Source organism: Heterodontus francisci, chromosome 33 (genome assembly GCF_036365525.1).
Source record: "Heterodontus francisci isolate sHetFra1 chromosome 33, sHetFra1.hap1, whole genome shotgun sequence".
NCBI classification, from domain to species: Eukaryota; Metazoa; Chordata; class Chondrichthyes; order Heterodontiformes; family Heterodontidae; genus Heterodontus; species Heterodontus francisci.
Window position 1 is genome coordinate 22,748,776 of NC_090403.1, and position 72,089 is coordinate 22,820,864.

Consider the following 72,089-nt stretch of genomic DNA (forward strand, 5'->3'; position numbering starts at 1 on the left):
TGAGCAGAGAAGCACTAAGGCAAAAAAGGTTTTGGGGGGGGGTGCGGGCGGTGGGTGCATGCTTAAGAGGGCACAGCTCTGCCCCTGAATAAGAAGCATAGGGAGGAAGATAATCTGCAGAATTACCTATGTACCTTCTTTAAGAGTAAATGGGTGAACGTTAATCTTCTGCAGTCATGGGAGTTTCTATTGAATTCAATGAAAAATAAATTTTGGAAGGGTGTAAAATGGACCACTGACTTGCTACCACCCATTTTGGACCTCCACCAAAGGCCACTTTCACCCCAAAATCTTGAACAGGTCACGCAGGGAGCAGTTTAGACAGATTTGTTGCAGACCAGCATGAATGGAAGTTTATCACAGCTGTAGGAACTTACAAGTCAATGGGCAAATTATAGACCCAAGTCACGCAACTGTTGTCAGAATGCTGCTCTCATTTGCCAAATCTACAGCAGCGATGTTAATTGTCCAATTCTTCAGCACTCCAATCTTTACATCTCTGTTAAACAGCAGTGTGCTTTGGGGAGAGCAGCTAGATGCTACGTACATGACATTTATATATCATTGGATCTTACAGCAATCCTTGAACATTAATTTACCTGGAAGAATCAGACATTTTTCTGAAGCAAACCTACTGCACTTACTTTGTGCTGTTCAGGAAAAAGTACAATAAACTGAAAAACTATAGAATTATTAACCTCAGTCTTCACAAACAGGTTTATGAGCTTGTTATAAATAGAATGTTGAAGTAATCATCTGGCTGGGTCCCTCTGGGGAGAGAGATGTGGAGAAGTCTGTCTTATTTCTATTCTGAACTGAAGGTTTATTGAGGTTGAAAGCCAGATTATGGAAGATGGAATATTGGAATATTTATTGACAATGGACTCAATCCAGCCCCTTTGCAGCATCTTACAAGATGGCTAGGTAAGGTGTTGTGTGTTCACTGAGTTACTGTTAGACACAATCCACAACCCAACTGAACCAAAACAATCCCAAAAGTGAAAACCCAAACAGTAAGTCAGAATCTCAACAGTTTTTCACTTGTGGTATTGGGCATAAACTCAACATTTATCCACTTGCTATAGCTATCGACAAAAACAAAATAAGTAGATAAATCACTAGGGCTGGATAGATTGCATCCCAGGTTGTTAAAGGAAGGCAGGGAGGAAATAGCAGATGCGCTGAGGATCATCTTCAAATCTTCACTAGACACAGGAGAGGTACCAGACGATTGGACATTTGCGAACTTTGTACCATTGTTTAAAAAGGGTGCGAGAGATAGGCCAAATTGTTATAGGCCGGTCAGTCTGAACTCAGTGGTGGGTAAATTGTTAGAATCTATTCTGAGGGATAGGATAAACTGCCACTTAGAAAGGCACAGATTAATCAGGGATAGTCAACATGGATTTGTTAAGGGAAGGTCATGTCTTACTAACTTAATTGAGTTTTTTGAGGAAGCAACAAGTAGGATGGATGAAGGTAGTGCAGTGGATATGGTCTACATGGACTTTAGTAAGGCATTTGACAAGGTCCCGCATGGCAGACTGGTCAGTAAAATGAAAGTTGATGGGATACAGGGGATGTGGCAAGTTGGATCCAGAATTGGCTCAGGGACAGGATCAAAGGGTAGTAGTCGATGGATGTTTTTGTGAATGGAAAGCTATTTCCAGTGTCATTCCACAGGGCTCAGTGTTGGGTCCCTTGCTGTTTGTGGTATATATTAATGATTTGGAGGCATGATTGGGAAATTTACTGATGACACAAAAATTGGCCGTGTAGTTGACAGTGAAGAGGATAGCTGTAGACTCCAGAAAGATATCAATGGTTTAGTTGAGTGGGTGGAAAAGTGGCAAATGGAATTCAATCCAGAGAAGTGTGAGGTAATGCATTTGGGGAGGGTAAATAAAGTGAGGGACTACACAATAAATGGGAAGATATTGAGAGGGGTAGAAGAAGTGAGAGACCTTAGAGTGCATGTCCACAGGTCCCTGAAGGTGGCAGGACAGGTAGATAGAGTGGTGAAGAAGGCATATGGAATGCTTTCTTTTATTGGCCGAGGTATAGAATTCAAAGGTAGGGATGTAATGCTGGAACTGTATAAAATGCTGATTAGGCCACAGCTGGAGTATTGCGTACAGTTGTGCTCACCACATCACAGAAAGTACATAATTGCTCTGGAGAGAGTACAGAGGAGATTTACAAGAATGTTGCCAGGGCTCAAAAGTTGCAACTATGAGGAAAGACTGGATCAGCTAGGGTTGCTTTCCTTGGAACAGAGGAGGCTGAGGGGTGACTTAATTGAGGTGTACAAAATTATGAGGGGCCTAGATAGAGTAGACAGGAAGGACCTGTTTCCCCTAGTGGAGAGGTCAATTACCAGGGGGCACAGATTTAAGGTGATTGGGTAGAAGGATTAGAGGGGATAAGAGGAAAAACTTTTACATCCAGAGGGTGGTGGGTGTCTGGAATTCACTGCCAGGAACGATGGTGGAGGCAGAAACCCTCAATTCTTTTAAAAGGTACCTGGACATGCACCTGAAGTGCTGTAACTGGCAAGGCTATGGACCAGGTGCTGGAAGGTGGGATTAGATTGGGCAGCTAGTTTTTCGGCCAGCACAGACATGATGGACAGAATGGCCTCCTTCTGTTCCGTAATTTTTCTATGGTTCTATGGTTCTTTCCTTTCCACTTCAAAGAAATCGACGTACACTCGTTTCCAGGGAATGACAGGAACCTTGGTTAGATCATTTCTCATTTCGAGACACACTTTACAACTTTTCACCAACTCTTCAATATTTCTGTTTACATTTAGATACAAAATAGCTTCCTACTACTGCTTTCATTCAGACTATCCCTGTGTGCTCTTGATGAAGTTCCTGTAACAATCTCTCCCTAAACCTTGGTGGAATAATGACTCTGAAACCCCACAACAGACAACCTTGATCTACTCTCAGTTCATTTCTACGTGTGAAACACTCCTGCAATTTCACCACACTCTCTTGGCCAGCCATTCATGACATAATTGAGTACTTTACTGAGCACCACATCCTTGCGAGTTTCTTCAGGAATTTCTCTGGCAGACACTGGCCTGTCAATTGTGTATGTAAAGTAGTTCACAGGTAACTCATTTACTAAAAATGAATCAGTCTTCAAGAGAATTCTCAAATACCTGCAGACTTCCAATACTTACTGTTGTACTGATGGGCCATCAAAATCAATGCCCATCTCGGAAGCCTTGCCATCACTAAAGGTGGTACTCCCTTCCTTAAATCAAATATGATGGTAAGGGCTTGGTGGCCAGTTAACAAAATGAACTTCCTACCGTACAGGTATTTATGGAATTTTGTAACACCATGTATGATAGCTAATGCCTCTTTCTCATCTTGAGTACTTTTGCTCTGACTTTGTTAAAGTACGTGAAGCATATGCTCCAGGCTTCTCTACACCATCTTCCATTATGTGTGATAACACCACACCTAACCTCGGTGGTGAGGCATCGCATGCCAAAACCAATGGTTTCTTGGGATCATAGTGGGTCAAAACAGCATCACTAGTCAGTACTTTCTTCACTTCTTCAAATGCTTTCTGACACTCCACAGAGCACTCCCAATCTATTCCATCTTTGAGCAGTTGATGCAATGAAGCGAATGTATTAGCCAAATCAGGGATGAAATTATAATAACATACAAAAATTCCTATGAATGTTCTAAGATCTTCTTTGTTCTCTGATCTCTTTGCTTTCAAAATCCCCTCAACCTTCTCCAGCATTGGGTGGATATCTTCACCGTTTATTTGGTGACCCAGGTATGTTACACTCGACACCATGAAGCAACACTTGTGATTTTTAGCTTTGATGCCATACTCTTGAAGTTGATCTAGGACTTCATATAACCTTACAATGTGCTCTTGCTCTCTGTCTTACTGCTAATTAAAATGTCAACCAAGAAGCAACACACTCCTTTCATCCCACCTAGCACCTGATCCATGATGCTCTGGAACCCTGCGGGAGCAGGAAACACTCCGAACAGTAACCTTTCCTACTGGTACAACCCTTTGTGTGTATGAATGGCAAGCAATTCCTAGCTTGTCAGTTAACTCCAATTACAAATATGAATTTGACAGATCTATCTTCCTGAACACCTCCCCATTTTCTAAATTAGAAAACAAATCATCACTAGTAGACAGTGGGCAAATATCATTTTTAATCACCTTATTTACCATTTGTTTATAATCTCCACAAATCCAAACAGATCAGTTTGCTTTTTGAACGACCACAATGGGTATGGCCCATACACTGCTCTTCACCTTTTTAATTGCCCCTATTCTTTCTAACCTATCCAACTCTTTACTTACGACTTCTAACTGTGCATAAGACACTGGCCGAGCTTTGCAAAATGTTGGCTGTACCATTGCCCTTTATCTTGACTTTGGCCGTGTGGTGCCTAACTTTATCATTTGGTCCTCCTTGCTCAAAGACTACTTTGTGCTCTCTTCGCACTTTCTCAATGTCAGATTTCCACTGTAAATAACTCAGCCCAGTTTAAGCGTATATTCTTAAGCCAATTTCTTCTCATCAGGAAGACTTTGTTCTTTCCCACAACTACCAATGGCAAGTAATAGGATGCATCATCGTATTCCATCCTCACACTAACTTCACCTAACACTGGAATACTATTATTGGAATAACTAGTCAATTCCACACCAGTTTTTTGTAAGGGAATGTGATTTAGGGATTTCTTGTACTCACCTTCTGAGATCCTGCTGCAGCTGCAACAGCAATAAACCAAGTTGTGAATCTCTGACTTTCCTTTTTACTGTGGGTGCTGGAATTATATCTTCAGCCCTTTAACTCTCATCTTCCATGTGCTGTTTTTCTTGCTCTCTGACTGAGTACAACTCTTGACATTCCTGCTCGATAACATCAATTTCTGTTTACATATTTATCATGTGCACACTCAAGGACTTCCAGGCTCCTGAACTAGCTTTAGATCTACCACGACCGCAACCTGGTGTATTGCTGCAACCTAAAGCTTTACTGCGTTTTAGAGCATTACTGTTTCCTCTACTCCTGCATGATGTCAGTGTTCATCCCTGGAGGGGTTCACCCTTTCAAATATTAATGTTCCAGGATGACTTTGAATGTCATGTTAATTAAAGCAATCTCAAGTAGTTCAATCAATAGGGCAAGCTATTGTTTTGGGTACAGGCTAATCTCCACTTTTCATGCCTTGGAATGTGCAAGGATTTTAAATGCAAATGGTGGTGGCCATTTTAGCTGTGTCAAAGTCCTTGTCACAGTTGTCTGTAATATTCCAGCTGTTTAATGTATGTTTCCAACCGATCAATTGAAAATTATCATTTGGCATAGCATGTTTTCTTGACAATATGTTCATAGTTAATGAATGTAAATTTACCCCTCATAATTAGATTGAATGGGTATAGCTAGCCCTGCTGCAGATCAGCCTTGATCTAATTGACTGGCAATAACAGCCTTGAGGGACTGAATAGCCTACTTTTGTTCCGCTGTTTTTGGCTGACAGTGATAGCCAGGGAGTTAAAATACCAGAGGACAAAAATGAAAAACCAAGACATCAAATAAAACCTTTTTTTAACCAAAGAGTAATTGAGTTACAGATTAAATTACAAGGAAAGATCCTTTAAGTGGCTGATCTGTTTCAGGAGAAAATATAGAGCAACCTGTTGAAAAGGCAAGTAGGAAGGGTTCAAAGAGCTACACCTATGGATATGGGCTTACCGTCACCAGTAGAGATCACATTTGGCAGACAAGTACAGACAACTCTGCCAAGTCATCATCTATCCAAATTCTCTGAGGTGCAGGAAACACTGCTCGAAAAACAGGGGAGAATTATGATATATGACTGACATGCAGGGGCAGAGCTACCTCAGCTACATGTAGGACAAAAAGTCAGGGTCATACACTCCACATTGAAAACATGGTTGCTTGCAGAGGTGTCCAGAGTGTGCAGTGAGCCTAGGTGCTATGAGATTACAACATCTAGCTGAGCGGTGTTGAGAAGGAATGAAAGCCAACTGTGAGAGGTGTGCAATACTCCAATTGTACACGGCGGAGTTGAGGGAGCACGCTCCGATGGTGAGGGTGTGACAGATGAACAAGACGGAAACCAACGCATTGACAACATGCCTGCAAACCCAAGACAGCCAAGGGTGAAATCCATATACCCCGAAGGTTATACCATAACCAGATCTGGAAGAGTTGTCAAACCACCGAAACCATATATGGACTCCTAAGCCTCAACATTTGTAAATTTCACAATCTCTATTCATGTGTAACTAATTTTGATGTTATCTAATTTTGTGTATTTTTACTTTTAGCTTGCGAGACTTATTTTTGGAAACAAGGGGGATGTTGTGTGACTGCCTTTAACAGTGATGTCCCTTTAAGATCCTAATATGCTAATGAGATGAGTACCAGGATGCAGTCATATACTACATGCTGGTCTCACTCTGCTACTGTAACACCTAGAGGCAAGTCATATAAATAGGTTAGCTCTGCACTGTATATACTTGTTAACTGTTTATAAACCTGTTTGAGATCTTCAACAACCTGGACTCCACGCATCTCATTTATATTGTATCAGACAACATAAAAAGCTTCTCATTACACAAGGCAACCAAAATGAGCACGAATGGTCTTTAAAAAAAATTGTGGGAAAAGTTTAGGTTAAATAAAAGATTTTTTTTTAATGTAGATGGTTTAAAATAATCAAACACCTTTGTAATAATGTTGTTGTAAAGTTTTTTGAAACCTGAGTTGGGCTAGTTTGGATCTGATGCCACCTCTGTTCACTCCTGATAAGTGCAGTAACTGGTGTTGTGACAGATAAAGCTGCCCATCAATCTGATTGAGTTCATTGGATTTCTTGACCTACTAATCTGTGTTTTTCAAGGAAATCAGTGTTTGCCTTTGTCTCTCTTAGCTGCGATCCAACCCAGACTCACTCAACAACAGCTTGCATTTATATAGCATCTTTATTATAGTAAAATGTCCCAAGGTGTTTCACAGAAGCCTAAATCAGAAAAAAATCTGGCACCAAGGAAAAGAAGGAGAAATTAGAACAGGTGATTGCAGCTTGGTCAAAGAGATTGGATCAAAGCAGGGTCTTAAAGGAGATGAGAGGGGTGGAGAGATGGAGAAATTTGAGAAGGGACTTCCAGAACATAGGGCCCAGGAAGCTGAAGTTACGTCACCAATGATGGGGCCAAACAAGCTGGCAGTCTTTAAACTAACAGGTTGACACCCTTCTAGTCACAATGATCTGGAGTTTTGAGAAAAGCAGAAACATTTGTTTGCATGTAAATAGGGCTTCAGCCACGCACCCAGTTGAGTTATGGCAGCAAAGCAGGAGCAGCACCAAGGAAATTTCCACCCCATTTCAATACTTAAGAATAGGTTAGATAGATGGTTGAAAGAGCAAATAAATGGATATGGAAACATGGCAGGCACATGGAATTAGGACAACTGCCAACAAAGACTGGTCAGGCTGAGTAGTTTGTTTCTAGGTTATAGTTCCTAAACTATTCTAAGATTCCATTAGTGGCATTACCCCTTGTCATGCTAGGCCCCACCTGCCAAGAATGAGGTACATTAATTTTGTCATGATACGATATAGTTGCGATTACGCAGACATGGCTGCAGGGTGACCAAGGATGGGAACTGAACATCCAGGGGTATTCAATATTTAGGAAGGACAGGCAAAAAAGGAAAGGAGGTGGAGTTGTGTTGTTAGTAAAAGAGGAAATCAATACAATAGTGAGGAAGGATATTAACTCAGAGAATCCTGATGTGGAATCTGTATGGGTGGAGCTAAGAAACACCAAGAGGCAGAAAACATTGGTGGGGGTTGTATATAGACCCCCAAACAGCAGTGGTGATGTAGAGGATGGCATTAAACAGGAAATTAGAGATGCATGCAATAAGGGTGCAACTGTAATTATGGGTGACATTGATCTAAGTATAGATTGGGCAAAACAAATTAGCAATAATACTGTAGAGGAGGAATTCCTGGAGTACGTACGTGATGGTTTTTTGGACCAATACATTGAGGAACCAACTAGAGAACAGGCCGTCCTAGACTGGGTATTGTCTAATGAGAAAGGATTATTTAACAATCATGTTGTGCAGGGTCACTTGGGGAGGAGCGACCATAACATGATAGAATTCTTCATTAAGATGGAGAGTGAGAGAGTTGATTCTGAGACTAGGGTCCTGAATCTAAATAAAGGAAACTATGAAGGTATGAGGCAAGTTGGCTAGGATAGATTGGGGAATGTTACTTAAAGGGTTGACAGTGGATAGGCAATGGCTAACATTTAAAGAGCGCATGGATGAATTACAACAATTGTTCATTCCTGTCTGGCGCAAAAATAAAACAGGAAGAGTGGCTCAGCCGTGGCTTACTCAAGAAATTAGGGATAGTATTAGATCCAAGGATGAGAAATATAAAATGGCCAGAACAAGCAGCAAACCTGAGGATTGGGAGCAGTTTAGAATTCAGCAAAGGAGGACAAAGGGATTGATTCAGAAGGGGGAAATAGAGTATGAATGTAAGCTTGCAGAGAACATAAAAACTGACTGTAAAAGCTTCTATAGATATGTGAAGAGAAAAAGATTAGTGAAGACAAATGTGGGTCCCTTCCAGTCAGAAACGGGGGAATTTATAATGGCGAGCAAAGAAATGGCAGAACAATTAAATACATACTTTGGTTCTGTCTTCACAAAGGAGGACACAAATTACCTCACAGAAATGTTGGGGAACATAGGGTCTAGTGAGAAGGACGAACAGTATGAAATAAGTATAAGTAGGGAAATGGTGTTAGGGAAATTGATGGGATTGAAGGCCGATAAATCCCCAGAGCCCGATAATCTACATCCCTGAGTACTTAAGGAAGTGGCCCTTGAAAAAATAGATGCATTGCTGGTCATTTTTCAAACTTCTATAGACTCTGGAACAGTTCCAACGGATTGGAGGTTAGCTAATGTAACCCCACTATTTAAAAAAGGAGGTAGAGAGAAAACAAGGAATTATAGACCAGTTAGCCTGACATCAGTAGTGGGGAAAATGCTGGAGTCCATTATAAAAGATGTAATAGCAGAGCACTTGGAAAACAATGACAGGATCGGACAAAGTCAACATGGATTTATGAAAGGGAAATCATGCTTGACAAATCTCCTGGAATTTTTTAGAGGATGTAACTAGTAGAATCGATAAGGGAGAACCAGTGGATGTGGTGTATTTGGACTTTCAGAAGGCTTTCGATAAGGTCCCACATAAGAGAATAGCGTTCAAAATTAAAGCACATGAGATTGGGGCTAAGGTACTGACATGGATAGAGAACTGGTTGACAGGCAGGAAACAAAGAGTAGGAATAAAAGGGTCTTTTTCCGAGTGGTAGGCAGTGACTAGTGGGGTGCCGCAGGGATCAGTGCTAGGACCCCAGCTATTCACAATATATATTAATGATATAGATGAGGGAATTAAATGTAATATATCCAAGTTTGCAGATGACACAAAGCTGGGTGGGAGTGTGAGCTGTGAGGAGGATGCAGAGAAGCTCCAGTGTGATTTGGACAGGTTGAATGAGTGGGCAAATACATGACAGATGCAGTATAATGTGGATAAATGTGAGGTTATCCACTTTGATGGCAAAAACAGAGAGGCAGATTATTATCTGAATGGCAATAGATTGGGAAAGAGGGAGGTGCAGAGAGACCTGGGTGTCTTTGTGCACTAGTCACTGAAAGTAAACATGCAGGTGCAGCAGGCAGTTAAGAAGGCAAATGGTATGTTGGCCTTCATAGAGAGAGGATTCGAGTACTGGAGCAAGGATGTCTTGCAGCAATTATACAGGGCCTTGGTGAGACCACATCTGGACTATTGTGTGCAGTTTTGGTCTCCTTATCTGAGGAAGGATGTTCTTGCTATGGAGGGAGTGCAGCGAAGGTTCACCAGACTGATTCCTGGGATGGCAGAACTCATGTATGAAGAGAGATTGGGTCGATTAGGCTTGTATTTGCTCGAGTTTAGAAGTATGAGACGGAATCTCAGAAACCTACAAAATTCTAACAGGACTGGACAGACTAGATGCAAGAAGGATGTTCCCGATGTTGGAGGCATCCAGGACTGGGGGTCACAGTCTAAGGATAAGGGGTAAGCCATGTAGGACTGAGATGAGGAGGGATTTCTTCACCCAGAGAGTGGTGAACCTGTGGAATTCTCTGCAACAGAAAGCAGTTGAGGCCAAATCATTAAATATATTCAAGAGAGAGTTAGATATAGTTCTCAGGGCTAAAGTGATCAAGGGATACGGGGAGAAAGCAGGAACAGGTTACTCAGTTTGCTTGATCAGCCATGATCGTATTGAATGGTGGTGCAGGCTCGATGGGCCGAATGGCATACAGCTGCTCCTAGTTTCTATGTTTTATGTAACATTGATTTTAAACTGTTACTAGAGTGAAGAAAACACTTGCTTTAAAAAAAACGTTGCCAGATCTTGGCTGAAAAGGCATTTGTATATTAACAGACAAAGGAAAGGACAAAGGACCATTCCTTGACACATTCAACCAACAATGGGCTTTTGATCACAAGACATTTTAGTTTAGTTTAGTTTAATTTAATTTAGAGATACAGCACTGAAACATTGAACGTGGGGAAGCTCGCATTCCAGGTTGACTGCTAAGATGGCGGAATACACAAATGGACATTGTCAAACCAGCTAGTCACATGACTAACCTGCTAGGCAACCTGAGTTTTTTTGAATTTGTACAAACAATTTGGGCAGAAAGCTGTTTGCTCCTGGACTGAGAAGATCTCTCTCCTATCTGCTCCCATCTCTTTCTCACAAACCTCTGAATCCACTGAAGACACATGAACCCAAGAGAGAAAAGTCTCCTACAGCGAACAAAGGTTAAGAAGAATACTGGGGCCCAATGAAAAGCAAGATCTACCTACAATCAAGGACTGTACAGTGAGCTCGAAGAACCATAACAACAACTCCTCAGATATTGCCTCAAACTTATCCACCTTGTTTTTCTTCTGCTCTTTTCTGTCTCTATTTGCATGTGTGTATCGTGTAGGCATGCTAGCGTGAGCATGTCATGTATCCGTAGGCATTATCCGAATTAGAGTTTAAATTTAATAAATTTCAACTTTTCTTCTTTAAACCTGAGAAAGCCTGTTTGTGCTGGTTTCTTTGCCCTTTAATTGGAAAGCGGTGAACAAGGATTCACCAAGGGGGAGCTGAAAAAAACACGGTGTATTACAGTAAGACAGGTGAGGGCTGAAAGGGACTCCTAGACCTCTTTCTCACCTGGTCGTAAAAGAAATTTGGTAGCTCGTTCTGGATTTTACCCACATACAAACGAGAGAAATTGGATGTGGGAAGCCAAATTGTTCCCAATCAAAAAAAAGAGAAAAGATTTCCATACAGGTTTTCTTGTGGCTGTGTGTGCTTGAATACTAACATGTCTGCGACTGAAGCTCGTAGCTCTCCAAGCCAGGGTGAAGTAACTTGGGATAAGTTAAAAGCATTGTCTATGGAGGAGTTGATGAAAATGGCTGAGCTGTGTGGGATCACTGTACCTGGCAAGGCTAGGAAGTCTGAACTCCTAAGGCTAGTGGCCAACCATTTTTCCCTTGAATCTGAAGAAGCAGAAACAGGGTTAAAAGCAGACTCCGACAAGGTATGGTTAGCAAAGATACAATTGGAACAGAGGAAACTTGAATCTGAGGAGAGAGAGAGAGAGAAAGACAGGAGAGGGAGAGAGAAAGAATATTCCAGAAGGAATGAGAAGAGAGAGAGTTGAAGTGACTTCAGTTAACTGGGGGTGTGGGGGGTGGTTGCGACAGAGTAACTGCAGTGAAAGCATGGCCAATATGGAGGAGCGTAATTCAGGGCTGGGTAGAAAATTGTTAAAACTAGTTAAACTAATTCCAAAATTCAATGAGGAGGATGTAGAAGCATTTTTTGTGTCCTTTGAGAAACTGGCAAGGCAGCTAAAATTGCCAGCTGAGATCTGGCGTCTTTTACTACAAAGCAAGCTAACTGGAAAAGCCCATGAGGTTTATTCCTTGTTGCCAGGTGAGAGTTCATCAAATTATGAACTAACCAAAAAATGCTATCCTCGGGGTATATGAATTACTACCCAAAGCCTAACGGCAAATGTTTAGAACCCTCAAGAAGCAAGAAAATCAAACTTCTCTGGAGTTTGAAAGAAGTAAGCAGCTGGCTTTTGACCAGTGGCTGAGGGCTCTTAAAGTACAGCCCAGCTATAAGAATCTCAGAGAAGTGATTCTGTTAGAGGAATTTAAACACTCTCTCCCACTCTCCATAAAGACCCATGTAGAGGTGCAGCGGGTTCAGGGAGCCCAGCAAGCAGCCATCCTGGCCGTTGAGTTTGCTTTAATTTATAAGTCGGTTTCCCAGGGGAGAACCTTTCCAAGTCACCCCCACAAATCCGAAAGAGACAAAGGGTGGGAAGCTGAAAGGAGCCCAAGTAGTCCTGGGAGAGAAAGGAAAGCAGGAGACACAGGGGGACCTCCTCTAGCTAAAAAGGAAGGTGCTGTGAGCAAGAGTGAAACCCAGAGACCTATGTGCTTCCATTGTAATAAAGCAGGGCAGTTAAAAGCTGACTGCTGGAAACTAAAGGGAAAACCTGCAGGGTTAATCAGGGAACATCCACTCAGGGAAGAAGTGAACCTAATGGAAAGCCCAGCAGAACAAGCTGTGGCTTTAACTGCAGTAAGAGTGAGACCCAGGAAACTTACGGCTGCAACTGCAGGAAAAATTTAATAGGATTCCTGAAGGCTATCAGGGTTTTGTGTCTGAAGGGAAAGTAACCCCATACCCCTCGAGTGGCGCCAGCAAGCCCATAGTGATTCTCAGGGACACAGGGGCCATTAGATCCCTTTTACCGGGAAAAGGCCTGACCTTCCCCCTGGAGAATGCAGTGAATACCAGAATCATGGTGAATGTTATTGGAGGGCAGTGTATGCCTGTACTTGTACACTGGGTGCACCTAGAGTGCGACCTAGATTCGGGACCGGTGACCGTAGGGATTGTCTCTAGATTGTCTGAGGACGGGGTTGACCTGCTCCTAGATAATGATCTGGTGGGGGTGAAGATGGTATCCCCCCCCAATCACCCCCAGCAGTGAAAGAAAGACCGCAGGAGGTCAGAGAGACAGGGCTGTGGCAGGAGACGGTCTCCTGCAGTTTCCCTGAATATGTAGTGGATCAGGCCATGATCAAACCAGCTCCCCCAAAGGAGACTGCATTGGCATTGCAGGCAAATGACCATGAGGTCTGCCTGTCTGAGACTTTCTTTGGAAAGTTAGGAGTCTCAGGGAATGAATTCAATGGATTTTCCCTAGGTGTGGCTCAGTGAGCCGACCCAGTATTGTGAGAGTTAGCATAGGCTGCCCAGTCTGAAAGTGAAGCACAGGGAGTCCCTGACTGTTACTATTTAAAGAATAAGGTATTGATGAGGAAATGGAGTTCACCTCACAGACCTCAGGCAAGGTGTGGACAGTAGTTCCCAGGTTAATGGTGCCGCAGAAGTACCGGAAAGAAATATTAAGAAGGGCCCATGAGAGTACAGTGGCTGTACATGTCGGTATACAATAAACCCAAAGCCCACGTAAGACAGCAGTTTGACTGGCCAAAACTCCATAAAGATGTGGTGGAGTACTACAGGAGTTGCCACATGTGCCAGGTTGAGGGGAAACCCCAAACTACAGTGAAACCTGCACCCCTAAGTCCTGTTAGAAGGACCCTCTAGCAGAGTGCTGGTGAACTGTAAGGGACCTCCGCCGAGAACAAAAGAGGACAGGTAGGCACACAGCTGGCAAGGTTCAACAGAGAAGGGAAAAAGTGACCAAGAGGGCAGGTTAAAGGAAGTCTGGGAGGAGCTCCGGATGAAAGCCCTTGCTGTATGGTCAGCCAACCCCGAAAATTGTGAAAAGGTAGACCCCACATCCTCCTATGTAAATGCAGACACTAGAAGCACCCCACCAGATTTGTTAACAGCATTTACAGGAACCTGCAGAGATAAAGAAAGACCTCTAGGGGACAGAGAAACCGTGAGGGTGATACCTCATCTAGTCAAAATGCCACAGGGAATGCAGTAGAGTCTGGACAAATACCTGCAGACAGGAGTGCCCCAGAGGACAAAGGAGAGATTAGCAAAGAATCTTCCCCTGCAGTCAGAAAAAGGAAAGCCACCCATCCCCCTAAAGTCGAAAGCCTTTGCATGACTCAGCAAAGCACTGAAGGAGAATTCAGGATAGACCCACCCACTACTGTCACTCCTGAAAAAAAAATTATCTCAGCAGGAACAAAGACCCTAGGCAGCCATGGAAATGGGCAAATGGAAGAGAAACTTACCCCGAAAAAGAATCACATGTTTATTGGGATGTCAAAAAAGGGGCAATTTTAATAAGTTTTAGGAGTTATGAATGAATGAGAGAAATGCATATATTTTTTCTGCATGTTATATTTTTCTTTCGACACTTTTACTGAAATGCGCCTTTTCTCGAATCACATTTCATTCCGCTGGGTGTGGAGGTGTCATGCTAGGCCCCCATCTGCCAAGAATGAGGCACATTCATTTTGTCATGAACATTGATTTTAAACTGTTACCGGAGTGAAGAAAGGACTTGCTCTGTAAAAAAAAGTTGCCAGATTTTGGCTGGAATGACATTTGCATATTAACAGATAGTGTTTGAAAGGACAATGCAGCCATTCCCTGACACATTCAACCCAAAACGGCTTTTAATCACCAGAGATTGAAGGGGCGGGGGGGAGCTCGCATTTCAGGTTGACTGCTAAGATGGCAGAATACACAAATGGACATGGTCAAACCAGCTAATCACATGACTAACCTGTTGGGAAACCTGAGTTTTTTGAATTTTTACAAACAATTTGGGCAGAAAGCTGCTTGCTTCTGAAGTGAGAAGATCTCTCTCCTGTCTGCTCCCATCTCTTTCTCACAAACCTCTGAATCCACTGAAGACACATGAACCCAATAAAGAAAAGTCTCCTACAGCGAACAAGGTTTAAGAAGCATACTGGGCCCCAATGAAAAGCAAGATCTACCTCCAATCAAGGACTGTACCGTGAGCTCGAAGAACCATAACAACAACTCTTCAGATATTGCTTCAAACTTATCCACTTTGTTTTTCTTCTGCTCTTTTCTGTCTCTATTTGCATGTGTGTTTCGTGTATGCATGCTAGCGTGAGCACATCGTATATCCGTAGGCGTTAACCGAATTAGAGTTTAAGTTTGTTTAATAAATTTCAACTTTTCTTCTTTAAATCTGAGAAAGCCTGTTTGTACTGGTTTCTTTGCCTTATAATTGGAAAGCGGTGAACAAGGATGCACATGAACATACAAACATACAAATTAGGAGCAGGAATCGGCCACTCGGCCCTTCAAGCCTGCTCTGCCATTCAATAACTTCATGGTTGAAATGATTTCTCCACATTACCACCTACCCCCGAAAACCTTTCACCCCCTTGCTTATCAGGAATCCATCTACCTCTGCCGTAAAAATATTCAAAGACTCTGCTTCCACTTCCTTTTGAGGAAGAGAGTTCCAAAGACTCACGACCCTCTGAGAGAAAAAAATCTCTCCTCATCTCTGTCTTAAATGGGTGACCCCTTATTTTTAAACAGTGACCCCTGGTTCTAGATTCTCCCACAAGGGTAAACATCCTTTCCACATCCACCCTGTCAAGACCCCTCAGGATCTTATATGTTTCAATCAAGTCGCCTCTTACTCTTCTAAATTCCAGTGGATACAAGCCTAGCCTGTCCAATCTGTCCTCATAAAATAGCCCGCCCATTCCAGGTATCAGTCCAGTACACCTTCTTTGAACTGCTTCCATCACATTTATATCCTTCCTTAAATAAGGAGACCAATACTGTACATAGTACTCCAGATGTGGTCTTACCAATGCCCTGTATACCGGGAGGCGATGGCATAGTGGTAATTGTCTCTCGAGACAAGGAGGCCAAAGAAGAAGAAGAAGAAGTAACCTAGAGATCCAGGCTTATGCTCTGGGGACATGGCTTCGAATCCCACCATGGCAGATGATGGAATTTGAATTCAATTAATAAATATGGAATTAAAAAACAAGTCTAGTGGTGACCATGAAACCATTGTTGATTGTTGTAAAAACCCATTTGGTTCACTAATGTCCTTTAGGGAAGGAAATCTGCTGTCCTTACCTGGTCTGGCCTATATGTCACTCCAGACCCACAGCAATGTGGTTGACTCTTAAGTGCCCTCTGAATTGGCCTAGCAAGCCATTCAGTTCAAGGGCAATTAGGGATGGGCAATAAATGCTGGCATAATCAGCAACATCCACATCCCATGAACAAATGAAAAAAAACGCTGAAGCATAACCTCCCTGCTTTTGTATTCAATTCCCCTCACGATAAATGGTAACATTCTATTAGCTTTCCTAATTAGGTGCTGTACCTGCATACTAACCTTTTGTAATTCATGCACTAGAACATCCAGATCCCTCTGCATCTCAGAGTTCCGCAATCTGTCACCATTTAGATAATATGCTTCTTTGTTATTCTTCCTGCCATAATGGATAAGTTTGCATTTTCCCACATTATACTCCATCTGCCAGATTTTTGCCCACTCACTTAACCTGTCTATATCCATTTGTAGCCTCCTTATGTCCTCATCACGGGTTACTTTCCTACCTATCTTTGTGTCATCAGCAAATTTAGCAACCATACCTTCGGTCCCTTCATCAGTCACCAAAGGGGAGCTAAAGAAAATGGTGTGTTTAAAATTAAACCCTGTTACAGTAAGACCAGGTGAAGGCTTAAAGGGAACCCTAGACCTCTTTCTCACCTGGTCGTAACACCCCTTGAAATAAGGAACCGTGCGAATATATTGTTGATATCTTAGATTTTCTGGTGATTTATGTTGTCATGCCTTCATAGATTGCTTGGTAAAAGATATTGATAAATGATCTCCGAGGAAACTAACTGGATTCCAGCCCTGTTAATTAGCTTTCTGTACCCTCCAGGCAAATAGTCCTTGTGCCCTGCACATGAGAGAGACTTTGCAACAGCTCCATCTGACTCCCTTTATAATTCACTTTAACAATCATTCGAAAATATATTAAATGTAACACACGGCATATATCAGGAGGTGTCCAATAGCAGGAGGGAAATTATGTTCTTCACTTTCGCAAGTTCAGTTTTCTGATCTCAATTTCATTAAGTCGCAAAACGTTAAGTAGAAAAAAAGGCTATTTAGGTTTTCAGGTATTATATTTCTATCAAGCCTGGAGGGACTGGGATGGATTTTGTAGAACAGAGAAAAGCAGGAAGGGAAAGAGAGGGATATCACAAAGCAAACATTTACAGTATTGCGTTCAAAATGGTAGCACTTCTTATCCTTGCTCCTCAATATATTGTGTGATGAAAGAAAGGGCTGACAAGTCCCTGGATCCTGATGGACTTCATCCTAGCGTGTTAAAAGAAGTGGCTAGTGAGATAGTTGATGCGTTGGTTTTAATTTTCCAAAATTCCCTAGATTTGGGGAAGGTTCCATGAGATTGGAAAATAGTGAATGTAACTCCTTTATTCAAAAAGGGAAGGAGACAGAAAGCAGGAAACTACTGGCCATTTAGCTTAACATCTGTCTTAGGGAAAATTTTAGAAGCTATTATTAAAGATGTTATAGCAGGGCATTTAGAAAAATTCAAGGTAATCAGGCAGAGTCAACATGGTTTTTTGAAAGGGAAATCATGTTTAACCAATTTATTGGAGTTCTTTGAGGGTGTTACATGTGCTGTGGATAAAGGTGGATGTACCTAGAATTAGAACATTACAGCGCAGTACAGGCCCTTCGGCCCTCGATGTTGCGCCGACCTGTGAAACCATCTGACCAACACTACTCCATTTTCATCCATATGTCTATCCAATGACCACTTAAATGCCCTTAAAGTTGGCGAATCTACTACTGCTGCAGGCAGGGCGTTCCACACCCTTACTCCTCTCTGAGTAAAGAAACTACCTCTGACATCTGTCCTATATCTATCACCCCTCAACTTGAAGCTATGTCCCCTCGTGTTTGCCATCACCATCCGAGGAAAAAGACGCTCACTAACCACCCTATCTAACCCTCTGATTATCTTATATGTCCCGATTAAGTCACCTCTCCTCCTCCTTCTCTCCAACGAAAACAACCTCAAGTCCCTCAGCCTTTCCTCGTAAGACCTTCCCTCCATACCAGGCAACATCCTAGTAAATCTCCTCTGCACCCTTTCCATAGCTTCCACATCCTTCCTATAATGCGGTGACCAGAACTGCATGCAATACTCCAGGTGCAGTGTCACCAGAGTTTTGTACAGCTGCAGCATGACCTCGTGGCTCCGAAACTCGATCCCCCTACTAATAAAAGCTAACACACCATATGCCTTCTTAACAACCCTTTTAACCTGGGTAGCAACCTTCAGGGATTTATGCACCTGGACACCAAGATCTCTCTGTTCATCTACACTACCAAGAATCTTCCCATTAGCCCAGTACTCTGCATTCCTGTTACTCCTTCCAAAGTGAATCACCTCACACTTTTCCGCATTAAACTCCATTTGCCATCTCTCAGCCCAGCTCTGCAGCCTATCTATGTCCCTCTGTACCCTACAACATCCTTCGGCACTATCCCTAACCCTAACCCTAACTCCACCGACCTTAGTGTCATCTGCAAATTTACTAACCCACCCTTCTACACCCTCTTCCAGGTCATTTATAAAAATAACAAACAGCAGTGGCCCCAAAACAGATCCTTGCGGTACACCACTAGTAACTAAACTCCAGGATGAACATTTGCCATCAACCATCACCCTCTGTCTTCTTTCAGCTAGCCAGTTTCTGATCCAAAGCTCTAAATCACCTTCAACCCCATACTTCCGTATTTTCTTCAATAGCCTACCGTGGGGAACCTTATCAAATGCCTTACTGAAATCCATATACACCACATCCACTGCTTTACCCTCATCCACCTGTTTGGTCACCTTCTCGAAAAACTCAATAAGGTTTGTGAGGCACGACCTACCCGTCACAAAACCGTGTCAATTCCTATGGAGCAGACAGCCTTTGTCTGTTAAGCCACTGCCATCCATCCTTAGCTCACTGCTAGCCCTGCGTGCAGAGCGTGGATGCCATTTGCCTTCCCATGTGTCTTTCATATTGTCAGTCTTCAACATCCTCATAGTCCGAGGAGGAATCCTGTTGACGTCTCTCCTCATCATGCCAGGCCTATTAGGTGCGTAGTTGTGCAGAGCAGCAAAGAAAGGAGCTGGCCTGTTCTGCCCGTAGTACAGGGATCACCCTATCCATCCAAGCATTGGAGGCGCTCTTTCAGCATGCCGATCTCCTGCTCAATGGTGGCTCATGTAGCTCAGTGGCTGGTGTTGTATCTCTCCTCTGCAGCAGTGGTGGAGTCTCTCACTGGTGTCGGGAGCCATGTCTGCAAAGGATAGCCCTTATCTCCAAAAAGCCACAGCAGTGCCAGCCGGGACTGGCGCAAGACCCAGGTGTCATGGCAGCTGCCTGAGAAGCGGTCACACATTCACTGCAAGCATCTGCAGTGTTCACAGACTAGCTTCATCTAGATTGAGAGGGCTCCTTTCATAGTGATGTCTGCAGGTGGTAGCCTGGCAGTAGGCCTGATGGCCACATGAGTGCAGTCTATGAACATTATAACCTATGGTTCTCCGGCAATGGTGCCTGAACCACTGGCCCTCTGGGCCTGGCTGTGAGAGTCCGTCCTGAAGTGGACATCCTCACTGGCCCTGCGGTGCAGGGCATTGGTGACTTCCCTGATGCAGTGGTGCACTGCTGACTGTGTGACCCACAAAGGTCTCTGGTGGGCCCCTAAAAGGCAACAGAGGCATCAGGCTTGTGAACCGCTGTCACTATGAGGAACAAAGGCATGGGATATCCATTGGAGCCCATGTGCTGCAGGTCATCCTTGAGCAGGGCACAGAGACGTGTCACCACCCTCTCAATATGCGCAATCTCCTCTGACACTGGTGCTCGGACATCCGATGGCATGTCATGTGGGGCATGTAGATGCACGGCAATCGTAATGGTGGACTCCCCTTGGGGGCTGCTGCTCACGACCGGGGGCCTCTACGTGGATCACACCTGCCTGTTGATTTTGCCTCTGGCGCATACGGATCCTCACAAGCAGAGGATCACACAATGTAGAATGAGCCATACCTATTTCCATGTGATAAATAAAGTTTGAAGGTTCCTAACAGGGCAGGGATTGAAGTTGATGGGTACATCAGCTGCTTTCCTGGATCAACTATGTGGTGTGCCATGGCATTGCCCATCTTGGCCAACACTCAGAGTGGCACAGCATGACACATCAAGATCCTACCAGCTGAATTGATTTCCCCCACCATCCATAAAACCTTAATGTTCCTTCCCTTTCTGGCACCCTCCCCACACACAGGGTGCCCAGTGTGCCATTGCCCCCTCACAAACACAGAGCTGTTAACAGAGGGATGGTACATGCCAGCACAGCTTTCCCTCCAGTAATCCCAGACCCCCTCCCTTTCAGAATGCAGAGTTAGACTCCTGTGTATCCCCCCTCCCTCCTCCCTTCCGTAATGCAGAGTGAGGACCCAGCAGCTTTTCAGATCGTGAATTGGATAGCACTTGACAGCCGCCCGTTCAACAAAAAATCCGGCAGTGTTGGTGGAGAGGCAGCAGGCTGCATAATCAGCATAGGTAAGTAAGCATTACCATATATTAATTGTGGTGCCGCCAGTGTGCAGCGGGTGAGGGGCACACCGAGGCCCGCTGCCGCCAGTAAAATGCGGTGGGCCTGAATTGGCATCGCGGGTTGAGGTGGGCCTCGCCCCGCAGCATTTTACCGGTCCCGCACCGCGACCCGCGGCGTCAAGGGGCCGGTAAAGTTCAGCCCATAAGATCCTGAGGGGTCTTGACAGGGTGGATGTGGAAAGGATGTTTCCCCTTGTGGGAGAATCTAGAACTAGGGGTCACTGTTTAAAAAAAGGGGTCATCCATTTAAGATGGAGTTGAGGAGAAGTTTTTTCTCTCAGAGGGTTGTGAGTCTTTGGAATTCTCTTCCTCAAAAGGCAGTGGAAGCAGAGTCTTTGAATATTTTTAAGACAAAGAACAAAGAGCAAAGAACAGTACAGCACAGGAACAGGCCATTCGGCTCTCGAAGCCTGCGCCGATCATGATGCCTGCCTAAACTAAAACCTTCTGCACTTCCGGGGTCCGTATCCCTCTATTCCTATCCTATTCATGTATTTGTCAAGATGCCTCTTAAACGTCGCTATCGTACCTGCTTCCACCATCTCCCATGGCAGCAAGTTCCAGGCACTCACCACCCTCTGTGTAAAGAACTTGACTCGCACATCCCCTCTAAACTTTGCCCCTCTCACCTTAAACCTATGTCCCCTAGTAACTGATTCTTCCACCCTGGGAAAAAGCTTCTGACTATCCACTCTGTCCATGCCGCTCATAACTTTGTAAACCTCTATCATGTCGCCCCTCCAACTCCGTCGTTCCAGTGAAAACAATCCGAGTTTATCCAACCTCTCCTCATAGCTAATGCCCTCCAGACCAGGCAACATCCTGGTAAACCTCTTCTGTACCGTCTCCAAAGCCTCCACGTCCTTCTGGTAGTGTGGCGACCAAAATTGCACGCAATATTCTAAGTGTGGCCTAACTAAAGTTCTGTACAGCTGCAGCATGACTTGCCAATTTTTATACACTATGCCCCGACCGATGAAGGCAAGCATGCCGTATGCCTTCTTGACTACCTTATCCACCTGCGTTGCCACTTTCAGTGACCTGTGGACCTGTATGCCCAGATCTCTTTGCCTGTCAATACTCCTAAGGGTTCTGCTATTTACTGTATACTTCCCACCTGCATTAGACCTTCCAAAATGCATTACCTCACATTTGTCCGGATTAAACTCCATCTGCCACTTCTCCGCCCAAGTCTCCAACTGATCTATTTCCTGCTGTATTCTCTGACAATCCTCATCACTATCCGCAACTCCACAAACCTTTGTGTCGTCCGCAAACTTACTAATCAGACCAGCTACATTTTCCTCCAAATCATTTATATATACTACAAAGAGCAAAGGTCCCAGCACTGATCCCTGCAGAACACCACTAGTCACATCCCTCCATTCAGAAAAGCACCCTTCCACTGCTACCCTCTGTCTTCTATGACTGAGCCAGTTCTGTATCCATCTTGCCAACTCACCTCTGAACCCGTGTGACTTCACCTTTTGTACCAGTCTGCCATGAGGGACCTTGTCAAAGGCTTTACTGAAGTCCATATAGACAACATCCACCGCCTTTCCCTCATCAATCATCTTTGTCACTTCCTCAAAAAACTCAATCAAATTAGTGAGACACGACCTCCCCTTCACAAAACCATGCTGCCTCTCGCTAATAAGTTTGTTTGTTTCCAAATGGGAGTAAATCCTGTCCCGAAGAATCCTCTCTAATAATTTCCCTACCACTGACGTAAGGCTCACGCAGAGGTAGATAGATTCTTGATAAGCAAAGGGGTGGAAGGTTATCGGGGGTAGGTGAAAATATGGAGAAATTAGTTCAGACATGAAAGGCAGAACAGGCTTGAAGGGCTGAGTGGCCTACTCCTGCTCCTAATCCGTGTGTTCGTATGTTCATATGTTTGTATGATGAAAGGCATAAAGAGGAAACATGAGCAAAACGCAGCAGGAAACATTAAAGCCTGGCTACCCGACCCGAACCTGACTAAACCCGAGTACATGTGTCGGGTTCGGGTCGGGTCGGGTCGGGTCAATATTGTGTCCAGCATTCGGGCTCAGATCGGGTTGAGCTTGGGTTGGCTGTGGTCGGATTTTGTTTTGTACTGTTTTCTTTTTAATCTACATTTTGAGGCGATATTTTTTCTGCACTAATAACATGTTTGATATTTTCGGGTTGGGTCGGGCATGAAAAAAAAATTGAAGGACTCGGGCCCGAGTTGGGCTCAGGTTGGCTGTGGTTGGGTCAGGCCCAAGTCGGGTTTTTTAATTTTATACCCCAACCAGGCTTTAGGAAACATAAAGGACCATTACAAAACATTCCTTTAGTATGTCAGTAACAAGGAAAGGGTGCAGAGGAATGGTGGGTTGGTTACCAGTGGTGCCTGAGGACCACTGTAAGGTGTGGAGGTGGGAGAGGTAGAGATGCTTGAATTGGGGCACAGTATAATGGAGCGAGCAGACTGGAAACCCTTAGTATCATAAATTGAGACATATTAGATAGGTTCTGATCATTTCCACCCAAGGGTGCTAGTGGAATTAGCAAAGAAGATTGCAAATTCCTTAAAGCCCATTTTACACTCCAATGTGTTTCACAGTAGACAATGTAATACCCCTGTTTAAAAAGAAGCAAGGGATGAAATCTCAAACTACAGACCTGTGAACATTACCTCAATTGTGGGAAAGGGTTCAAGACTTGATTAGGGACAATATAAGGATCATGCAGAAGAAAGAGGCCTAATTACAGAGAGTTCAGAAGGGGCAGCTCATTTTTGGCCTAGTTATTGAAGGTTACAAATTTAGCAGTTAGCAGTGAGGCAGTGGATGGTATTCCTACATTTTAGGAATGCATTTGACACTGTGCCATATAACAAAGGCTATGGGCCCTGACAATATTCTGGCAATAGTACTGAAGACCTGTGCTCCAGAACTTGCCGCACCCCTAGCCAAGCTGTTCCCGTATAGCTACAACACTGGCAGCTACCCGGCAATGCGGAAAATTGCCCAGGTATGTCCTGTACACAAAAAGCAGGACAAGTCCGACCCAGCCAATTATCTCCCCATCAGTAAAGTGATGGAAGATGTCATCGACAGTGCTATCAAACGGCACTTGCTTAGCAATAACCTGCTCAGTGACGCTCAGTTTGGGTTCTGCCAGGGCCACTCAGCTCCTGACCTCATTACAGCCTTGGTTCAAACATGGACAAAAGAGCTGAACTCAAGAGGTGAGGTGAGAATGACTGCCCTTGAGATCAAGGCAGCATTTGACCGAGTATGGCATCAAGGAGCCCAAGCAAAACTGAGGTCAATGGGAATCAGGGGGACAACTCTCCACTGTTTGGAGTTATACCTAGCACAAAGGAAGATGGTTGTGGTTGTTGGAGGTCAATCATCTCAGCTCCAGGACATCACTGTCAGAGTTCCTCAGGGTAGTGTCCTAGGCCCAACCATCTTCAGCTGCTTCATCAATGACCTTCCTTCAATCATAAGGTCAGAAGTGGGGATGTTCGCTGATGATTGCACAATGTTCAGCACCATTCATGACTCCTCAGATACTGAAGCAGTTTGTGTATAAATGCAGCAAGACCTGGACAATATCCAGGCTTGGTCTGATAAGTGGCAAGTAACATTCGGGCCACATAAGTGCCAGGCAATGACCATCTCCAACAAGAGAGAATCTAACCATCTCCCCTTGACATTCAATGGCATTACCATCGCTGAATCCCCCACTGTAAACATCCTAGGGATTCTCATTAACTGAACTGCAGCAGCCATATAAATACCGTGGCTACAAGAGCAGGTCAAAGGCTAGGAATCCTGTGGCGTGTAACTCACCTCCTGACTCCCCAAAGCCTGTCCACCATCTACAAGGCACAAGTCAGGTGTGTGATGGAATACTCTCCACTTGCCTGGATGGGTGCAGCTCCAACAACACTCAAGAAGCTCGACACCATCCAGGACAAAGCAGCCCGCTTGATTGGCACACCATCCACAAACATTCACTCCCTCCACCACTGACACACAGTGGCAGCAGTCTGTACCATCTACAAGATGCACTGCAGCAACGCACCAAGGCTCCTTAGACAGCATATTCCAAACCCGCAACCTCTACCAACTAGAAGGATAAGGGCAACAAATGCATGGGAACACCACCACCTGCAAGTTCCCCTCGAAGCCACACACCATCCTGACTTGGAACTATATCGCCGTTCCTTCAATGTCGCTGGGTCAAAATCCTGGAACTCCCTTCCTAACAGCACTGTGGGTGTACCGACCCCACATGAACTGCAGCGGTTCAAGAAGGCAGCTCACCACCACCTTCTCAAGGGCAATTAGGGATGGGCAATAAATGCTGGACTAGCCAGCAACACCCACATCCCATGAATGAATAAAAAAGACAAATTAAGAAGGTGCATCACCATATGCATCTCTCCTTGCTGTTTACTTTCCAGCCATACATCAGTCCAGTGATGTATAAAGCTGGATTGGTGTACAGTGAAATGGAGACAGCAAAGTGTAGTGGTGCTTGGAGAGGTATCAGTGGAGAACTGTTGCCAGTGGCCTCCTACATAACTGATGTTGGGGTCCCTATTGTTCAGTTTTTATAAATGACTTAAATGATGGAATGTTGTCTTAAGATGTCTATATTTGCTGATGATGTCAATTTGAATGGCTTGGCCAATGATGCTAACCAGTAGTCAAAGGGATCTGTACAGGCTAAACCAATGGGCAGAGAGGTGAGCAGATGGAGTTTGACAAGTATTACGTAATGAACGCAGCTAAAAGAAGGGAGAATGTGGATCACATATGAAATGGTAATGTGTTTGAAGTCATAGAGCAGCAAAGAGATTGGGATGGATAAGTCATTAGAGCCATTGCTTCAGTATTCACCAGGGAACAAGAAAGCAAATGGAATGATGGAAATAAAAAGACAAAATGCTGGAAATATACAAAAGGTTCTAAAAGGAAAAGCAGATTAAGACTTTTTGGGTGTGTCCCTTGCATCAGTTGTGTTGTTTAACTAATGGTATGGCTTATAAATCAAACAAGGTCACGATGCTGTAATAAAAGCAAAATACTGCAGATGCTGGAAATCTGAAATAAAAACAAGAAATGCTGGAAATACTCAGCAGGTCTGGCAGCACTGGTGGAGAGAGAAGCAGAGTTAACATTTCAGGTCAGTGACCCTTCTTCAGAACGATGAAGTAATTGGTCCTGGTGAGACCATGTCCAGAGGACTGTTAAGTTTTGGTCCCTGCATAATAAAGTTGGAAGAACACAGAATTATTAGAGGGAGCCCAAAGGGGTGACTATGATGTTGATAACTGAACTTTGAGAGGTGAAATATGAGGAAAGACTTTAGTCTCTGGAGAGAAAGATAATGAAGGTGGAATTTTGATAGAGGTCATTAGTATTTTCAGGACTCTGGAGAAATTAGATCCAGGGACGTTCTTCTTTAGGGCAAATGATTGAGGACTAGAGGACAAAATTTAAATTCGATCATGTCAGTAAAATAATGACAGATGTGCAAAAGGGATTACCAACTGGGGTGTGAGAAGAGAAAATCACCAGCTACTAAAAAAGGGCTGGATGAATTCCTTTTTTTTACTTGAATTCAAGGCTATTAGTTTTAAAATGAAGTAAGGAACCTGATGGGTGGGACAGACAAAACCAATGTTCTTCTCTGACCGACTCTTCAGTACAGCACTGAGGGAGTGCTGCATTATTGGAGGTACTGGTTTTCGGATGAGATTTCAAATTGAAATTGTCTGATGTGGTGGATGTGAAAGCCCAATAACATGTTCATGATTATTAGCAATAAAAATAGAATGCACACCAAACCTGATCAGTCACCCAATGTGTCCCCAACCTTTGCCTGATTAGCTGAGGTTAATTCTTTTCATACTTTTTCTTCACGGCATCTCCAATTTTTGAATCAATTAGCTAGCTGTAAACATTTGAAGCTTTATTCATTATAAGTTGATCAGTGTGTGCCCTGTAATGTCCACTAATTTTGGGGGAGTCTGCCTTGTAAAGGGATAAATGCTATTGAACAATAGTATTAACTCATTCTCAGATCACTGTGATTGTGCAGAAGCTCCAAGTACAGTGCCCAGTTCTAGATACAGTGAGGTGGGATCTCTTAGGTTGTCTGCTTTAAGGCAGAACTTTCAACTTCAGTGGGGCATAAACCGTGCAATATTGATTGCCCACCAGTTATACATGCTGCCTGATTAAAATTGGATACATAATGATCAGCTAATCTAATGTTGCCCATTTTATGCCCCCACCAAAGTTCAAAGTTCTGCCACATGATTCCAAACTCTCCGGGGCTTCCCAATTCAACTACCTGCCATTTTCACTCCAACCTTTCTGCCTTTCTGCACACTGCTCAAACCAAGTTCAATACAAACTTCTGGAATTGTGTGTTACCTCCCTCTGAGCAGTCTTCTCCCCTCTGATGCTAATAGCAACTTCCCAATTTTCCCATAGATTTTCCCATTCATATTTGACTGCTTTCTCTTTGAGCATTGGAGTCATGACAGCTCACCTTTCATTTTTCCAATGCTTAAAAAAACATCAGAATTATTGAACTATCTGGAAATGTTAGGAGATATCCCACCTCCTGTGCATTCAATAGCAAGTCATGCTTCTGATGACCATGGCCTACCCACGGCACACGTTTAACCTTTCTTTACTCAGTTGTATATCATCCCAGGCTCACTGGTAGAGGACAGCCATAGTCAGAATCTTACCAGCCCCCACGGAGGCGGATTTGGAGGTGAGGGAGCACGGAAATTTGGAAAATTGCACTTTGGGCCAGCTCCGTGAGATATTCCTGCCTTCAGGAGATTTTCCCAGAGCCGGGCTCCCTGCAGCAGCTGCTGCCTATCTGGTCGCAGCCGATTTCCAATGAAGGCACTTAAAAGGGACACAGTTGGAATCTTGTGAGCAGTGTGCAGGCCCCCCTCCCCCCCCCCCCACTGTACCTACCTCCTGGCAGGAGAGAGGAGGCTGCCTCAGTGGGAGATTAGAACTTCGTTACTTTTCCCACTTCAGGAAACTGCCCATCTTAGTTAGATGGCAAACACAGAACCAGCCTCTTAATTGGCTGCTTCTTGGAAAAATCCTCCTGTCGACGCACCTCTGACCCATGTGGGGTAGGGACTCGGAAATAGTCCTGATGCCTAAAATATTTCCAAGAGGAGAAAATTCCGGCCATGCATTTATCTGCCTAGTATCCCTGCTAACATAGAGGCACTGGGCTGAATTTTATGCTGCCACAGCAGGTTGGATGGTGATGGTGGGAGCGGCGTAAAATTGAGCGGGAGGCTCCGGGAGGCCTACCCACCCCGCTTCCGCTTTGGCCAGGTTTACGGCGTCAGGCGGGGGGTGGGAAACAGCCCGCCCGCCCAAGGCCAATCAAGGCCCTTAAGTGGCCACTTAATGGCCATTTAAGGGCCCTTGCCTGCCTCCACAGGTATTTTACCCGCGGCAAGCAGACGTGCTGGGGACGTGAAAGACCGATTGAGGGCCGCCCCCGCCACCCAACCCACTCCCGGGACCCAAGACGCATCCTCCCTCCCCCTAAACAACCACTCCAGCCTCACCAAGGAAGGACTGATCCCCCTGGTGAGGCAATCCCTACTTATCCTCCCTCCTGGATCCATGGAGTCAGTTGGGCTGCAGTCCCAGCAGTGGCCACCACTCCCAGTGGCGCTGCTGGGACTAAGAGTTTTCCGCCCACTGATTAGCCGGCAGCTCACTGAGGCGGGACCTCCTCTCTCAAGTGGGTGGAAGACCCGCCCCGGGACAATTAATGCCCGTGGACCCGTAAAATGTGGGACGGATTCCCGGGCTAGGTGGAAGCGGGTTCGCCACTTTCACGTTGGTGACGAATTCCTGTCCGTCTAAGGTAAAATCCAGCCCAGTATGTTTGCCCAATATTCCTGATCGTGCAGAGGTTATGTGGCTGCCCAGGTTTACTGGTAGTGTAGAAACCTTGAGTTGAATATTTAGGCCCTGATGGGACTAAAGGGCATAGAGGCGGACAGGTGCAAGGTGCTGAATTTAGCGCAGCCAGCCACTGTGCCAGTTCCTTGGCTCCATCCCACCCTCGGGCCATTTTCCCAGAGGCAGGCTAGGGAGACTGCAGGGATACCCACTGCTTCAACTAATTAAAGGACTATTAAGGCCTATTGTTGGAGGGTGACTGGGATTTTCCAGTGGGCCTCCAATCCCTGGAGCCGCAGGGAACAAGATGGCTGCCTGGAGGTGACCTGGTTCACCATGGTGGCCTGGCTGCTAAGGGCTTTTTTAATTTTTAATTTAAAAAGTTGAAGAGAGGGCACCTCTATCTTGGAGCGGCCTCTCCCTCTGTTATCTTGAAAGACCAGCTTCTGCTTCTTCCAAGCTGAAGGGTCTCCTATTGGACCTCCAGCTTCCAGAGCCTGCTTGCTGTCCTTAATTGGATGGCGAGCCCGCCCTCTAGCCACTAATTGGCCAATTTGGAGAAAATCACAGATGAGTGACTGTTCCCCACACAGTGCAGGCTTCTATTTCTGACTTCCTTTTGAGCCTGACAATGGTGTCCTGAAGCCCACGGGGAAAATACTGCCTCATCTATCTGCCCAAGGTCTCTGTGATTTTCTACAGGCTACATACCCTTCTAAGTTTCCTCAATACTTATATGCCCATCATTCGAATTTCTTTGGTCACCTCGCAACTACAGATCTGTTTGCTCATCCAGTGAACTTGCAGTATTTCATCACACTGAGATTCATGGTAGCAACACATTTGTCTAAAATCTTTGGTGGTTTAAAGCTGTGTAACTGTATTTCTGGATGGTCCCTGGGTGAGCCGGGAGACTGAATATATTCAATTGCTCATCCCTGCTGTATACTCAGCACAACATGTGTTGTGACTGACAAATGCAGGTATTAAATTACATCCAGGAGCAGGAGGCCACATTAAAGGTTAATATTACATCTCATTATCATTTCTTCAAGAAGAGAACAGCAAGGAGCTAAAGTCTGCATTTCCAATGGCCTCATTAAATCACAGCAGGCAACCTGTAAACAGTATTAGAAATGGTAAATAAACACAGCCCTTGTTTAATGGTATTTTTCCAAAGCTTATTACAAGCAGACCATCAGAGTAGGTTGGATTGAACAAACATCCATTCCATACAGTTTCTTTCCGCTCAATGTGCATTATTTAGGTGCTAAAAATATCATTTCAGTCAGTGCTGGCAAAAGGACCATTAGAGATGCCAGGGCAATTAAATCAAGATAAAAACGGATGAACACCTTTTACCAAACAATAGGTACTGGGAATTGAACACAAGCTCTCTTACATCTTGTATTGTGGGTGACGCTGTCAAGGCTGTAATTATTACTCACCCCTTGTTGCCTTGAGAAGGGGGTGGTGGGCCTTCTCCTTGAACCAATGGAGCCCTTGTGATGATGGCATTCCCACCATGGTGTTAGGTAGGGAACTTCAGGATTCTGATATGTATCCAAACTATAAATCTGGGGAAGATACTTGCTAGACTTGAGGACTGATTGTAATTTCCAGCAGTAGCTAAAAAAAAGGGCTGTTGTGAAACTGAACATCCAATCTTTGAAATCAATGGATCGAAAATCAGGTGGAGATATAAACGGTGCCCATTAACACATTCCCCACCACCGCTGAAAATCAACCCTACAGTTTCTCTGATGCTGAAAGCATGGCTATGGGTGTAGGATTTTACTCTCAGAGTACAAAGTACATGTTTTACCCTTTCATTCACAATGAGAGATTGTATCAAATGTGTTCTAAATGGTTTTACTCTTCGTCTCTAGGTCAGTCTTGGACAAAACTCTCAAAGCATGTTTCTTTCCCATTGACATCATCAACCAATGACTTTTGAAATGCACTAGAGTTCTAGATAGGTTAGGTCACAGCACAGTACTGGGCAGGATAAAGGTCACAATACATGTTATGTTTAGACGCTCCTTTTATCCTTTTCACTCTAGATATTTTTGACTTCTGTGCTTTTTCCCCAAGTCCTCAGGAGGGCTTCATTTGCCCTGGTATCTGGGTAAGTTTCATACTGAGTCCAAGATAACAAACACAGATTTCTTTTTAGGAAGGATGTGGAAGCTTTAGAGAGGGTGCAGAGGAGATTTACCAGGATGCTGCCTGGACTGGAGGGCATGTCCTATGAAGAAAGATTGAGGGAGCTAGGGCTTTTCTCATTGGAGCGAAGAAGGATGAGAGGTGACTTGATAGAGGGGTACAAGATGATGAGAGGCATAGATAGAGTGGATAGTCAGAGACTTTTTCCCAGTGTGGAAAGGGCTATCACCACGGGGCATAATTTTAAGGTGATTGGAGGAAGGTTTCGGGGAGATGTCAGAGGTAGGTTCTTTACACAGAGAGTGGTGGGTGCGTGGAATGCGCTGCCAGCGGTGGTAGTAGAAGCAGATACATTAGGGACATTTAAGCGACTCTTGGATAGGTACATGGATGATCGTAGAATGAGGGGTAGGTAGTTAGTTTGAGCTTAGAGTAGGTTAAAGGTTCGGCACAACATCGTGGGCCGAAGGGCCTGTACTGTGCTGTACTGTTCTATGTTCTATGTTCTATGACTTCACCTCGGAGCTCTGTCCCATAGCTCCAGTGGATTCTCCTTCTCTTTTGAAGATAGCTAATTATCATTAAACTAGACATTGATTTAGACTTTAAATGCAGAACAGATTTAGTAAACAGCAAAGTACAAGTAAATAGTATTAATGATACATATATTTTTACCTTGGTTATTGACCTTTGGTCACTGCTTATTATAGTAGAAATAGTAGTTATAAATAGTTTGCAATTCTTGTCTATACTATTCTTCAATTGATCTACGTGCACAGTATCTTTTTTTTTACTTTCTCATCACCATAAGGTTATCTGACTTAATTGTCTTCAGAGGTTTCAAACAGATTTTTATCCTGTCAAAAACCCCAGCCGGCCTCTCTGATTTGATAAATACTTTGATATGTCAACAGGTGCCTGGTGAATTTAAATAGCTGTCTGCAAAATTCAAAATATTAGCAAGAAATCAAGGTATGTGTTTGAACAAATTACATACAATGTTAGTATTTGAATTGAGTGACCTGGCCTTTCCCACCAAATGAATAATTATTGCAACAAAGTGTAACAAAGTGAGTTGGAACATTCTTCTCTGACTGAGATCGGTTTTTAACTGCTTCCGCACCATGACAGAATTAAAGAAGCCAAATTAAATCGTAAATAAAAATTCATCATTGTTGTCGCAAGCACTGCAATTGAATTCAATTGACCATAAGTGGGATCAATGTTATAAAATAGGCTAATTATTAATGTTAATTAACGTCCTGTGAAAGACTAAACTCAGACCTAGACACCTGTCCTCCTTTTGACCACTGATAGAGTTGTACTTCTTCTTGACCCATTTTCTATCAATTTTTCTCCTGTGCCAGAAAGTCTCCTTGGATTTGTCAAAAGGTCAAATGTTTCAATGACATTTACTTTAGAGATTCAACATGAAAGAGCAGTCAGGAGTATATTAGTGCAGCAACATTGCTTTATTAAAGCTCAGCCAGCCCGAATACTGTCAATTATTAATATCTTAGCTATATCGAGGACATTCTATAATAGGAGCACCATTGTAAACTTTCAAAGAGTTGTTGCAACATTTCTGAGCTGTATATAAAAATAACAAAACCAAATATTCCCTTTAGTCTGTGAATGGTGTTGCTGCTATAAATCAGGTACCTTGGATTTGTTGAGATACTCTTGCTGTTTTATATATACTAATTACTTGGAAAGGCATTTTAACAACATCACCAAGTTTGCAGCAGATAGCAATCTAAGAGGAAGGGCAAATAATAAAAAACAATGTAAGCAGAATTCTGGAGCTTGTACAGTGTAATATCATCAGCATGTTCATATCAAAATTCTTTACATTTCTTTGTCCACAGAGGTAACTAACTCCTTTACTGGAGAGAATGCAGGCTAGGGGTGCAGTGAGATTTCCAGAATGAACCACACAGAATCACAGTGGCCTCTGATTGAAGTCCATTCTGCTTATCATTCTAGCAATCATTAGATTTGATGATCTTAGAGGCAATTAGATGCTATGAACCTAAGGGTCTTACAGTTTCCAGGACAGAACCTAACAACACTAATCTGGGTTAATTGCTCAAATGGTATATACAACATGCGAACTCAAACAAAGACAGGTATATAAGAAAGACATACTTGCATTTGCATTGCACTTTTCACAACCTCAGGTCATCCCAAAGTGCTTTACAGCCAATGAAGTACTTTCAAAGTGTCGCTGTTGTAGGAAATGTGGCAGCCAATTTGCACACAGAAAGCTCCCACAAACAGAAATGTGATAATGAACAGATAATTTGCTTTTGTGATGTTGATTGAAGGACAAATATTGTTCAGGACTCCAGGATTAACTGCCCTGCTCTTCTTCGAAATAGTGTCATGGGAGCTTTTACGTCCTCCTGAGAGGGCAGATGGGGCCTCATTTTAACATCTCATCAGAAATACAATACCTCCAACAGCATAACACTCCCTCCGCACTGCACTGGAGTACCACCACAAGCTCCTACCTCAGAGGCAAGAGGCTACCAACTGCATTACAGCAAACATTTCTCCAATGCTTAAACGGTGAATCAGGGTATTTGAGGCTACTCTGCTAAGGCCAATTGGAGTGCAATTGCCCATAAATTTTGGGCTGACAGTCAATGACTACCCTTTTCCTTTTTCTAAGATTTGTACCAAAATGTGACTCTTCGAAGGGTGCCCAATGTAATATCTGCATGTGACAGACACATGTTAGAGGAGGGAATATGTATAAAATTAAAAATTTTACAACAGTGTGCAATTCTGTTTCAACTTTTCCCATTATAAGCTCCTGGACCCCAGAGTTCCCCAGGACATGATGCCAAATGTTACATTGTGATTGCTCCCCCAGTAATCTCCATTAGGGATTTCAGGATTAACAAGAGGAAACATCATTTGCATGGTGCAGGAAGGGGCAAGTGCCACTAAAGACTGGAAACTCTGATGCCCGCCCACCATTGAGCTGAGGATTGCCCAGGCTCTTTCACCCTCACCCCTCTTGTGGAAAGGGGGAATTTATTTTGTCATTTCTTCTTCAGACCATTTGCCTAGCCTGGGCGGCACCACTATGAGCCATGTCTACCCAACTCAAGCATGGTGTGCCTCAAATCACTCGGCATACTGTCCTCCACTAACCCAAGGTCCTGACTGAGCCAATGGAGCAAGCATCCCAACGGATGTGAGTCTCAACTCCTGGCTTTGCTTCCCAAATATACTAGCCTTGTAAGAGCCGGTTAGAACTTGCACAGAAAGCAGTTGAGGCCAAAACATTGTATGTTTTCAAGAAGGAGTTAGATATAGCTCTTGGGTCTAAGGGGATCAAAGGGTATGGGGCGAAAGCGGGAACAGGTTACTGAGTTGGATGATCAGCCATGATCATAATGAATGGCAGAGCACGCTCAAAGGGCCGAATGGCTTACTCCTGCTCCTATTTTTTTCTATGAGGCAAGTTGCAAATTTCTGGAAAGGACAGGGGACTGGGTCTAGTTAAATTGCTCTTGCAGAGAGCCAGCACGGACTCGATGGGCCAAAAGGCCTCCTTCTGTGCCGTAACAATTCTATGATTTTATGATCCTAAGTTGGAAATTCCTGGATATGGTGAAGACTGGGCACATCTAAGTCTCTGCCATTTTCTGGAGATCCTGCTAGTCTCCTACTGGAGCTGCATCCTCTGAGTTTGGTGTCTTCTAGCTCCTAGACCTTTCCTTCAGAGAAACCCCAATGATTCTACCAATTTCATTCACAAGCTACGCTAAATTTTTGTGTTTCACTGTAATAATAACATAAAATCCAAGTTTAATATTTAAATAAGTGCTGAATGGATGCCCATACTATGTAGAGTTAGTCATGTTTGCATGCCCTGGTCCAATTATTTCGCACTCTAAAATCCTGCTTGGTATTAGTTTCCTGTATGCAACACCAACAGACATAAGTTAATTGTGAGCCCACCATGGAGTTGCTCTTGATGGTCTGAATTTCCGCAGCCCCGCAGAGGTGGCTTTGGAGACAGTGGGGGAGTGGAGGGGTGGGGGGGGAGCGTGAGGAAAATGCAATTGAATCACATCGGATCAGCTCCACAACATGTTCCTGCCTCCATGCACTTTTCTCAGTGGTGGGACCTGAGCAGCGAAGGCTACCCACCCAGGTAGCCAATTAATGGGACAATTAGCCCTTATTGTGGAATTGGATTGCAATTTTTCCGAAGGCGCACAGCCCCCCACTGTGTCGGAGTCCAGAAATGGATTGGAGGCGCCTTCGCAGCGGGAAGTCCGAGCCGCGAACTCTGTGGGCACTTCATTAAGTTTCCGGCATTAAATCGCAGTGCTCAGGTCAGCCTAAGCAGAAGGCATGCCATTTCAGCCACTTCATGGAGACTGATGTCTCTGTTAATGTAGCGCTTGCTGCAATGGCAGCTGCTGCACTCCGACTGAAGGCTCCTCCCTGGCGCCGCTGCCACTCCTGCTGCTGGCACCACACTGCCAGGAAGGACAGCGAACGGACCTCCCGATGTTGGAACCCAGCCACCAGCCCTATTGGACCGGGCTCCCAGAGAAGATGATACTTTAGATAATGCCCTTATTTCAGACAGGGAACTCAACTAAAATCTTCATCGTCTCCGTCAAATCTCCCTTGATATTGAAGTAATTAATACCCAACCATTGGGTGTTTTGTGACCTGTCATTAATTGCATGTCAAAAACATTTAAGGGGAAAAGTGAGTTTGGACTGACTGAATCATCATGGATCCAAGAGCTAAACATTGCTCTTTAGCTCACCTGATTCCAGCTCTGTAATCTTGTGCTTTTAAAGGGCTTCCAGGGACTTCACTGATCCTTTAGGTTAATGGGGAGACTCTGATTTTTACAAACTCCTGAGCACTGTAATCAGTGTATTATTCTAATCAGCATTAGTTATTCTTTCAACTCCCTTGTATTCTGCCTATAAAGTCTCTTGCTTCTTTGACAGGATCAGAAGAAGGCTTCACTTTGTGTCTCATGAGTGAGTCATTCCACATTCGTTCTTCTTTAGTGCTAAATTCTGTTAGACCAACAGCAATAAGATTGTTCTTTACCTGGATTACCATCAGTCCATTTACAAGTTTTCTGTGGAAGAGATGGAAACCAGAAAGAATGTGAATTTATATAGTGCCATTCATAACCTCAGAATGTCTCAAAGTACTTTACAGCCAATTAAGTATTTTTGAAGTGGAATTACTGTTGAAATGTGGGAAACACAGCAGCCAATTTGTGCACAGCAAGCTCCAACAAACAGCAATGTGATGATGTCCAGATCATCTGTTTAAGCAATGTTGATTGAGGGATACCACAATAACAGGGAGAACTCCCCTACACTTCTTTAAATAGTGCCATGGGATCTTTTAGATTTAGATTTAGATTTAGCGATACAGCACTGAAACAGGCCCTTCGGCCCACCGAGTCTGTGCCGACCATTAACCACCCATTTATACTAATCCTACACAAATGCCATATTCCTACCACATCCTCACCTGTCCCTATATTCCCCTACCACCTACCTATACTAGGGACAATTTATAATGGCCTATTTACCTATCAACCTGCAAGTCTTTTGGCTGTGGGAGGAAACCGGAGCACCCGGAGAAAACCCATGCAGACACAGGGAGAACTTGCAAACTCCACACAGGCAGTACCCAGAATTGAACCCGGGTCGCTGGAACTGTGAGGCTGCGGTGCTAACCACTGCACCACTTAGGTTCACCTGAGAGGGCAGACAGGGCCTGTCTTTAACTTTTTGTCCGAAAGACGGCACCTCCGATAGTGCAGCACTCCCTCAGTACTGCACTAGAACGTCAGCTTGGATTATATGCTCAAGTGTCTGAAGTAGGACTTAAATCCACTGATTCAGAAGTGAGAGTGCTGCGACTGAGACAAATCTTACACCTCAGATATAATAGAAACGTTATTCTTTTGTATTTTATCAGTGCACTGGAAAGGTAATAAGTTGATGGGATGGCACTGAAAGAAGGCAGTTCAGCTTGAGTTGATGCAATGTGTGGCTTGCTCATTGGAAGGATATATGGGTTTTTCCAGAAAAGAAACAAATTTGGTCAGTGATGGGATGGAAGTAGTTCTTGATCTTATCCTCAGCTCTGGAATTCCCTACCTAAATCTCTCCATTTCTCTAACTCTCTTTCCTCCTTAACTCCTTAACACCTAAGTCTTTGGCCAAGCTTTTGGTCATCTGACCTAATATCTCCTTATATGACTTGGTGTCAAATTTTGTTTCACAATGCTCCTGTGAAGCATCTTGGGGTGTTTTGCTACATTAAATGTGCTATATAAATGCAAGTTTTTGTTGGTGCCATTGTTGTTATCAATTTCCTCCTCTTTCTCATTTGCTTCCTGTCAGTCTACAGCACCATGGTCCTCCTCTTCACCCTGATGCATGTCAACTTTTTGTTGGATGGCAATACAGTGCTGCGTGCAGCAGACGTTGATGATTTTGGAGATGTTGCCTGGACTGTAGATCAGCACCTTCACTCAGCAGGTCAAACAACAGGATCACTGCTTTGCCATCACTATAGTCACTTCACATTCGCTCAGTCAGTGGCACAGGTCTCATTCTCGTTGTGTTGCAAGGCAGTGTGAAGCTTTCTAGTTGGGGCCGTCAGCAATGGGTATAAAGGGGAACTCCAGCCTCCCAAACATCTCTCTTGAGACCTTCAAATAATGTAGACATCATGGATTGCTGCATGAAAAAGCATCAAGGGAGCTTCCTGGATAATGAGTGTTAATGTCAGAGGCTAACTGAACATTAATTGGGCAATGTCCCTTCCTATCCTTGTACTGATTAGGGTTAGTGTGTGGAGACCTAATGCCATGTGGTTACTATACATAACACCCTAGACTCTTGGATCACTTGCTAGCTGATGAAAGCTCTGTGCCACCCTCTTGATAAAGATGTGCTTCCTGCATTATGCAGGCATGAACTGCGGATTGATTCATCTGCCAAGTGGTCCCTTTGGCTGTCTTGAATGCTGCTGTTGTGTCTAAGCTTAATGCAGTTGTGATCTTTGCCGTAATGGGGCAAGCCATCCCAGTCCTTGATGTTGTCTCCTCTGACATGCCCAGGTAGGCGTGATATGGTCTGTAAAGAGGGCTCATTGGATACTGAACTAACCACCTGAGGTGGTGTAAAAGCTGAAGATTCAGTCCCATTGTAAACTGGTTCTTCTCATTAAATCCATACTGCACCGTGTGAACATCGCAAAAGGAATTGCATCACCCACAAGTTAACCAGCTGTTACTTGTAATGTAGCAGCAATGGGCCAGACATCAGGAAAGTCTTGCTTAACAAATTTGAAGATTTAGTCATAAAAAGGCACACAGACAGAGAGAAGATGTGTGCAAGATGTTCAATGTGGACATGACTCACTGCTAAAAACTACTCTTCATCAATCATTGAATCATCTACAGCCTTCCTTTAAGAACTGGACTAAACCAGGCAAGGTGAACAACCAGTTGTGTATTGGAAATCAAGATGGAACCTCATTTAAATAATCTGATGATTAAATGTGGGCTGCACTTGCCTCCTTTCTCCTCTGCAGTGCTCAAGGTGGAGACATAGTTCTACATTACTTAACACTTCCTTTGGCTTGTGCCAAACCTTGTGCATGGTCAGGATGTTGTTTGCCTTTACACCAGCGCTGCTGATTGTACTGACAGCCTAGGAGTGTGTTAACCAAAATCACAGATCCCCTCTCCTGTGTCATTTCCTATATACTGCATCCCTCACACATGCCATTGTTACCACTAAACGCAACTCGGAGTACTCTCCTGGACGGCCTCACATTTTGAACCCTCTGTAAACTTGAGCTCATCCAAAACTCTGCTGCCTGTATGATAACTCAAACAAAATCCCATTCACCCATCACCCCTGCACTCACTGACCTGCATTGCCTCCCAGTACAGCAAAACCTTAATTTTAAAATTCACATCCTTGCTATCAAATCCCTCCATGGCCTTGTCCCTCCAATTGTGGCCTCTTGCACATTTTTTTCATTCCACCAAGGATGGCTGTGCCTTTAGCTGCCTGGGCCCTAAGTTTTGCAATTCCCTCCCTAAACTTCTCCATCTCTCTATGTCTCTCTCCTCTTTTAAAATGCTCCTTAAAACCTACCTCTTTAACGAAGCTTTGGGTTGTCTGTCCTAATATCTCCATATGAGGCTTGGAGTCAAATTTTGCTTGATAACACTCCTGTGAAGCTTCTTAGGATGTTTTACCAAGTTAAAGGCACTATATAAATTCAAATTATTGTTGCATAATTTGAACCTGATTTGAATCAAGGTAGGAAGCCAGCGGGATTGGATCAATCACCTGTTTCACACCCTGTATGATTTTACTTTCCACTGTCCCGGTTTTCATGACTTTACTTTTGTCGACATTAAACACCTCCAGATTCGAGATTGGGGATTTTAAGTCTTGTTATCTTTATAAAAGTCTAGTCTGCAGTTAGCATATAACTGGGATTTACTCTCTAGATAAAATATGGTTAAGAAAGTAAAGTAGGGTTGAGAAAGTAAAGTAAGTTTCTTACAGTCTTAGCAAGGATTAGCAGGCTCTACTGCAGAGTAGCTGATTAGTTAAGTAGCTGACCAGTCAAATCTGGTTGCTGCAGTTTCAGCTTCAAAAGGGACAAATACAGAGGTCTGGGTGCAGTCTGCAAGCTGAGTGTGGAGATTAGAGTTTGGTGAGTGGCGAATTTGGTGAAAGGGGGGAGGAGGTGCTCCATTTTTTTTACTTTTTTTCATACTTTTTCAACCTTCCAGTATTTGGTTCCTGCTTCGGCGCAGTGGAAGGAGCTGTTTGGTGAGTACCTGGTAAGCTATTCTACTTATAATAAAATAGTCTGTAAAGTTAAGGTATGGCATGGCAGCTCTGCCAAGTGGAATGTACATCCTGCAGTATGTGGGATGTCACGGACGCACCACATGTCCCAGACGAACACAGTTGCAGGAAGTGTCACCGGCCGCAGAAGCTTGAGCTCCCGGTTTCAGAACTCAATCAGTGGCTGGAGTCACTGTTTTGCATCACGAGGTGGAGGACTACATGGATAGCACATTTAGGGAGGTGGTCAGATCCACAGGTTAGAAGTATGCAGCCAGAGAGGGAATGGATGACTGCCAGGCAGTCTAAGAGAACCAGGCAGGTAGTGCAAGAGTCCCCTGAGACGATCTCACTCGCGAATCGGTTTTCCATTTTGGATACTGGTGAGGGTGATAGTTCCTCAGAGCAGTGCAGTCAGAGCCAAGTTTGTGGCACCACAGGTGGCTCACCTGCACAGAAGGGGGGGGAGAGGAGTGGAAGAGCAGTAGTGATAGGGGATATGTTAGTTAGGGGAACAGACAGCCGTTTCTGTGGCAGTAAACCTGACTCAAGGATGCTGTGTTGCCTCCCTGGTGCCAGGGTCAAGGATGTCACGGAACGGCTACAGGACATTCTTCTGGGGGAGGGTGAACAGCCAGTGGTCATGGTCCACATCGGTACCAATGACATGGGTAAGAAGGGGGATGAGGTCCTGAAAACAGATTTTAGGAAGCTAGGAAGGAGATTAAAAAGCAGGACCTCAAAAGCAGTAATCTCAGTCCCACTTGCAAGTGAGCATAAGAATAGGTGAATTGAGCGACTGAACATGTGGCTGGAGAACTGGTGTAGGAGGGAGGGCATCAGATTTCTGAGACATTGGGACCGGTTCTGGGGCAGGTGGAACCTCTACAAGATGGACAGGTTGCATCTTAGCAGGACTAGGACGAATATCCTCACAGGGAGATTTGTTAGCACTGTTTGGGAGGGTTTAAACTAAATTATCCGGAGTGTGGGAACCAGGAGCAAGTATTAGAGAGGAATACCAAGATGCACAGAATATTGGGGGAGATAGATAGCACAAGAGAATGAAATAGTACATTATTAGGTGGGGTCAGAGTAAGGGAGAAAGTAATAAAGTCTGAATCAGGGTTAATGTACATGTATGTGAATGCACGGCGTGTAGTTAATAAGACTGGTGAGGCACAGGCACAGATTGCCATGTGGAAAGTTGATGTTGTGGCTATAACAGAGACCTGGCTCAAAGAAGGGCAGGACTGGGTGTTAAATATTCCTGGCTACAAGGTGTTCAGGAAAGATAGGAGAGGGAAAAAGGGGGAGGGGTGGCAGTATTGATTAAAGAGAGCATTGCAGTGCTGGAGAGAGAGGATGTCCGAGAGGGGTCGAGGACTGAAGTAATTTGGTTAGAACTAAGGAACAAAAAAGGTGCGGTTCCATTGCTTGGTGTTGCCTATAGGCCACCAACTAGTGGGAAGGACGTGAAGGAAAAAATTTGCAAGAAAATTACAGAAAGTTACAAAGATTATAGGGTAGTTATAATGGGGGGACTTTAATTATCCAAACATAGACTGGGATAATAATAGTGTAAAGGGAAGTGAGGGGCAAGAGTTCCGAGAGTGTGTTCAGGAAAATTTTCTACAACAGTATGTTGTTGTCTAGTTTAATTTCGGAGGTGGGAAAACTTCTAGAAAAAATAATTTAGGACAAAATCAATAGTCACATGGACAAATGTGAGTTAATTAAGGAAAGCCAGCAAAAAACTTAAGGGAAAATCATGTTTAACTAACTTGCTTTTTGAGGAGGTAACAGAGAGGGTTGATGAGGGCAATGCTGTTGATGTGATGTACATGGATTTTCAAAAGGTGTTTGATACAGTGCATCACAATAGACATGTGAGCAAACTTGTAGCTCATGGAGTAAAAGGGATGGTAGCAACATGGATATGAAATTGGCTGAGTGACATGAAAAAAAGAGTAATGGTTAATGGATGTTCTTCTGGCTGGAGGAAGGTTTGTAGTGGAGTTCCCCAGGGATCAGTGTTGGGACCCTTGCTTTTCCAAATAAATATTAATGACCTAGACCTTGGTGTACAGGGCACAATTTCAAAGTTTGCAACGATATGAAACTTGGAAGCATTGTGAAATGTGAGGAGGAAAGTATAGAACTTCAAAAGGACATAAACAAGTTGGTGGAATGGGTGGACAGGTGGCAGAAGAAGTTCAATGCAGAGAAATGTGAAGTGATTCATTCTGATAGGAAGAACATGGAGAGACAATATAGAATAAAGGGTACAATTCTAAAGGGGGTACAGGAGCAAAGGGACCTAGGTGTATATGTGCATAAGTCATTGAAGGTGGCAGGACAGGCTGAGAGCGCAGTTAATAAAGCATACAGTATCCTGGGCTGTATTAATAGGGGCATAGAGTACAAGAGCAAGGAAGTTACATTGAACTTGTGTAAGATACTAGTTCGGCCTCAGCTGGAGTATTGTGTGCAGTTCTGGACGCTGCACTTGAGTAAAGACGTGAGGGCATTGGAGAGAGTACAGAAAAGATTCACGAGAATGGTTCCAGGGATGAGGAATTTCAGTTATGAAGATAGATTGGAGAAGTTAGGATTGTTTTCCTTTGAGAAGGGAAGGTTGAGAGGTGATTTGTTAGAGGTGTTCAAAATTATGAGGGGTCTGGACAGAGTAGATAGAGAGAAACTTCCCACTCGTGAAAGGATGGAGAACGAGAGGGCACAGATTTCGAGTATTTGGTAAGAGAAGCAAAAGTGACACGAGGAAAAACTTTTTCACACAGCGAATGGTTAAGGTCTGGAATGCGCTGCCTGAAAACGTGGTGGAGGCAAGTTCAATTGAAGCATTCAAAAAGGAATTAAACTGTTCTATGAAGAGGAAGAATGTGCAGGGTTACGGGGAGAAGGCAGGGGAATGGAACTGAGGGAGTTGCTCTTTCAGAGAGCCAGTGTGGATATGATGGGCCGAATGGCCTCCTTCTGCCCTGTAACGATTCTGTGATTCTGTGGGTGTCCTGAAGGCCTATGCAGCCAATGAAGTAACTTTTGAAGTGCAATCATTGTTAATTAATAGTTAAACATGGCAGATAATTCATACACAGCAAGATCCCAGAGATCAATGAACGTTTTATCTGTTTTACTGACATTGAGGAACAGATGTTGACAAGGAAGCTGGGGAAAATACTCTGCTCTTTTTCAAGTCGTATCCTGGGTGGGCAGATGGACTTAACATCCAAAAGGCATAACTAGAATTTGACTTATTTAGTCAGCATTCACCAGTGGCAAAGTGGTCACACCCATTTAAGGAGTTTTCCTGTCCTGTTAATGGCTGCACTTCTTAAAAAATTTAAAAGTGTATGCATTAAGGCAGCTTTAAATTCATTCATATTTCAGAACCTGTAAGAAATAGTCAACTACACATCTATATATACAGAGGATCATGTTAACCCATTCTTTCAGTCATACTGGTGCTGCAATTCCTTTAGTGATGGGGTTTCTGAAATACACATACATTCAGCCCATGGACCATGTCCTATAATGCAGGCATGAAGGAAGCTCTTTTTAAAATTGCGGCAATGTCCCAAGAACTCATTCCCCTGATGCAACATAACATGGAACTGTAACAGAAAATACTGGAAATGCTCAGCACGTCAGGCAGCATCTACGGAGAGAGAAGCAGAGTTAATGTTTCAGGTCGATGGCCTTTCATCAGAACTGGGAAAAGTTTAGAAATGTAATAGATTTTGAGCAAGTGAAAGGGGGCAGAGTGGAAAGAAGAACAAAAGGGAAGGTCTGTGATCGGGTGGAAGGCAGGAGAGATTAAATGGCAAAAGATTTCATGGTGCCAGGTCACAGGGAGTGGTAATGGGACAAGTAAAGAAACAAAAGGTGTGTCTAGAGAAGGTATAAATGGCAAGATAGCAGCCCTGTGAACACAAATTAAAGTTCCCTTCCCTAAAGAATATTCGTGATCCAGCAGTATTTATGCTTTGGTTCCTGATGTCAATCCACAGTAGCAGATTTAATGAATACAATCTCATAATTTACAGTGGGTTTTGAACTCATACTTCTCTGAGTTGCTAGTGCAGTACCATAACCATTAGACTACCACATGAATATCATTACATCCTGTCATGCACACCTGAAGTGCAATGATACAAACTATGAACTAATTTTGAAGAGTTCTGAAAAACTGACTTTGTCTTTTAAAAAATGAACTTTTATTTTTAAAAAGTGAACAATGATCCCAAAATGGCCACCGAAGGAAAGGGACTTTGTGTTTTCAAACTGTCTGACAAAGACAAAGGAGAAATCTTCAAAGCTAAGAGGTATAAATTGCACCCCACCCTAAAACATTCCAGAATTGAAAGTCTTCTTCTTCTGAAACAAATGCTGGAAATTTTCATTGGGTGAGAGGCCCTGTCCACTGGCAGAAAAGTCAGTGGCGATCCCGCCACTGCCGGGCTTGGGGAGCCAGACTGGGAATTTTCACTCCGCAGGCCTTTAATTGGCCTTGAGCGGGACTTGCACCTCCTTGAGGCAGGAAGTCCCGCCTAATGGAGCTGCCGGCCAATCAGCGGGCCGGCAGCTCTTAGTCCCAGCTGAGCCACAGGGAGCGGTGGCCACTGCTGAGACTACACCCAGCAATCGCAAACAAGATGAAGGACAGCCCCGGAACTAAGGTAAGTTTATAGGGCCTCACCGGGGACAATCGGTCGGGCCCTGGCGAGGCAAGGGGTGTCGGTTAGAGGGGGCGGGGGGAGTGTTGTGCGTTGGGGCTTCGGGACGGCCCTCCACGGGGCACAAAGTGCCCGATCGGGAGGGACCCCCACCAGCCTGTAAGAAGGCCGTCTGGTTTCACCAGGGAGGGTTTTTAAGGCTTCTGCCGTCCAGCTGCTGAGGGTAAAATACCCGCGGAAGCAGGTGGAGGCCCTTAAGTGCCAGTTAATTGGATACTTAAGGGCCTTGATTGGTCTGGGGCAGGCGGGCTGTTTCTCACCACCACCGCCCCCACATGAAATTGCATGGGGGAACGGGAGGGGGTTGGGAATGCCCCCCCCCCCCCCCATCTCCCACTCAATTTTACGCCCACCTCCTGTCACCAGCCCACTCATTTGGAGGGGCGTAAAATTCCAGCCAAAGAAGGTGTGAAGTAGCCATGTCCTGGGCCATTGTGCAACCACCTTGGGTAGCGATTGTTCCCAGCGAGGCCTGACCCCCATTTACCTTTTTGGAGACCAGCATCCATCGTTCCCTTCCTGCTGGGTGCAGTCCCAGCAATGGCCACCACACCCAGTGGCGCTGCTGGGACTGAAGAGCTGTCAGCCCTCTGATTGGTCAGCAGCTCTTGGAGGCAGGACTTCCTGCTAAGAGGAGCAGAAGTCCTGACTGAGGTCAATTAGGGGACTGAGCCACACAAAATAGCAGCATAGCTGCCAGGCTGGGTGAAGGCTGGCTCACCCCTGACTTTTCAACCTCACCGTTAAATTCCAGCCTACATTTCAGAAGTACTTCATTGCTCTTTGAGAACCCCGAGGTTATGAAAGGTGCTATAAAAATGCAAGTCTTTCTTTCTTTGTATTGGAGTCTTCCTGTGCACAGAGGTGAAGGAGACAGAGAATTCCATTCTTGGTTGGACTGTTTCAGTCCTGCTCATTGAAATTCATAAAACAATGAAGCAGTGGCTATGAAGAATGTACCAGTTCTCTATGTATCGAGTGTGATTGCATTATCCTTTACCTGAAATAATTACACCAGTGAAGCAAGTAGGGAATGGGCAATTTGTCAGTAACATTTCAACCCAGAATCTGAGTGCAATGAAGAATGGGATATTCTGGCCTGACTTGTTAGTTTAGCCCCAACTTCTCAAGTAATCAAGGAGCCAACTGGTTTATGCATGATTTGGTATCTCTACTTTATATTTAATGGTCTACTCTCCGGGATATTGAGAGCTATCTATTGAACATCAGCACAAATGGAACTCTGGATTTAGCTTTCCTTGTTGATTGTCTTTCAGCTAAAAATCCAGATTAGTAAATCAGAAACTGTTTTCGTTTTTTCATTTGTTTTGATCAACTGTTAACTGTCAGTGAAGGAGGAGTGGGAAAAACTTACAACTGTGATTTGGCCTCATGTAAAAGCTGTAGTGCCGAGAAACAGCAGCTGTACCGAAAAACTGCAGTTGCACCGAGAAACAGCTGCTGCACCGAGAAACAGCGGCTGTACCGAAAAACTGCGGCTGTACCGAGAAACTGCGGCTGTACCGAGAAACTGCGGCTGCACCGAGAAACTGCTGCTGCACCGAGAAACAGCTGCTGCACCGAGAAACTGCGGCTGCACCGAGAAGCTGCTGCTGCACCGAGAAACAGCTGCTGCACCGAGAAACTGCGGCTGTACCGAGAAACTGCAGCTGTACCGAGAAACAGCTGCTGCACCGAGAAACTGCGGCTGTACCGAGAAACTGCGGCTGTACCGAGAAACTGCAGCTGTACTGAGAAACTGCGGCTGTACCGAGAAACTGCAGCTGTACTGAGAAACTGCGGCTGTACCGAAAAACTGCGGCTGTACCGAGAAACAGCTGCTGCACCGAGAAACTGCGGCTGTACCGAGAAACAGCTGCTGCACCGAGAAACTGCGGCTGTACCGAGAAACTGCGGCTGTACCGAGAAACTGCGGCTGTACTGAGAAACTGCGGCTGTACCGAGAAACTGCAGCTGGTTTTGGGCAGCTTCGAACATCTCAAATCACATGGAATAGAATTATAGAATCTTACAGCACAGAAGGAGAACATTCTGTCTGTGCTGTCTCTTTGAAAAAGCTATCCAATTTAGCCCTACCCCCAGCATTTTTCCCATAATCCTAGAAATGAGTCCTCTTCAAGGATGTGTCAAATTACTTTTTGAAATTTTCCATGATATCTGCAAACACCCATCCTCTCTGGTAGTGCGTTCCAGAACGTAACAATCCTCTGTGCAAAATAAAATCCTGTAGTTTGTTGGCCAATTATTTTAAATCAATGCCTCTGGTTACCAACACACTTGCCAGAGTAAATTATTTCTCCCTACTTGCTCTATGGAAATCCTTCATAATTTTGAAAAGCTCAATGAGGTCTTGCCTTCACCTTTTCTGCTCTATGGAGAACAACCCCAGGTTCTCCAGTCTCTCCACATAACTAACTTCCCTCATTCCTGCCATCTTTCTAGTAAATCTCCTCTGTACCCTCTCCACGGCTTTGACATCCTTCCTAAAGTGTGGTGCCCCGAATTGTACACAATACTCCAGCTGGGGCCAAACCAGCATTGTTTTATACTCTGTGCCTCTAGTTATAAAGCCATGGATCCTCAACTTATTCTTCCATCTTCAAGGATTTCTTTACATACATCCCGAGCTCTCTCTGGTCCTGCACCCCCTTTAAAATTATACCATTAGTTAATATTGTCTTTCCTCATTCTTCATACCAAAATGAATCACTTCACACTTCTCTGTGTTAAATTTCATCTGCAATGTGTCTGCCCACTTCAGCAGTCTATTTATGTCCTCCTGAGTCTGTTACTATCCTGATCACTGTTTACTGAATTTCTGTATGCCCGAGTCTGGGTCATTATTGATCTAAAAAGCAGTGGTCCTAACAATTACCCCTGTATAACTTCACCCAGTCTGATAAACAACTGTTTACAACCACTCTCTGCCTCCTATCCCTTAGCCAATTATGTACCCAAGATACCAGCATCCTTTAATCCCATGTGCTCCTATTTTCCAAATATGTCTGTTAAGTGGTACTTAACATCTACTGCTGAACCTCATCAACTCTCTCTGGTACTTCTTCACATTACATATTACTGTAGCCTTCGAGCACCTCTCTGTTGCTGCTCTAGCCATCGTCCCAAAGGACCATAGGCAAGTACATTGACAATCAGACCCTAGCAGGGAAATAGCAGGCTCTTTGGCAAAGCTCCACTGTAAAAGTTTCAATTGGTGTACGAGGATGTTATGTAGAGTCACCGCTTCACGTCAGGATCATCAGCAAGTTTGCAGCCTGATAAATGTTGTCAAAGCCATTCTATAGCTGCTTTGCAAGGCAGTGCAGTGTAACAGTGTAACAAGAGGCTGACCCTCCTCCTTCCCCCTTTCCCTTCCCAGATCAGATACAGATATGTAAAAACTTTCTGAGCAAAGGGTTTTGTATGTGTTGCACAACTTGCAATTTGCATTCTGCAGTAAAGAGCTCCCTCTTGTGGATGTTTACTGAACAGCTACATTGCTTGGGTGTACACTTCTGATTTAGCCAATTAGAAAGAAAGACTTGCATTTCTACAGCACTTTTCACAATCTCAGGAAGTCTCAAAGTGCCAATGAAATACTTTTGAAGTGTAGTCACTCTTGTAATGTAGGAAATGCAGCAGCCAATTTGGACACAGCAAGGTCCCACAAACAGGAATGAGGTAATGACCAAACAATTTGTTTTAGTGATGTTGGGTGAAGGATAAATATGGGTCAGGACACAGGGACAACTCCGCTGCTCTTCTTCAATCTAGCACCAAGGGATCTTTTATATGCACCTGAGAGGCATGCATCAGAAAGGCGGCACATCCGATTGTGCAGCACTCCCTCAATACTGCACTGGAGTGTCAGCCTAGATTTCTGATCAAGTATCTGGGGAAGGGACTGGAACCTGCAATGTTCTATCTCAGAGGTAACAGTGCTATCAACTGAGCCATGGCTGACACCTAAGGGTTTTTTTTTCAATTCTTTTCATAGGATGTGGGCATCGCTGGCAAGGCCAGCATTTGTTGTCCATTCCTAATTGCCCTTGACAACCGAGTGGCTTGCTAGGCCATTTTAGAGGGCAGTTAAGAGTCACCTGCATTGCTGTGGTAATAATAAAAGCAAAATACTGCAGATGCTGGAAATCTGAAATAAAACCAAAAAGTGCTGGAAATACTCAGCAGGTCAGGCAGCATCTGTGAAGAGAGAAGCAAAGTTAACGTTTCAGGTCTGTGACCTTTCATTTGAACGGATGCTGTGGGTCTGGAGTCACATGTAGGCCAGGTAATGTCCTTCCCTAAAGGACATTAGTGAACCAGATGGGTTTTTACAACAATCGATGATAGTTTCTTGACACCATTACTGAGACTAGCTTTCAATTCCAGATTTTTATTAATTTGAGTTATTACCTGAATTTAAATTCCACCAGCTACCATGGGCATTAGCCTGGGCTTCTGGATTACTAGTTCAGAGGCATAACCACTATGCCACCATCTCCCTGTTCTGTGGCAGGTGGGAGACCATCCTGGAGAGCATCAGAATAGTCGAGACTGGAATTAACAAAGGCATTGGTGAGGGTTTCACCAGCAGTTGGGCTGAGGCAGGGGTAGAGATGGGCGAAGTTACAGAGGTGGACATGGAGTGTCTTGGTGACAGGGAGGATATGGGGTCGCAAACTATTCTCAGGGTCGACTAGGATGGCGAGGTTGCGAACAGTCTGGTCCCGCAGAGATAACAGCCGTTTGTACTGTTTCTCCAGCGGGTTCAGCTTCGTTCATGCTATGGTGGCAGATTGGGGAAAAAAAACCATGGAAACTGAGGGCCAATATCCTTATTTTCAATATACATGTGAGAAACAGTAACCACCTGCCACCCTGCAGTACTAGAATAACTACACCTTATGTAAAATGTACCTGACATTGGATGAAGTGATCAGTAACTTAAGAACATAAAAACGCAAAAACATAAAAAATAGGAGCAAGAGTAGACCACATGGCCGCTTGACCCTGCTCCACCATACATGATCATGGCTGATCTTCTGCCACAACTCCACTTCCCCGCCCACTCCCCATATCCCTTGATTTCCTGAGTGACCAAAAATCTGTCTATCTCAGCCTTAAATATATTCAATGATGGAGCATTCACAACCCTCTGGGTTAGAGAATTCCAAAGATTCACAACTCTATGAGTGAGGAATTTTCTCCTCATCTCAGTCCTAAATGATCAGGCCCATATCCTGAGATCGTGATCCTGTGTTCTAGATTCCCCAACTAGGTGAAACAACCTCTGTGTCTACCCTGTACAGCCCCTTCAGAATTTTGTATGTTTCAATGAGATAACCTCTCATTCTTCTAAACTCCAGAGAGTATAGGCCCAATTTACTCAGCCTCTCATCATAAGACAACCCTCTTATCCCAGGGACTAATCTAGTGAACCTTGACTGTACCACCTTCAAGGCCAAAACTGCGCGCGGTACTCCAGGTGTGGTCTCACCAAAGCCCTGTACAATTGTAGCAAGACTTCCTTATTTTTGTACTCCAATCCCCTTGCAATAAAGGCCAATATGCCATGTACCTTCCTAATTGCTTGCTGTACCTGAATGCTAACTTTCTGTGTTCCTTGTATGAGTACACCCAAGTCCCTCTGGAAGTTTGTCGCACTGTTTGTTAAGAGATTTGGCACAAACTGGAGTTTGTGAATGGGCAGAAATGTTATCAGACAAACTTTGATACCAGGCTAAAGAAGGAGGCATTAGGTGGCCAAAAGCTTGGTCAAAGAGATAGGATTTAAGGAGCTTCTTTAAAAAAGGAGAGAGAAGTAGAGAAAGACAGAGATACTCATGGAGGAAATTCCAGAGCTTGGGGCCTTGGCAGCCGAAGGTACAGTTGTCAATGATGGAGCGATTAAAATCGGGGATGCACAAGAGGCCAGAATTGGTGGAGTGCGGATATCTCGGAGGGGTTGTACGGCTAGAGGTGGTTACAGATATTGGGAGGGGCGAGGGCATGGAGGGATTTGAACACGAGGATGAGAATTTTAAAATCAAGGCATTGCCAGACCAGGAGCCAATGTAGGTGATGGGTGAACGGGATGTGGTGCGAGTTAAGACACAGGCAGGTGAGTTTTTGGATGCAGTTTCTGAATCATGGTGTAATCAGATGTAGTTACATATCTTACCTGGGCCAACATTAACCTGCCTTTGTGCAGTGAGTCCATCAGATCTACTTTTTTTTAAAATGTTTCAGAAGATGCCAGTCAGTGGGAATGTGTGCCATTGCAGTCATTTCCTGTGGGGTAGTTTCCTGTGTCTACCCCTTGCAACAGAATTATCATGTTTGTCACACTTTTTTTTTGTGATAGTAAGTGGGGGCAATGTGTCTCTGTATGTGCCCAAGTACACATTACTGACAGAAACTGTCTCACTGAAGGCATATTTGCAAATCCCTGGCTTGGGGATTGCTGCATTATATGGGCTTCTAGTGGTGTGTCGTAAAGCAGACTCAGGGCCAAGCTTTCATCATGGTGAAAGCCAGTGTTGTAGCTGTACTGGAACAGCTTGGCTATAGGTGCGGCTAGCTCTGGAGCACAAGTCCGCAACATCGCAGCCGGGATGTTATCCGGACCCTTATCCTTTGCTGTATCCAGTGAGCTCAGCCATTTCTTGATAGAACTTGGAGTGAATTGAATTGGCAGGAGATTGGCAGCTGCGATGCTGGGGACCTCAGGTGGAGGCCAAGATGGATCATCCACCCAGCACTACAACAGATTGTAATGTCGGAAATGCAGCAGCCAATTTGCACACAGCAAGGTCCCACAAACAACAATAAGATAACAACCAGATAATCTGTTTTAGTGATGTTGGTTGAGGGATAAATATTGGCCAGGACACCAGGGAGAACTAAAAAGAAAAAAAAAAGTGCATTTATATGATGCCTTTCATGATCACAGGACATCCCAAAGTACTTTACAGCCAATTAAGTACTTTTAAAGTATAGTCACTGTTGTAATGTCGGAAACTCCCCTTCAAAGTAGCATCATGGGATATTTTATGTCCACCTGAGAGGGCAGACAGGGCCTCAGTTTAACATCTCATCTGAAGGACATCACCTCCAACCATGCAGCACTCCCTCAGTACTGCACCAAAGTGCTAGCCTAGATTTTGAGCACAAGTCTCTGTAGTCACAACCTTCTGACACAGAAACAAGCTTGCTACTGACTGAGCCACAGCTAACACAACAACTCAGCCACAGGCTGGTACCTCTAACAATACGCACTCCTTCTGTACTGCATCGATAAGCCAGCCTACATTATATGTTCAAGTCCTTGAGTAGGGCTGAACCTTCTCAGCATCAGACCCAGAGGTGAGATAGGTGCCAACTGGCCTAGTGGACTTGGCAGCTGAAGTTTTCCAAAGCATTGATGAGCTGACAGACAATGCTTGCATGTTGTGTTTTTCTGTGGCTCTTTATATAACATTTGCACTTTAAGTTCTGGATAGTTAAGAACTGGCTGGAAATGCAGATTGCTCCATAGGTGTGACAAATACTGATTAAATGTGAAGGAAGGTCTGGCGATTACTTTCTTTTCTAAGTACACCCTCTAGATGTGGCTTTTCCTTTAAAACATGTCAGACTGGTTCAGTAACCATTCCGTTTGTTTATGTGTAGAATAAATCCAACGCTGGGAAAGATCCTCAGTAAAAATGAGTCTGAATGCCTCATAGCTTTGGACTGATATTCATGTTTGTTTGGGTTTTACAGTGAGTTCATTTACATGAATGCAGAGATAGGGTCGTTCAGAGTTTGTGTATCTTCTGCACAATCAGTTTCTAATTAGTTATCATCCAACTTTCTCAAAACAAGAGGCCTTCTGGATAAAGCAATTCTCAAAACAAAAGATAATAAACAGGAAGGCCTGGGCCTTGTCTCACAGTGCTTTAATTTCCTCCCTCTTTAGAGGATGTTTGACTTACTTTGGACATATATGCAATCTATTTGATAAATTTAAATTGATGTCCATACAAGGTGTGCATCGAAAGTAAACTAGTATCTGACAGAAATCACTAGACCCCTAAAATTTCAGTGGACAAATATCAATGTCCGAGGATCTAACGTTGTTGATGTGTAACTGCTTTCTCCAAGACCTCTCCCCTCTCTATCTCTGTAACCTCCTCCAACCCCAAAGTGCCCCCACCAGAACCCTCCATTCCACTGACAGCATCTGTGGGGAAAGGATGGCAGGCTTAACAGTTCACTCCTGAACACATTACATCATAAGGTCGACCTCTAAAGAGCTCTCACATTTCTGGACAAGATACAAGCTAAATTAAACATGTGCTAAACGATGCCGTTCTTATTTCAAGCTTCCAACGTCTCTCCATTTATTGCTCATTTTATCAATAGCGTTGGGGTTTCTTCTAAATTACCCTCTCTTCTTCCTTCAAACGAAGATATCCGACAGGTTTTTGGAATAGTTTCTCTGAACAGCACATTCTGGAGCCAATCAGAGAGCAGACTATGCTAGACCTGGTATTGTGCAACGAGATAGGATTAATTAATGACCTCATAGTGAAGGCACCCCTAAGCAGCAGAGATCATAATATGATTGAATTTTACATTTAGTTTGAGTGGGTCTAAGAGTAGTATTTTAAACATAAATAAGGGAAATTATGAGGGCATGAAAGCAGAGCTAGCTAAAATGAATTGGCAAATTAGGTTAGTGGCAGACATTTAAGGGGATATTTCAGAATACACAGAATAGATACATCATAACTAGAAAGAAAAATTCCAAGGGGAGGATCCACCACCCGTGGTTAACTTAAAAAGTTAAAAATAGTATCAAACTTAAAGAAAAAGCCTATAATTGTGCAAAGATGACTGGCAGCTCAGAAGATTGGTCAGAATATAAAAAACAGCAACGAATGACCAAAAGATTAATAAGGAAGGAAAAATTAGAGTATGCGAGAAAGCTAACTAGAAATATAAAAATGGATAGTAAGAGTTTCTATAGATATTTTAGAAAGAAAAGAGTTAACAAAGTGAGTGTTGGTCCAATAGAAAGTGAGCCTGAGGAATTAATGGAAAATAAGGAGATGACAGATGAATTGAACAGGTATTTTGCATCATTCTTCACTATTGAAGATACAAGTAACGCCCCAGAAATAGCCATAAATCAGGAAATGGGAGGGAGGAACTCAAGAAAATTACAATCAACAGGGAAGTAGTACTGAGCAAACTGAGATGCGGGCTGAAATGTCCCCAGGTCCTGATGGACTTCATCCTAGAGTCTTAAAAGAAGTGGCTAGTGAGATTGTTGATGTGTTGGTTTTAATTTTCCAAAGTTCCCTAAATTCTGAGAAGGTTCCATGAGATTGGAAAATAGCCAATGTAACTCCTTTAACAGAAAGCAGGAAACTACGGGCAGACATCTGTCATCTTAACATCTGTCACGGGGAAGATGTTAGAAGCTATTATTAAAGACATTATAGCAAGGCACTTAGAAAAATTCAAGGGAATAAGGCAGAGTCAACATGGTTTTGTGAATGGGAAATCATGTTTTTGACCAATTTATTGGAGTTCTTTGAAGAAGTAACATGTGCTGTGGATAAAGGGGAACCAGTAGATGTACTGTACTTGGATTTCCAAAAGGCATTTGATAAGGTGCCACATCAAAGGTTATTGCAGAAAATTAAAGCTCAAGGTGTAGGGGGTAACATATTGGCATAGATAGAAGATTGGCGAGCCAACAGGAAACAGAAAGTAGGTATAAATGGGTCATTTTCTAGTTGGCAAGTTGTAACGGGTGGTGTACCACAGGGTTCAGTGCTGGGACCTCAACATTTTACAATTTATAAAAATGACTTGGAAGAAGGGACCGAAGGTATGGTTACTAAAATTACTGATGACACAAAGATAGGTAGGAAACTATATTGTGAAGAGGACATAAGAAGGCTACAAAGGGATATAGATAGGCTAAGTGAGTGGGCAAAGATCTGGAAAATGGAGCATAATGTGGGAAAATGTACAATTGTCCATTTTGGCAGGAAGAATAAAAAAGAAGCATATGGTGAGAGATTGCAGAGCTCTGAGATGCAGATGGATCTAGGTGTCCTGGTGCATGAATCGCAAAACGTTGATATGCGGATACAGCAAGTAATTAGGAAAGCTAATAGAATGTTATCACTTATTGCGAGGGGAATTGAATACAAAAGTAGGGAGGCTATGCTTCAGCTATACAGGGCACTGGTGAGACCACATCTGGAGTACTGTGTACAGTATTGGTCTCTTTATTTAAGGAAGGATGTAAATGTGTTGGAAGCAGTACAGAGAAGGTTTACTCGATTAATACCTGGAATGGGCAGGTTGTCTTATGAGGAAAGGTTGGACAGGCTAGACTTGTATCTACTGGAGTTTAGGAGAGTAAGAAGTGACCTGATTGAAACATATAAGATTCTGAGGGGTCTTGACAGAGGGGTCCTGACAAGGGTGCATGTGGAAAGGATGTTTCCCCGTATGGGAGAATCTAGAACTAGGAGTCACTGTTTAAAAATAAGAGGTCACCCATTTAAGACAGAGATGAGGAGAAATTATTTCTCTCAGAGGGTCATGAGTCTTTGAAACTCTCTTCCTCAGAAGGTGATGGAAGCAGAGTCTTTGAATATTTTTAAGGCAGAAGTAGATAGATTCTTGATAAGCAAGGGGGTGAAAGGTTACCGGGGTAGACAGGAATGTGGACTTGAGGTTACAATCAGATCAGTCATGATCTTGTTGAAGGTGGAGCAGACTCGAGGATATGTTCACATGTACACACTCTTCCTGCTCACTGCATCCTCATTGTTAAAATCAAAACTCATTGTGCGGTTTTCTATTGCGATTCATTCATCCCCAGAAGTGAAGCATCTTACCCCACCCTTCTATAATCGTTAAAGCCCAAGCTTGTCATTGCCTAATCATCAATTCCTGACTTAACCTAATTGCTTCTTTTCAGGATAAATTCACCATTCTCACTGTTTGGCAAGGAACTGCACCTGAATGTAGTTCTGATCAGTGTTAAGACTACAGCAGCAACTCTCCTTTGAAAAGTGTGAGATCAGTGAATTTACCCAGTATTTTCAGCCTTGGTGCCGTTCTGTTCCAAGGGCCTTGACCCTTCACCTTCATTTCTAAATAACAACGTGCACCCACAGTTAGCTGCCTGCTGTGTGTTAGAGTCCCCGTGGCATAATGTCTCAAACAGTCAGCTAGAAACACAAAATTGGCTATATGTTCGGAATACACAGAGATTGTCGATGTCAAAGTAAGTGTTTTTTTTTTAGGACATGCTAAATTCCCTGAGAGCCCATTTCACCAGGGTTACCTCGCATGCCCCCCACCACATTTGGAGATAAACTGCCACTGATTCTCAAGGGATACGAGGAGAGAGTGGGAACAGGTTACTGAGTTTGGATGAGCAGCCATGATTATATTGAATGGTGGAGCAGGCACGAAGGGCCGAATGGCCTACTTCTGCTCCTATTTTTCTATATTTCTGTGTTTCTATGTTTCAAGTTAGATACAGCAGCAGCAGTTTCTGTCCTTTCCAAAAAAACACCATAGCTGAGGAAGGAAAGGCTTAGGAAAACCAACAAGAAATTATACGGGCTGGGAGGAATTCAATTAAGGGTTGTAGGAGAAATATAAACAACCTTAACACACAGGAATAACACAATTCCAGAAGCCCTATCTGCTATAAAGAACCAAGCCTGTTTACTACTCAGTAAGAAAGTTTCTTTAGCCTTACAGTTGTTATGGAGGGTGGAAGAGATCAAAGGACAAGACAAACAGCTCAGTGATTTTAGAGCTGAATTCCCCAACTTATTTGTAGGTTTGGGAAAATTAAAAACAGAGTATCACATTACTCTCAACAAAGAGGCAGAACTGGTATGTTTGTTCACACCAAGAAATGTCCCACACCCACTCCTGAAAATGGTAAAGAAGGAAATTGATGCCATCCTAAACCGAGGAGTTATTCCACTAGGTGGTGCTCTGGGATGGTTCCAGTAAAGAAACCAAACAGGTCTGTTAGGATTTGTGTGGACCTTACCCAACTCAATAAAGCTGTAGAGAGATTCACCCTACGACATCAGTCGCAGACAGCCTTGCCAAATTGGGATAAAGCTCCATTTCACTAAACATGCAATTAGTGGACTTTGGCAGTTGCCTTTAGACAAAGAATATAATTTGTTAACAAAAATTGGTGTACAAAATTATGAGGGGCTTACATAGGATAGACAGGAAGGACCTGTTTCCCCTAGTGGAGAGGTCAATTACCAGGGGGCACAGAATTAAGTCATAGAGTCATACAGCACAGAAACAGGCCCTTCGGCCCATCGTGTCTGTGCCGGCCATCAAGTACCTAACTATTCTAGTCCATTTTCCAGCACTTGGCCGGCAGGTGATTGGTAGAAGGATTAGAGGGGATATGAGGAAAAACTTTTTCACCCAGATGATAGTAGGTGTCTGGAATTCACTGCCCGGATCGGTGGTGGAGGCAGAAACCCTCAACTCCTTTAAAAAGCTACCTGGACCTACACCTGAAGTGCTGTAACCTGCAAGGCTATGGACCAGGTGCTGGAAGGTGGGATTAGATTGTGTGGCTAGTTTTTTCAGCCAGCGCAGACACGATGGGCTAAATGACCTCTTTCGGTGCCGTGACATTTCTATGGTTCTACCTTTATTACATCCTTCAGAAGATTCTGTTTCAGCAGATTGCCATTTGGTATTGCGTCAACACCAGATATATTCAAGAAACCCGGAGGGCTTAGAGGGCATCATTTGCCACATGGATGATGTTCTGATACATGGAGCAAACCAAGAAGAACACGGCATAAGAGTAAAAGCTGTATTACACAGATTACAAGAGGCTGCTCTCTCATTAAATGTGTATTCTCACAGTCAACAGTGAGGTTCCTTGGCCACATAATTGATGGATCTGGCATTAAGATAGATCCACAGAAGACCAAGGCAATAAAAGATTTCCCAGAGTCAGAAAACATAATAGATTTACAGTGATTCATGTGTGTGGTTAACCAGGTAGGGAAATTCCTACCAAATCTAGCCACCATTAACGAGTCTTTACAACAACTGTTAAAGAGCAACAGTGCTGGCGAGACTGCCAGAAAAATTCTTTCGCGAAGATCAAGGAAATGCTAGCTTCATCAGAAGTATTAGCACACTATAATCCAGAGCTAATGACCATTATTGCAGGAGATGCATCAGCTACAGGATTAGGTGCAGTCTTGTTTCAGATTCAAAAAGTTGGATGATGCAGAACTATGTATTTTACCTCTCGTTCATTGACAGTGACAGAACAAAGGTATGCAGCAATTGAGAGGGGGGCACTGGCAGCAACATGGGCGTGTGGAACATTTTCGACTACACACTGGGCCTCAAGTTCAAGATCGAAACTCACTACAAGCCACTAGTGATGTCGCTCAATTCAAAGGAGTTAGCAAAATTACCCCCAAGGGTACAGAGATTTCGACTACGACTAATGAGGTATGGCAGAACAACTGAATATTCCCCAGGAAAACATCAGGTGGCAGCTGACGCATTATCAAAAGCATTAATTGCTTTCCCTGAAGTGGGAGATGTCTCATTCCTGGAGGAAGTGGAAGTCTTTGCTTTAGCTATGACCAAAGATTTGCCGGCAATTGCTCAAAGATTACCCCAAATTAGAAACTTACAGAAAGAGGATGAAGTCTGCAAAAAAGACAGTTTTTCCAAGCAGGTTGGCTAGAATATATGCCTAATAACCCATTTTTAAGAAAATATTATGAGCAAAGAAGCCATTTTACCATTTTGGATGACTCATTAGTCTACGACGAAAGACTAGTTATTCCAAGGGCTTTAAGGTTAGACATTCTAGAGAAACTACACCAAGGGCACTTAGGAATCACCAAGTGTAGAGCAAGAACGAGAAACTCGGTATGGTGGCTGGGTATTTCCAAGGCGATCTAAGAGATGATTTCCAGATTTATCACATGCACTACTACCAGACAAGACTCTAGAGAGCCACGGATGCCGTCTTCATTTCTGTCCAGGACATGGGAGCGTTTGGGAACGGACCTGTTTGAACATAAAGGGAAGATTTTCCTTATTGTCGTTGACTATTACTCGAGATGGGTTGAAGTCAAACCAATACATGACCAGAGTTCTGAAGCCGTAATCAAATCATTAAAAGAAATTTTCGCCACACAGGGCATTCCGGACCTAGTGATCTCTAATAATGGTCCACGATTCGCAAATGGACCCTTCAAAGATTTTGCAGAAACGTATGAGTTTGCCCATGTTACAAGTTCACTGAGGTACCCCCAGGGCAATGGAGAAGCGGAGAGAGGTGCTCCAACCATGAAAATGCTATTGAAAAAGAATGAGGATTTTCAGCTGGCATTATTAAACTCTCAATCAACACCACTCCAGAACGGGTTGGCCCCGTGTGAGTTGCTAATGGATACGAGGATAAGGACACAACTACCCACTCTCCCAAAAACCCTTCAGCCATGAATCAGTGCAGAAGACTGAGAAAGGGTGAGAGAGAGAGAAGAGAAAGAGAGATCAATCCAAACAGAGAATCATGATAGATGCTACAGAGCAAAAATATCAAACAGATGTACGACCTGGGGTGAAAACAAAAAGTGCTGGAAATACTCAGCAGGTCTGGCAGCATCTGTGGAGAGAGAAGCAGAGTTAACGTTTCAGGACTGTAACCTTTCATCAGAACTGGCAAAGGTTTCAAATGTATTAGGTTTTAAGCAAGTGAAGATGGTGGGGGGGGGGGGGGTGCGAGGGGGTGGTGATGGGGAAGAGAACAGAAGGGAAGGTGTGTGATAGGGCAGACAGAAGGAGAGAGTAAAAAACAAAGATGTCATGGGACAAAGGCCAAGGGAGTACTAATGGTGTGGTGAAAGACAAAACATTAGTCCACTGAGAATAATGAACAGCTCTGTTCAAAAGCACAAACATGAAAAACCCAGTTTAAGGCAGGCACGTGGTTATAAAATTATAAAATAAAATAACAATAACAAGAAAAGTTGGTCATGCTCTGAAATTATTGAACTCAATGTTGAGTCTGGAAGGCTGTAGAGTGCCTAATCGGAAGATGAGATGCTGCTCCTCGAGATTGCGTTGATGTTCACTGGAACACTGCAGCAGGTCAAGGACAGAAATGTGGGCTTGCGAGCAGGGTGGTGAATTGAAATGACAAACAACCAGAAGCTTTCGGACTGACCAGAGGTGTTCCGCAAAGCGGTCACCCAATCTGCGCTTGGTCTCCCCAATGAAAAGACGACCACATTGTGAGCAGCGAATACAGTATACTAAATTGAAAGAAGTACAAGTAAATTGCTGCTTCACCTGAAAGGAGTGTTTGGGGCCTTGGATAGTGAGGAGAGAGGAGGTAAAAGGACAGGTATTACACCCCCTGCAATTGCATTGGAAGGTGCCGTGGGAAGCAGAAGAGGTGTCGGGGTAATGGAGGAGTAAACCAGGGTGTCGCGGAGGGTACGATCCCTTCGGAATGCTGACAGGAGAGGGGAGGGGAAGATGTGTTTATTGGTGACATCATGCTGGAGGTGGCGGAAATGGCGGAGGTTGATCCTTTGGAATGTGGAGGCTGGTGGGGTGGAAAGTGAGGCCAAGGGGAACCCTGTCGTGGTTCTGGGAGGGAGGGGAAGTGGTGAGAGAAGAAGTGAGGGAAATGGGTCAGACACGGTTGAGGGCCCTGTCAACCACAGTGGGGGGGAATCCTCGGTTGAGGTTAAAGGAAGACATGTCAGAAGTGCTGTTGTGGAAGGTTGCATCATCAGAAGAGATGCATCAGAGATGGAGAAACTGGGAGAATGGAATGGAGTCCTTACAGGCAGCAATGTGTCCATCCAAGGCCCCAAGCACCCCTTCCAGGTGAAGCAGTGATTTACTTGTACTTCTTTCAATGTAGTATACTGTATATGCTGCTCACAATGTGGTCACCTTTACACTGGGGAGACCAAACGCAGATTGGGTGACTGCTTTGAGGAACCCCTCCACTCAGTACGCAAGCATGAGCCTGAGCTTCTGGTTGTTTGCTATTTCAATTCACCACCCTGCTCGCAAGCCCACATTTCTGTCCTTGGCTTGCTGTAGTGTTCCAGTGAACTTCAACATCAGCTCAAGGTGCAGCATCTAATTTTCCGATAAGGCACTCTACAGCCTTCCAGACTCAACATTGAGTTCAATAATTTCAGAACATGACTGGCCTTTCTTATTATTATGTTATTTTATTTTGTTATTTTATAACCATGTGCCTGCCTTAAACTTGATTTTTCATGTTTGTGCTTTTGGACAGAGCTGTTCATTATTCTGTTATTAACTCTCTCTCTGGACTAATGCTTTGTCTTTCACCACAACCATTAGCACTCCCTTTGTCTTTGTCCCATATCTTTGTCATTTAATCTCTCCTGCCCTCTGACCTATCACACACCTTCCCATTTGTTCACTTCCACCCGCAACCCCCACACCCCCCACCGAATCCCCGCTTCACTTGTTTAAAACCTATTACATTTCGAACCTTTGCCAGTTCTGATGAAACATCACAGACCTGAAACGTTAACTCTGCTTCTCTCTCCACAGATGCTGAGTATTTCCATCACTTTATCTTTTTATTTCAGATTTCCAGTATCCACAGTATTTTGCTTTTATTCCTACGAGCTGGAGATTTAGTTTGGATTAAAGATCAGGGTCAATATGGGGAAGTGATGGAGAAATCTCCATATCCTCAATCCTACATACTCCAGATAGACCAGGGATAGATAAGGAGAAATAGAAGATCATTCGTACTGACATCACAGAAAAAACAAATGGGAAAAAAATATCAAGAGAATCAGCTACCAGAGACAGCTGAGGGACCGGTGATACAACCAACAACAGATCACCCAGACAACGGTGAAGACAGAGAACATGAGTCATCCGATAGTTCCACTCACCCACAGGAAAGTGAGGAAGAAGAACCAAAAGACTCAATATCCCAAATAAGTGAAAGAGGAACACACTATGGCAGAGTCGTGAGAACCCCACAGTGTTACAGAACTGATAAATGAAGTCAGAGACTAAGGGAGAGATGTAGTATAATGTGCATTAAGCTGTTGCTGGGTAGCTTATGTATATGGACCTTAAGTAGCATCACAGGATGTGATGTCATGGATGTGAACCTAGTGTTGCTCAGTGTTAATGTAGATGCCTTAGATATAAGACCCCTTTAAATAAACACCTGTTACTTTGACCTAAAGTCTACTATCCTCATTTAATATTAACAGCACACTGACCAGTATAGTACAGTCCTGAGCAGCACTGAGATGAAAGCAACTGCTGGAGCCTGTTACAGATGGTTGGTGTTACGAGCTCACAAGACACCAGTCAGGTGTGTACTGAGTCTTTATTGAAACTGACTGAGATGGCTGCCTGTAGTCAGAGTGCCTCATGTTAGAGGTCACATGACTACGGAAAGCTACGTGGCACATTGGTACAGTATTGCATTTCTATCCCAAACATCCCCCTTTTCATACAAAAAAATTTACATGCATTATCATTTACACTGTGAGTTGCCCAAATTACCCATTATACACACACCTGTTCTCATGCATTGGTAGTTCATCATTCTTGTCAGTCTCTGCACATGCATTGCACACATAGTCATTAAATCGTGCCAGTCTCTTAATAGTGTGCGTGCACCTTGTCATTGGTCGTTCATCTGGTTGATTTTCCCTCTTTGACGAATGTTGTTCCCTCATCACTTGCTGCCACGGTAGCTGTTGTCATTTCATTTCCGTTGTTGGGGTGATGTGGACCTCTGGGGCTGATGGTTGTTCTGTGGTCTGTGCAGTTGGTGAGTTCTCATCTTCCTGATCAGCCGCCTGCAGTGAAGGAACAGCTTCTCCAGTCGTGTGTGTGTGCCTGTGGTTGTGACGGTATCTCTGGTCCTTCACTTCCACCGCATACGATCAAAGTGATAACTGCTTCATGCAGATCCCAAGTTGCCACTTGGGCTGACTCTTATTGAGTGTGTTGAAGGTTTGCACCCTGACTGACTCTCCAATGCTCAATTCTGGCAATATTTCGGCAGTTTTTTCAAAATGAAATTTGTCGTTCTGCCATTTCACCTTGATTTTGTCTGCCCGCTCTGTGGAATCCGAACGCTCCTTCCCCAAAGCCTCCACCTCGGACGCCTGAGCAGACAACTGCCAGATCTTCCTCTTCCTCACCTCCTGTATGACTCGTCTCACCTTGCAACTGGCAAAGGCATTCTCGTTCCAGCGCCAGCACCCGCTTCTGTTGGCCATCTCCTGGGTTTTCTCTTTTTGCACATTGAACATTAACAGTCCAAGCTTTAGACTTGATCCAGCTGAGATGAGTGGCTTTTGATTGCCATCGATGATCTGGAACTCCAGAACTTTGTTCTTGCCATTGCATTGGGCTCTCAGAGTAACTTGTCCTCTTGGCACTAGTATGATGCCATCATATAGCCTCAACTTTAATTTTGAGGGCTTCATTTTTGGATCGCCATGATGAGCCACTTCGCACAGGTCTGTGAAGGTCATGATGATGCATGATGCACCGGTGTCTATCTGACACTTTATGTTGACTTGATATTCTCCTCCGCAGTCATCGTTCCAACAGTCACAAACCATTTGTCACCTATCGACCTGACTGAACCAACCTGTTGTATGGTGTATAGTGATTTGTCAGAATCTTTGGCTGAAATCTCTCCAGTGGCCATCTGTACCTGCTTGTTGTGCTTCCTTCTAGCTAAACACTTGCGTGCAAAATGATTCAGCTTCTTGCAGTGAGAACACTGCTTTCCCCACATTGGACATGTCTTCTTTTCCTGTACGTGATGTCCGCCGCAGTATTTGCATCCTGCCCTTTGTCCGTGATCTTCCTGTCCTTTTGGCCAGCAATGCCTATCAACAGAATGCAAGGCCTAGTCTGTTCTGCCATGAATCTGCTCTAGCTGCTGATTTACAACCTCAGCACTTCTGCACATATCGATCGCTTTCCTGAGAGTCAATTTCTCCTTTCTCAGTAGACATGCGCTCACGACAGGATCTCTTCTGCCTAAGACAATCCTGGCTTTAATTAGATCATCTTTTAGTTCAGTAAATCCACATGTTCTGCGAGCTGTGTTAATGCAGTCACATATTGATCAACTGACTCTTTTTCACCTTGGACCCTAATATTGAACACATACCGTTCATAGGTTACATTCACTCGGGGTTCAAAGTGTGCCTTCAAGGCTTTCAAAATTTCTGCTGTCCTTTTTTTTTTAGGGATTAGAGATTTAGGGTGGAATACATTTTGTAACGGTCTCTCGCCAACATGATAAAAGTGTAGCTACTCGCAGCTGCTCTGGTTTGTTAATTAAATATGTTGCAATTTCATTATTTTGCCATTGCGACTGGAAAATTGCCAGTTCTGCTTCTTATCACCTTTCATTTCGACCAGCACAGACAAAGGAAAATCTGCAGCCATTGTCTTACTCTGTGCTTTCAGCTGTTTCTTCGTTCCTTTTCTGTTGCTTCCTGCAGCTTTTAGCAGTTGTGCCCATTCCTGTGGCCTTTGTTCCGTAGACGTGCTTCTCACAGTTCTTCACACAGTTCTTCACCACTTAATCTCGGATCCACTCTGACACCACGTTACAAGCTCACAGGACACCAGTCTGGTGCGTACTGAGTCTTTATTGAAACTGACTGAGATGGCTGCCCTTTTTTTATTCATTCATGGTATGTGGACGTCCCTGGCTCGGCCAGAATTTATTGCCCATCCCTAATTGCCCTTGAGAAGGTGGTGGTGAGCTGCCTTCTTGAACCGCCTGCGGTTAGAGTGCCTCATGGTAGAGGTCATATGACTATGGCAAGCCAGAAGGCACATTGGTACAGTATTGCATTTCTATCCCAAACAGTTGGTAGAGAGACTCACTGCTATCATGAACAGAGTGTAGTTATAAACAATCAGACCACTAACTGATCTCATTGTACAAATCCTTATGTCTCCTACATGTGCCTTATTTGCTGAATTTCTGTAACAAATCGAGTTAGTTCATTCGCAACCTGAGTCCAGTTCTGGTGTGACTTCTTTATAACATCCTCTGGAGTGGTCTGGACTGAAGTAAAGTGTAGCAGTCGCTAGTGATCTAGGATTGTGTGGGTCCTAAACAGTACAGGGTCCCAGCAGGGATAGATTCATAGGAGGAAAAGCTTTACACTGTGCCTGTACCCGGTGTTGGGTCTTACATAGGAACAGGAGTAGGCCATTTAGCCCATCAAGCCTGCCCCTCCATTCAATACAATCATGGCTGATCATCCACTTCAATGCCTTTTTCCCACACTATCCTCATATCCCCTTATGTCATTTGTATTCAGAAATCTGTCAATCTCTGCTTTAAACATACTCAATGACTGAGCTTCCACAGCCCTCTGGGGTAGAGAATTCCAAAGATTCACAACCCTCTGAGTAAAGAAATTTCTCCTCATCTCTGTCCTAAGTGGCTTCCCCCTTATTTTGAAATTGTGTCTCCTGATTCTAGACTCCCCAACCAGGGGAAACATCTTACCTGCATCTACCCTGTCTATCCCTTTAAGTATTTTGTAGGTTTCAATGAGATCACCTCTCATTCTTCGAAACTCTAGAGAATACAGCCCAGTTTCCCCAATCTCTCTTCATAGGACAGTCCCGACATCCCGGGAACAAGTCTGGTGAACCTTCGTTACACTCCCTCTATGGCAATAATATCCTTCCTAAGGTAAGGGGACCAAAACTGCACACAGTATTCCAGGTGTGGTCTAACCAAGGTTCTATACAACTGAAGCAAGACTTCACTACTCCTGTACGCAAATCCTCTTGCGATAAAGGCTAACATACCATTAGCCTACATAATTGCTTGCTGCACCTGCATGTTAGCTTTCAGTGACTTATTGACAAGGACACCCAGGGCCCTTTGTACATCAACACTTTCTAATCTCTTACCATTTAAGAAATACTCTGCACATCTGTTTCTCACACCAAAGTGGATAACCTCACATTTTGCCACATTATATTCCATCTGCCACGTTCTTGCCCACTCACTAAGCCTTTCCAAAGCCCCTTGAAGCCACTTTGCATCTTCCTCACAACACATATTCCCACCTAGTTTTGTGTCATCCATGAACTTGGAAATACTACATTTGGTCCCAACATGAGAATGACCCATTTATCCCCACTCTCTGCTTTTCTGCCTGTTCACCAATCCTTAATCCATGTCAGTATATTACCTCCTATCCCATGTGCTTTAATTTTGCTAAACAGCCTCCTGTGGGGAACTTTATCAAAGGCCTTTTGAAAACCCAAATATACCACATCCACCTCTTTATCAATTCTGTTAGTAACATCCTCAAAAAACTCCAACAGCTTCAACAAACATTCATAAACCCATGTTGACAATGCCCAATCAGATTATTATCATCCAATTGTCCATTTATCACATCCTTTAGAATAGATTCTAGCATTTTCCCAATGAGTGATGTAAGGCTAACAGGTCTGTAATTCCCCGTTTTCTCTCTCCCTCCCTTCTTAAATAGTGGGGTGATGTTTGTGACCTTCCAATCTGCAGGAACCACTCCAGAATCTATAGAATTTTGGAAGATGATCACCAATGCATCCCTTATCTCCATATCTACCTCTTTCAACGCTCTGGGATGTAGAATATCAGGTCCTGGGGACTTAGCAACCTTCAACCCAATTAATTTCTCCAATACAACCTTCTTACTAATACTAATTTCCTTCAATTCCTCATTCCCCCTAATCCCTTGGAACTCTAATTCTGGGAGATTTCTTGTATCTTCCTCAGTGAAGACAGACACAAAATAATCATTTAGCTTCTCTGCCATTTCTCTATTCCCCATTATAAATTCTCCTGACTCTGCCTGTAATGAACGCACATTTGTCTTAGCCAAATGTTTCCTTTTTATGTACCTATAGAAGCTTTTACAGTCCATTTTTATATTTTTTGCTAGCTTACACTCATATTCTATTCTCCCTTTCTTTATCAGTTTCTTCGTCCTCCTTTGCTGTATTCTAAAATCCTCCCAATCCTCAGGTTTACTACTATTTCTGGCAACTTTACAGGCCTTTTCTTTTAATCTTATAAAATTGTCATGAAGACCCCACCTGCCACAAATGAGGCATATTAATGTCGCCATATTAAATATTAATTTTAAACTGTTGCTGGACTGAGAAGATAACTTGTTTAAAAAGATCACAGCAGTGGCTGGAAACATTTGCATTCTAAGAGACTGTGCCTGGAGGAGACAATGGAACCGCTCCCTGATCCAATTAATTCAAATGGATTTTGATCACCAGACATTGAATGTGTAACAAGCCAGCATTCTATCTCCACCGCTACCACCCACACCTCCACCCCCCCCCCCCCCCGCCCCGCCCCCATTGAGGGTGTCTGCTAAGATGGAGAATCCACAAAAAACACATTAGAGTCTGTTGAAAACACCTCGTCACATGACCAACCTGCTGGCCCAGGGTTTTTGATTTGTGTTCACAGAACAGTTTGATGACAGAGACTACAATTTGAAGACCCCACCTTCCACGAATGAGGCATATTAACTTAATCATATGAAATATTAATTTTAAACTGTTGCTGGACTGAAAAGATGACTTGTTTAAAAAGATCACAGCAGTGGCTGGAAACATTCCCATTCTAAAAGCCAGTGCCTGGAAGAGACAATGAAACTGCTCCCTGATCCAATTAACCCAAATGGATTTTGATCACCAGAGACTGAATGTGTAACAAGCCAGCATTCCATCCCCCACCAACTCCCACTCACCCCCCACACCCACCACCGCCCCCCACTGAGGGTGTCTGCTAAGATGGAGAATCCACAAAAAACACATTAGAGTCTGTTGAAAACATCTAGTCACATGACCAACCTGCAGGCTCAGGGATTTTGAATTGTGTTCACAGAACAGTTTGAAGACAGAGACTGCAATTTGAAGACAAAAGAAACATAGAAAATAGGAGCAGGAGTAGGCCATTCAGCCCTTCGGGCCTGCTCCGCCATTCAAAAAAGGTCATGGCTGATCATCTAATTCAGTACCCTGTTCCTGCTTTCTCCTCCATATCCCTTGATCCCTTTGGCATTAAGAAATATATCTATCTCCTTCTTGAATATATTTAATGACTTGGCATCCACTGCCTTCTGCGGTAGAAAATTCCATAGGTTCACCACCCTCTGAGTGAGGAAAATTCTCCTCATCTCTGTTCTAAATGGCATACCCCGTATCCTGAGACTGTGACCCCTGGTTCTGGACTCCCCAGCCATCGGGAACATCCTCCCTGCATCTAGCCTGTCTAGTCCTGTTAGAATTTTATAGGTTTCTATGAGATCCCCTCTCATTCTTCTAAACTCTAGTGAATATAGGCCTAGTTGACACAATCCCTCCTCATACGTCAATCCTGCCATCCCAGGAATCAGCCTAGTAAATCTTCTTTGCACTCACTCCATGGCAAGAACATCCTTTCTCAGATAAGGAGACCAAAACTGCACACAATACTCCAGATATGGTCTCACTGAAGCCCTGTATAACTGCAGTAAGACATCCTTGCTCCTGTACTCAAATCCTCTTGCAATGAGGGACAACATACCATTCGCTTCCTAATTGCGTGCTGCACCTGAATGCTTGCTTTCAGCAACTGTGTACAAGGACACCCAGGTCTCATTGCACCTCCCCCTTTCCCAGTCTATCACCATTCAAATAATAATCTGCCTTTCTGTTTTTACAGCCAAAGTGGATAACCTCACATTTATCCATGTTACACTGCATCTGCCATGCATTTACCCACTCACCCAACTTATCCAAATCACATTGGAACCTCTTTGCATCCTCCTCACAGCTCATATTCCCCTCCCAGCTTTGTGTCGTCTGCAAACTTGGAAATGTTACATTTAGTTCCCTCACCCAAGTCATTAATATATATTGTGAATAGCTGGGGCCCAAGTACTGATCCCTGCTGTACCCTACTAGTCACTGCCTGCCACCTGGAAAAAGACCCATTTATTCCTACTCTCTGTTTCCTGTCAGTCAACCAATTCTCAATCCATGCCAGTATATTACCCCCAATCCCATGTGCTTTAATTTTGCACACTAACCTCTTATGTGGGACCTTATCCAAAGCCTTCTGAAAATCCAAATACACCACATCCACTGGTTCTCCCTCATCTATTCTACTAGTTACACCCTCAAAAAACTCCAGTAGATTTGTTAAGCATGATTTCTCTTTCATAAACCCATGCTGACTTTGTCCAATCCTGTTTATGCTTTCTAGGTGTTCTGCTATCACATCCTTTATAATAGGCTCTAGAATTTTCCCCACTACTGATGTAAGGCTAACTGGTCTGTAATTCCCTGTTTTTTCTCTCCCTCCTTTTTTAAATAGTGGGGTTACATTAGCTACCCTCCAATCTGTAGGGACTGCTCCAGAGTCTATAGAATTTTGGAAGATGACCACCAATGCATCCACTATTTCCAGGGCCACTTCCTCTAGTACTCTGGGACATAGATTATCAGGCCCTGGGGATTTGTCAGCCTTTAATCCCATTAATTTCCCGAGCACTATTTTTTTTTACTAATACTGATTTCCTTCAGTTCCTCCCTCTTATTAGACCCTCGGTTCCCTAACATTTCTGGGAGGTTATTTGTGTCCTCCTTTGTGAAGACAGAACCAAAGTATGTGTTTAATTGTTCTGCCATTTCTTTGTTTCCTCATTATAATTTCCTCCCTTTCTGACTGTAAGGGACCTACATTTGTCTTCACTAATCTTTTTCTCTTCACATATTTATAGAAATATTACATAGAAAAGAGAAGGAAGGTCTCTCCCTGGCTCTTTCTCTCTCTCTCACACACATTTCCAGATCCACTGGAGCCACTTAAACCTCAAGAGAGAAGACTCCTACATCGAAACAAGTTTGAAACTGTGCACTGGACCCCAAGAAAATGGCAAGATTTAACTGCAATCAAAGAATCTACATTGAACTCAAAAGACAGTAAATGAACTCCAGCTATTGCTTCCAACTTTTCTCCTTTATTCTTTCTCCTTTTCTGTGCGTGTTCATCACATATGCATGCTATCATGGTCATGTCACATATTCGTAGTAGTTTTAATTGAATTAGAGTTTTAAGGTTAATAAACTTATACCTTTCTTGTTTAAATCTAAGAAAATCTGTCTGGTTGATTTTTTGCCACTACAATTGGAGAGCAGTGAACAAGGATTCACTGAGGGGAAGTTAAAATATGGTGTTTTTAAAAATTAAACTGTGTTATGGTCAAACCAGGAAAAGGCAGAGAGGGAACCCCTAGACCCCTTTCTCACCAGTTTATAACACAATCCTTAACTTCCTTTGTTATCCATGGTTGACTGCCTTTACTTTTGAGGTTTTAGTGTCTTGAAGGAATGTATAGTTGCTGTAAACTATTTAATATTTCTTTGAAGACTATCCATTGCCTATGTACTGTTATACCTTTTAATGTATGTTCCCAATCCACCTCAGCCAATTTGCCCCTCAAACCTCCATAATTTTCTTTGTTCAAATTTAACACCCTGGCTTCAGAATTAAGGCCTGCTACCCGACCCAAACCCAACGGGATCCAATGACATGTGTCAGGTTCGAGTCGGGTCGGGCCCCTCTTCCGGGTCCGGCTTTCGGGCTCGGGTTGGGTCAGGCCGAGTCCAGGTCGGGCTGGGTCTGGGTCTGGCTGGACACACACGGTAAGTGCTCTGCTGGTAAGTATTGAAATTTAAAATCTTACCTGAGCTGGGAGTCCGGGACGAAACTGAGTCTGCGCAGTGAGTGAGTGATGTCACTATGATGTCATCATGCATGCACTGCAGCTTTCCTGCAGGTTCGGTGTCACAAAGGTAAGTAAAGGAATGGTTGGGTCGGGCTCAGGTCGGGTCGAGTTGGGGTTGGGGTCGGGTCGGGCTCAGGGCAAAATCGGAGGGACTCGGGCCCACTGTGGTTCGTTCGGGTTCGGGTTGGGTTCTTTTTCCCAACCTGAGCAGGCCTTTACTTCAGATTGAACTACCTCACTTTCAAACATAATGTAAAATTCTATCATATTATAGTCACTCATCCCTAAAGGTTCTTTTACAAGAAGATTATTAATTAGCCCTTTCTCATTACATTATATTAGATCTAAAATAACCTGCTCTCTGGTTGGTTCCTCAACATACTGCTCTAGAAAACCATCCCTAACACACTCCAGAAACTCATCCTCCACAGCATTAGTGCTCATTAGGTTTACCCAGTCTATATGCAGATTGAAGTCACCCATGATTACTGTATTACCCATGCCACATGCTTCTCTAATCTCCTAATTAATGCCATGCCCCACACTACCACTAGTGTTTGGTGGCCTATAAACAACTTCTATCAATGTTTGCTGCCCTTTGCTATTTCTTAGCTCCACCCAAACAGATTCCACATTTTGTTCTTCCGATCTGAGATCCTCCCTTACTAATGTACTGATCCCATCCCTTATCAGTGCAACACCACCTCCTTTTCCTTCTTGCCTGTCCTTCTTAAATTTCGAATATCCTTGAATATTCAGTTCTCAGTCTTGGTCACCCTATAGCCACATTTCTGTTATGACAATTAGATCATACCCATTTACCTCTATTTGGGCCTTTAATTCATCTACCTAGTTGCGAATGCTGCGTGCATTCAGGTAAAGTGCTTTGCTTGTACCCAGTGTTAACAGCTCCACTATTGTAAAATACAACATCTCCGACTCCTGACTTGATATTGAGCTATCACTTGGGTAAAACTGATGAATAATGAAGTTACCTCAAAGGGAATTATTGGGGAGCACTGCAATTGTGGCAGATGCCCAAGTATGTAAGATATGATGTTTGAATATTTCACAAGACAGACCTGGTTGAATGAGTTAAAAGCATCTGCAGTTCAGCGCCAGAGTGACCACTGAGGGTTGACCTGTGAATAGAGCAAAGAACCAGCATGATGAAGGACAGTAGCTAACTTTACAATCCTCAGTAATTGATGTGTTTAATCCTCAAAATAAAGACAAATTCCTCATCCAGTCAGGACTTGGCCAGCCTGAGCTTTCATCTCCGAGGGTGGTGAAAAACAGTCTGAGAGAGGAACCCCGGGGCTGCAGATAGAAAGCATTTTCTGCAGCTCTGAGTTAAAGACATTCACTTAAAGATGAATTTCCTTCTCTGAGGAACTGAGTGTAACCCATCTCTTTCCATTAAGTGTTACATTGGGAAAGGCTGCAGGCCAATTGCTTCTTATCCAAGTGCGTTTTTGTATTTGACAGCCTTGAAGGAATAGCCAAATGTATCTTACCTAGTACCTAATG